This window comes from Amblyomma maculatum, chromosome 4 (assembly GCF_055883805.1).
Source record: "Amblyomma maculatum isolate TAMU_Amacu chromosome 4, ASM5588380v1, whole genome shotgun sequence".
Classification (NCBI taxonomy): Eukaryota; Metazoa; Arthropoda; class Arachnida; order Ixodida; family Ixodidae; genus Amblyomma; species Amblyomma maculatum.
This window is the reverse complement of record NC_139347.1, coordinates 19328513-19399000: the sequence shown is the minus strand read 5'-3', so window position 1 is coordinate 19399000 and position 70488 is coordinate 19328513. Positions and strand designations below refer to the sequence as shown.

At 44.5% G+C, this 70488-nt stretch overlaps 2 protein-coding genes across 3 annotated transcripts; one reads left to right on the top strand and one right to left on the bottom strand.

Annotated features, from left to right (window-relative positions):
- Nucleotides 1-20332: 20332 nt before the first annotated feature.
- On the top strand, nucleotides 20333-53727 carry LOC146190378 (nucleolar transcription factor 1-A-like). Of its 2 annotated transcripts, none has more exons than XM_084600860.1 (15): nucleotides 20333-20749; nucleotides 28258-28442; nucleotides 29356-29607; nucleotides 30777-30841; nucleotides 34410-34548; nucleotides 36376-36486; nucleotides 37349-37473; nucleotides 37744-37885; nucleotides 38613-38987; nucleotides 41756-41823; nucleotides 41918-42007; nucleotides 45066-45249; nucleotides 46986-47132; nucleotides 48159-48530; nucleotides 49939-53727. In XM_084600860.1, the coding sequence occupies exons 1-15, from the start codon at nucleotides 20572-20574 to the stop codon at nucleotides 50065-50067; spliced, it is 2562 nt and encodes an 853-aa protein (XP_084456986.1). In that variant the 5' UTR covers nucleotides 20333-20571; the 3' UTR covers nucleotides 50068-53727. The 2 variants fall into 2 exon arrangements, with proteins under 2 accessions (XP_084456986.1, XP_084456985.1); XM_084600859.1 differs by having other exon boundaries at nucleotides 41915-42007.
- A 2990-nt stretch (nucleotides 53728-56717) lies between these two features.
- Tcs4 (Threonyl-carbamoyl synthesis 4) lies at nucleotides 56718-66182 on the bottom strand. Its single transcript, XM_084600858.1, has 6 exons — nucleotides 65729-66182; nucleotides 65169-65268; nucleotides 60435-60592; nucleotides 59143-59272; nucleotides 57578-57782; nucleotides 56718-57195 (listed from the first exon to the last, which is right to left on the bottom strand). Exons 1-6 carry the CDS (start codon nucleotides 65953-65955, stop codon nucleotides 56726-56728), a joined length of 1290 nt encoding a protein of 429 aa, XP_084456984.1. The 5' UTR covers nucleotides 65956-66182; the 3' UTR covers nucleotides 56718-56725.
- Between the last annotated feature and the right edge of the window lie 4306 nt (nucleotides 66183-70488).

Sequence of the window (70488 nt, the reverse complement as noted above, 5' to 3'; positions counted from 1 at the left end):
CTTGTCGCGTTGTCTTGATTGTTGTAGGCCAAATTGCTTGAGCTATCTGAAACTCAACCACATGTCGAAGCAAGCACTCGGCTCCCGTCTGAAGAGACCAGGTCAAAAGAAAACTGCCATTGTTGTTCGAGAAAAGCCCACTCTCAAGACGTTCAGGACCCACGTATGCCTCGAAAACCAAACGTGCTGCTTTACATAGTCATCTATATTCAAGCGCACGAAAAAAAAAAAAAACCTGATTATCAATTTGGATACATGGTGAGGAACATCTCGGACCGCTTAGAAAGAGCGGCTAAGCGCGTCCGCATTCCCATTTAACTTCCCCTTTTTGTATCTTATTTCAAAATTGTACTGCTGTAAAATCAAGCTCCACCTAAGAAGGCGACTGTTCTTCGATGTCGCAGTTTGCAGCCAAGCCAGGGGACAATGGTCCGTCTCTACGGTGAATTTGGCCCCTCCAAGATAGCACTGCAATTTTTGAATGGCCCATACAATGCAAGCGCATTCCTTCTCTGACGCGCAATAAGCCCTCTCTCTAGAACTCAGTTTTCTGCTCAAGTAGAGCACGGGGTGCTCATTACCGTCGTCATCTCTCTGGCAGAGAACAGCACCTAACCCTCGATCACTGGCATCACACTGGACCGTGAATTCTCGGCCATAGTCTGGAGCTCGCAATACCGGACGGCTAATCAGCACAGCCTTCAGGTTTACGAAGGAGGCTTCCTTTTGTTCGTCCCAGACTACATTTGTCGGTTCTGTCTTGCGGAGAGCGTCGGTCAGAGGGCTAGCCAAAGCTGAATAGTTAGGGATGTAGTGATTGTAGTACCCAGTCAGACCCAGGAATGCTCGAATTTCCGTCTTCGTGCTCGGCCGCGGGTAGTCTGCTACCGCAGAAATCTTAATCTCGCTGGGTTTCCTGAAACCTTGACCTACATTGTGACCCAAGTAGTCCACGGTCGCCCTTGCCAGGCAACATTTCTCGGCCTTTACGGTTAGTCCAGCTTGACGCAAAAGGCTCAGTACAGCTCTTAGATGTACCATATGGTCCGCCCATGAGTCGGAAAAAACCGCAATGTCGTCTAAATAAGGCACCGCGAATGTTTCACACCCCTTTAAAACCCTATCCATGAGTCGGGAAAAACAAAATGGAGCATTTTTGAGCCCGAAACTCATCATTGTTGGCTGGTAGCTGCCCGTCGGAGTGACGAAAGCCGCGTATCTGCTGGCGCGTTCAGTGAGCGGTACTTGCCAGTATCCTCGAGTAAGGTCCAGCGTAGTCACATATGCCGCTCTACTGACCTGTTCTACTCTCTCCTCAATATTCGGAATAGGATACACTTGATCCCTGGTGAGAGAATTTAGCTTTCGGTAGTCTACCACAGGCCTAGGGTCTTTACCTGGAGCTTCTACTAAGATCATAGGCGAAGCATAATCGCTTTCCGAGGGTTTTATTACTCCCAATTCCAGCATGCGAGTTACTTCCCTATCCAGAATTTCTCTTTGCCTTGGAGAAAATCGGTAGCACCTTGATCGCACTGGCACGTCTGAAGTCAGCTCAATATCGTGCTCAGTCAAATCAGTTCTGCCTGGCCTGTCCACGAAGCAGGCCTCAAACTCTGTTATTATCTCGCCCAGATCGGACAGCTGGGATTTCTTTAGTTCTCCTCTCTGCTCCGTCTTTTTGAGAAGCTCCTGAGCGTTGCTTCCTTTTCCGCTGAGGCAAATCAAGTTGTCCCCCATCTCCTCGGGAAGGTTTAACGTTAGATTTACCACGGCTTCCCTCTGCACATAAGGCTTCATAAGATTGCAATGATAAATGCGCACTTCTTTACGCCTACCGGGAATTTTCACTGCGTAGTTAGTGTTAGAAAGCTTTGCAACGACTTCAGCCGGTCCTTCCCACTGTACTTCGAGCTTATTCTGCCTTGAACTTCTCAGCAACATCACCTGGTCCCCGATACAAAACGTCCTTTGACGGGCTGACTTATCATAGTACACCTTGGAACGAGCCTGGGCTGACTTCATGCTGGCCTCAACGAGTTCCTTAGTGTTATGTAAGCGATTCAAGAGGTTCAGAATGAATTCTACTACTGTTGGGTCTTCTCCGCGCCCCTCCCAGGCTTCGCGCACCATTCGCAAAGGTGAGCGCAGTGACCTTCCGTACACCAACTCGGCTGGGCTAAATCCAGTGGATTCGTGCGGCACTGACCGCAAAGCGAAAAGCGCTGCAGGCAGGCAGGTATCCCATTCGCGCTTGTTTTCATAGCACAGTCCCCTCAGGACTCGTTTGAGAACAGAGTGCCATCTTTCTACGCTGTTGCTCTGCGGATGATGGATCGAGCTATGCACTACCTTAATGCCGCATCGCTCGAGAAATGAGGTGGTGAGGACACTCGTGAAAACGCTACCCTGATCACTTTGTACCTCGGAAGGGAATCCAACTCGTGCAAACACTGACAGCAGCGAATCCACTACACTCTCGGACGTCACCTCGCGCAGCGGAACAGCCTCTGGAAACTTTGTGGCTGGGCATAACATAGTGAGGATATAACGGTACCCTGACTCGGTCACAGGAAGTGGCCCAAGTATATCTATTACTAACCGGTGAAACGGCTCGGTAATGATTGGTACTAACACCATCGGAGCTTTCCACTTATCTTGCGCCTTTCCAACCCGCTGGCACGTGTCGCATGACCGTACAAAATTTTCCGTGTCCTTAAAACATCCAGGCCAATAGTATTCTTGCAACAGCCTCTGCTTTGTTTTCTTTATTCCAAGGTGACATGACCACGAGCTGCCATGGGAAAGTCGCAGTAAGTCTCCGCGGTACTTTTGGGGAACGACTAATTGGTCCCGCTCTACTCCGCGCTTATCCTTGAATAAGCGATACAGCACTCCCTTTCTCATCTCGAAAGAAATATTGTTTGCTGTCTTAGTGGCGCGGTGGCGCTCCCTTATCTCCTGTATATTGGGATCATTGGCTTGCTCTATAGCTAAGTCCTCTCGGGTTCCACTTAAAAGTCTCGTGAGATTACTAGACACTGGCGGCAAGAGGTTACTCTCAAGAACGTCCTCATTCCGCGTCTCATCAAGATCACTTTCAAGTTGACTTATCTGAGATGCCTCGCTCTCAAAGTTTTCTGACCTGCTATCTTCCGCATTTACCATTGTTTTAACTGCCGTTTCCTCCGCTGTGGATTTTTCTGGAATGAGCAGTGTAGCTAGTTCTCGCGCCTTTGAACGTGTTAAGGCTTGCACAACTCTGTCTCCGAAAAGGATGCCCCTCTTTCGCAGCAGCATGTCCGATTTGTTGGAGAACAAATACGGATAGCACTTAGGAAGCTTTCCTGAAACGGCAGCCTCGGTTGTTAATTCGCCGAAAGGGCCCTCGATGACCACGTTCGCGATCGGCAAGCACACACTCTGTTCCTCAACTACCTGTCGGATCCATGCACACTGTCCTGTATAGTCGGAAGGCGATACATACGCCGGATGGACAACATCCATCGTTGCGGCCGAATCGCGCAGTACCTTGCAAGGCTTCCCGTTGACTACTAGGTCATGCAGGTAGGGTTCTAAAAGCTGCATATTTTCATCGCAGTCCCTGACATACGAGAAAGCAATCTTTTCTTTCCGGCAGTTGACGGCAATGTGACCCTGCTCATTACACCTAAAGCATGTGAGCGGCTTCCTAGCCTCAAGCTTATTCTTTGTGTTCTGCACGTTGGTCACTTCCCCACTTTTCTCACTGCCGTCCTTTCTAGGGAATTTGCCTGAAGAAACCTTCATTTCTTCGTTTCCAACTCTAGCAAAGTGCCTTTCCTGACGGTTTTTCACACTGAACTTGGGATTGCGGGGCCTATCCACTGCTGGGTTGCTGAATTGTCGGCGCGAAGCATACTCCTCAATAAGTTCGGCAGCTTCAGTTGCCGACTTAATTTCGCCTCGGTCCTGTAACCAATTTCTTTCTTTTTCTGGGAGGCAGTTATAAAACTGCTCCAAAAGAATTTGCTCGACTACAGCGTCCCTATCACTGTAGGAATCTGTGCTCTTTAGCCACTCGCCCAAATTGACTCTTAAATTGTACAGGAATTCAGGGTAACTCTCGTCCCTGGACTTAGTAGCGTTCCGAAAACGTTGTCTGAACGCCTCGGCGCTAAGCCTATACTTTCTCAGAAGGCAAGCTTTGACCTTCTCGTAGTTGTCCGCGTCCTCCTTGCTTAGCCGCGCGACAACCTCCGCTGCCTCGCAGGGCAGAACCGTCAATAATCTCTGAGACCAAGTGTCTCGCTGGAAGGACAGTTTTTCGCAGGTTCGCTCAAAGTTAGCCAGATACAGACCGATATCCCCTGATATCACATATGGCTGCATGTACTTTGACATCTTGAAATCTGCCTCCTTGTTGAGAAGAGGCACCGCTAGCTGGGGACCATTGCCCGACCTCTTGCTCAACTCTAAGTCTAATTTCCGGAGCTCAATTTCTTGGTCCAGCTTTTTTGCTTCTCTTTCACGCTTCTTTTCCTCTTTTTCCCACTCTTTCTGCTGTCTGAGCTGTTCCTTTTTTTGACCGACGAGGTTCCATGCTTCACTGAGCTCCTCATCATCGGTTCCTAGATCAGTGATTGCCTTTATAATCAAGGGTTTTCGTGCCAAACCACTTGTATCAATTCCCAATTCCTCACACAATAGCAACAGGTCCGGTTTCTGCAGCTTTTGTAGGTCCATGATCGCTCCGAGTGTCGGCTACTTCCAAAACAACTGTGCAAACTACCAAACCTAAAGGCGTTTCAACACTTTTTACCAGTTCTAAATTCTAACCCTGTTCTAGAACCTGGTCCACATCAGAAGAAAGCCAAGCACTCACCCACACATGCGATCGATGTTCCGAGCTGCTCTCTTGTTGGCCGATTGTTGCTCCTGCTTGTTGCTTGAGATGCCACCTCCGATCACCAGATGTTGTGGCTTGTAGATTCAGATCCCACCGCTGCCACCAGTTGTCGTGACGCTGGGGCTATGGCGACCCGGCCTTCACTTGGTAGCGTGCAGAGACTCCGGGTTGAAGAAGGACTGAATCTTCGAAGTTGGTAAAATATGTACAAGCAGGTTTACTGGCACTTTGAGAAAACGTATTTACAAGAATATTTACATGAAGAAGAAGGGTACATCAGCAAAATGACAAGCGTTAAGAGTTCATAGCGAGAAGCGACTGGATGAGCCGTTTACCCAGGGCCCAGAGCGACATTTCGTGCTCTGCAGCGTCCTTAAAAACCCCCTATGTCCAGCCCCTCTCTGAAGATGCTGACCAACCAAATCCAGGGCACGCCCCTCAGGTATCGGCATCCAATCGAACACATCACTGCACTGATGGTCTGAAGCACTGACTGGTCCGGCATTCATTCGTTGGGCGTGATCACTTGTTGGCGGGAAAAGCTTGGGAACGGCGAGGAGAGGAGGTACATTTCTATTCTTCAGCAAAGAAACCACAGGCTGGTTCTGGGGGTTTTATTTCTCAGAAACCCGAGTGCACGTGGCGCCGCATAGGGCTCCCAACATGGTCCCTTTTCGACAATTGCAAATCTTTCCTGCATTCCCGGGAAATCACTTAATGGCCGTATGAGTCATGCTCTTCTCTTGTCCTGCACGTCAGCGGACATGTCACTCTGTCGTCTCCTTTGGATAGGAGGCATTCATCACTGGAGGATAGCACTTCTCGACTGGAAGGGTGAACAAAAGAAAGCACTTCCTGCTATTTCCCGCAGGGGGACGTTTCTTTGTGTTTTTCCAGACGTTCTCTTGACAGGGCCAATTTGGCATTTGCAGGTTGTCCACAAAGCAAAACATGCTTACAAAACAGGATTCCTGGAAACAGGCTCACTTAGAGCCAATGGACCATCACCACATATTCACAAAACTTTTCCATGCCCACAGGCGAACAATAGAGCGCGCAAATGCGGATGCTTGGTCGTAACAACGTTGACTACAGAAGTGTCAGTGCCGCGGATGCGGATGGTAGCGGCTACACACTCAAAAGCAGCATTCACCATATCACTTGTGTCATAGATTACATGGGCGGTATCAGCGCGGACATAAAGCACAGCACGAGGGCGACCAGGAGGGTGTGTCGTGTTACGACAAGGGTGTTCGATACATGCACTGGCACCACAGTCCGAGGGGCTGCTATACCCAATGAAGTCAGGTAGGCGGATGTCCTCAGCATAGGCATATGCTTCTTGGAAGGCTAGGACATCGAAAGGGTGGTTTGGGAGATGTTCTGCCAGTTCAGCTTGGCGGCGGCGCAGGGAATTGCAATTCCATTCCAAAATACGCGGCCGATGTACCGGGAAGCGATTATCCATAATTGGTTATGGCATGTTGAGCAGCAAGCGCCGCAGCACAGAGCTGACGCGCTGGAGAATCGGGTGGGAGATGCTCCATGAGTGCCTGTACAGCCGTGGATAGGGCGGCGATGACTGCATCGCGAGAGTCTGGGCGAGAGGTCAGTGTTCGGCTGCGGGTAGCTGCACTATACGAGCGAGTTGAGCGGTCGTTTTGAGTTTGGTTGCGCTCTGAGGCGGAGGGATCTGATGCGAGGCTGGGGGGGGGGGCTCGCTGGTGTTATTTTTCTGACCTGACGCTCTTCCTGCCAGCGAGGACAACGGGGCTCGGTGGCTGCGTGTGGTCCCCCACAGTTGATACAGCGAGCTCTCTCTGCGTCGCAGGATGAGGACTGTCTTCCCTCTTCTAGAGCAGCCTAGGACGGGAGCTCGACTTTCAATCCCCGCGGCGATCTCGTCATCGGTGAAGTCGCGCTGCAGAAGCAGGAGGAGGAGGTGAAATAGGAAGAGGAGATATGGAAAGGGGACGAAAGGCCGGAGAGGGAGAAAAGCTATAAGCAGGTGCGGCGGTAGCGCTCTCTTGTGGCACCTCATCATAACATCGTCATAAAGCGCCAAATTTGCAGCATTTGTGTGAGGCGTACTTATACGAATTCATTCCGTGTGGGAGCAGAAATGATTGGTTACAAGCATTTCAATACGACGATCGTTGCATTGAGCCTCGCAACTGCGACAGTCGAGCTCTTCCAAAACAGTCGCCCTTCATTCGATCGTAAGCAGCCTTAAATTTCCATTGGTTTCCAGCTTTCTAAATGCGGAGAGGCAGGGCGCCTAATATTTTTTTTCTTCCTGATAAGAAACTTTCAAAGCGCTGTAAGCATCTTAAAGGGCAACTCCGGGGGTTTTTTGACATTCGAATATTCTAATAAAATTTTTACTGTAGATTCTCCTCTCCGTCCTGACGCATTCTACAAAATTTGGGCGCCGTACCCGTTCGCGCGCAACAACAACAACCGGCGTTACTGTCCACTTCCCGCATGATTATGAAATTGTGAGGCTTATATTGAACTACCTCAGACATTTTATGCAATGATTCATGATTTCCATACTTTGTTTTCACCCTCCAACGCACGTACGAATGTTTCTCTAATACTGAGTGCGACGTCACCATTTCGTCACCTGGGACGTCGTTTCTGGCCGTGAAAGTAGTTTCGGTTTCGATTTGCTGTTTTTTCATTTTAAAAATACTTCTAATTGGAATTTCGAAAAACGGTTTTTTGTGTTCGAGTCAGGACGTGCCGAGGAACCTAATTCAACCAAAAACACAGAATGGTGGAAAAACCACCGGAGTTGACCTTTAAGAAGTGCTTCTGTATGGTCACTGGTCAAGCGCTGCGACCGCCACATACTCACCGTTGCACATTCTCTCAGGACACGAAAGGTCGCAAACGTCCAGCAAACCAACTCTAGTTTTTACAGGCGCAAAAGACTTTGGTCGGAAATAGCACAAAAGTCCTTCAAATTTTTTCTTTCTGAACAATGAAAAGAAAACGTGACAAACATGCATAGCCAATTGACGGCTTTTTCCTTATACGGAAATGATGAAAGCTAGTGAATCACGCATATTTGTCAAACAATATGAATTCTTTCAAATGTAAAGCAACCTTTGTTAAAAAAAAAAATGTATATATGGTCATACTATGTGATGCAACAAATCTGTGCTAGCAGCATTAGTTGCATTATTTACTTTTACATTGATCGCATTTCCATTGTATGTTTGAATTTAATTTTCCCGTCACTTTTTGCTGCACTGTTGTGTGGGCTTCTGGATGGTCGGAAGCCTTCTGGAGGGTGGAGCTTCTGAACAGTGGAAGTGGGTGGACGCTCCCCAGACACCACCGAACCTTGCCTGCTTGCTTGGTCAGTTTACGAGGTTTAAACGTCCCTAGTGGCTCGGGCTAGGAGACGGGCTGTAACGGAGGGCTCCGGATAATTTCGACCGCCCAGTCTTCTTTAAACGAGCACAGACATCGCAGAGTGCACGGCCTAACATAAAAATATTGTGGTGCTGTGTTCGTTTTTATGGTGTATAGGAAACAAGCCATCAAGCGCCAAAAACATTGCTTGAGTTTCTTGTGTTAAAATACTTTTTATAGGTAAATCAGTTTGCTTAGAAGTTTTACTCTTTTTAAAGTCGGAAACACATGGTTGTTATAGTAGCACACGGTTGACTATAGTTCACCGCATGCTTAACGTGCTTTTTTTTTTTGTTTGTTTGTTTGTTTGAGGAGCATAAAGCTCTGTGCGAGATATGTTCATGCTCTAAGCGTAAGCGACGTAGGATTGTTTCGGTAAAGCGCTCCTGATGACTGCACGACTTCCGTCCTTCAATAATAGGCTTAATAAGGCGTGTTTTGTTGTTTACTTCATTATGAAGTCTGCCATTTAAGTTCTCAGCTTACTCTGCACGAACTTAATGCACTGTCTATGAGGTAGGATGGCTTACAGCGTTTCGAGCACGTGCAGAACGTTCATAGCTTTCACGTTCCCGCTGATCCCCACGTGGGTAGAGACCCAGCAAAGTTTTATTACCTGTTCTTGTTTGTCAACGGTAACAGAACAGCGCAGATAAGGCACGGCCGAGTAAGGAAACAATGAAATGGCGCGAGCGCTGCTTTCAACAAGGTCTACTGGAAGCTTGACACGCCAAAATATATACATAGCGGCATAGAAACCAACCAACAACCAAAGGACGCCTTGAGCTTTTTCTCAGCGAGCGACACAGAGGATGTGCTAACACAATGATCATGCTTTTTTTTACGATTTCAGCAGCCTCGATTGTCGCGCACCAGCTTTGATCTGTGTCTGGCAAATACAATGCAGTGCGTGAATGCCGGCTCACAGCGTTCGGGTTCTGGCAATTGATCGCTATCACGGCGGTGATAGTGATAAGTAGGGATAGTGATCAGATCCTAAGAGCTCTGTTCATCTCATAATGGTGCTCCTTCAACCTCTTATTGGTGCACCTGCCAGTTTGTCCAATGTAAGCATATAGCCACATTTCAACGGCATCGAGTACACTATTACGTCTGTACAGTCCACGAAGCGACCTGGTGGTTGATGGTGCAAACTGTGTTGCCTTGCCTATCTTGGTTGACACGCTCACACAGGTATTGAAGCTCCTGGTGTAGAGAAAACAGTAGCCGTAACCACTGCGCCACCCCGTGATAGGAATGCGAGGTTTCTTTTTATTTTCATGGCCTCCGAGATCACCCCCGCGTGTGCGCGCGGAGGTGATCTCGGAGGCCATGTTCTTTTTTTTTTTTTTTTTCGTTACCTAATGCCACTACAGCCATGGCAACAGAAAGCATATTCCTATCTGTGGTGATTTTGTTTGCATCACTTTTGAGTCAGATACCAACATCAACACACAAATTTTGTGTTAAGGTAAGTACACCACAGTGAAAAGGCACAAAACCGTCCGAAGCTTATAGCCTAATCAAAGTGTCAAAAAGGCTAATTGCTGTAGTGGCATTAGGTAACAAAGGTATAAAAACAGAACTCATGCCGCTACTATTTGTATGAGTATTCTTGCAACCAATGTAGACCATATTCTACTTTCACTGCTTAACTATCTCTTAAACATAAAAAGAACCCATACTAGTGCTGCCAAAGTACAATGGGATTACATAATGCACCAATTCCAAGGTATATCATGGCTAAGGACACTGCCATAGTTTCCTCACTTCAAAAACAAGTCCGGCATATTTCCTCTGAATATTTCTTGCTTTCGGCAAACCGATCATCACATCATAATGCTGCAGTGACAGAGACTGATTATGCTATTAAAAGGGATGGCCATTCCTCCCGACACAGTGAAATAGAGAAAATCTTTACCAAAGAACAGAACTAGCATTTAAAATCGACTGGCATGCTACTTTGCATGCAGAAGAGAATTAGGGACAGAAAGACACAAAAAGGTGCAGAAAATAATCATGATTTCAAAAATAAATAAATACTCAGCCACTGAATTGGGGGTCAGATGTGTCAGTGTGGTGTGCAAGAAAAAATAAACAGTTAGGTGCATAGTCCTGCAAATGGGCTGACAAAGTTCACTGCACAATGATGAGGAACAATGAAATTTGAGTTTACCATGCAATCAAAATAGGCAAGTAAAAAGTTCTTCACACATCTCTGGTGCCTATAGCAGACTAACGGACCTAACACATATCCCACTGCTAGATGAATGTTAGTGAGGGACTCCACAAGCTGTCCATATTGTGCGTGTTTGTCGGCATGTGCCAGGCATGCAAACAGGATTTATGCTGCACTGTTCCGACTAAATCACAGCTGTCACAGTGTGGACGTCTCACTAGCTCTAAACAGAGCCATAAGCTATTTATTAAGGCAGCGTTTAGACAAAAATCACAAAAGCAAATGAGTCTTAAGGCCAAAAAAATATGATTATGAAGAAAAGAACTAGCTCTGCAGCTTGCTCACACATCACTACCCCTCTCTTCATTCCATCAAACCACATCTGCTCTCTAGACTACCAATCATGCTTTCACACCATCTGATAACTAATTTCTCATGACATAGCTATGACACTGTACACTTCTCAAAAACACTGTCAAGTGTACATCAGTAAGCGTTGGAACCAATTCACAAACTCTTACATTATTTTCCCCATAACGTCTCCATGTCAACCTGGTACAGCTGACATGGAGATTGAAGGTTTGTCGCCTCATTAATTTTTTATTGTTCAATAACGAGAATTTAGTAGGTTTCATTCCAACAGACTTGGGTGCAAGTGAACATCAGGCTTCCGTCAGTCAAGTTCTTGCCCATCACCAGAATCATGCTGCAGACATGTGCCAAGATGAAAGTGCTATCACCGTTGCCACCTGTTGGCACAACATCATGTCAGCGATATGCAGGAGGGAGAGGTGAAGTGCTGATTTTCAATATTTTAATGCTCAGGACCCTTCTCCAAGATAAAAAAGAAGCCTCCTGTCTGGGTCTACTAAACTTTACAAAAGCCAGTCTAACTAAATCACATGACCTCACAAAGAGCATGTACTCGAAAATATATATATACTTATAAACGTTCTTGGCCTAGCTTTTTGCACCAGGTGTCTACTGTTATAAGTACTGTCTTGCCATCGCTAGTGATGGTGACGCTCTTTCCTTTGCCACATGCAATAGTCAACAAAGATACCCGTCAGCCATTCATATCTTGCCTACCATTCCTAGCTATCTCCTCAGTTTTTGCCTTATTTGGAAATATCATGCTTGCCTGCTGTATTCCCTGCATGAATCTTTCCCTCACTTTAAATATGTAAATAAAATTACCTTTGTACTGAAGCACGCACCTTGATTTTCTGCATTTCGTTTTCATTGTATGTACGAGGAGCCCCATAATAACTCGCACATAGAAGCATCGACACATAGCATGGCTCAAGCCAGGCACTGCTCCGCTCCTCAAAGATTGTAGGCTAAACTGCTATAACCATCCGCCCTCTAATGCTTTTGTATTTTCTACTAGTACCTTGTACATGTACTATCGGCATCAAATGAAACGTGAACAGCAGAACGTGTGGCGATAGTTCCAACCTAGACCGCTTGCCTGTCGTTATCACAGAGAGATGCGAATTACCGGTGCACGATTTTATTTTCTTTGGCGTTCGTTTTCTGCTTTGCCACTGGAGCGCCACATTCATACTTAGCACCGATTACACCTTGCACAGAGCTTTGATTGTGCTTCCACCGATGCCATGTTATCAGCATTTTGTCGCGATGCGAAAGCACAGGCGGCCGATCGGGAACGGTCAGTGCGCTACGTGATGTTTTTAATTGCTCTTTTTTCTGATAATGCCCACAACTTTAAAGCCACCAGAAAAGCTAAAATACACTGGGACTGATCGTTCACGCATCATTTGAAACTGACAATGACGGGTGTAAGTCTCGAAGAAAAAGCTCAAATCATTGCTCTTTGCAACTGGAAATTCGCGTCTCTTTCTGATAACGACAGGCAGACGGCCTCAGTTGGGCCTATCGCCATGCGTTCCGCTGTTCACGTTTCATTTGGCACCGATAGTACATGTCAGCAGGAACTAGCTGCTGAAAATGAAATGGAGTGGAAATGAAGACTGGAAAAAAACTTCGACTGAAAGCTCTACCTCACTACCAAAGCTGGAAGAGATGAAAATTGACCTTCATTTTACCTCGTGACACTAACACAACAACTTGGTGTGGTGTAGTATGCTATATTTATTATGGTGCACCGTGCCAACCTATAAGATGGCGTAGTGATCATCGTCCACCATAGTAGTTATAACTAGGCTGTGTACTTCCCAGATTTAGTCGAAAAACACTGATAAACATCCGCTAAAAAAATTCTGAGGGAAGCTTAAGCTCCGCCTTTAAGGGTATGATGCAATAGAGTAGGTTACCAGCCCAGATATAAAGTCTCGCTTTAACCAAGCCGCATGAATGTGCCTGTGTGGCCTATTACAGGTAATGTGAATGCAAGGGTCTTGGCAGGCTGATTCTGATATCACCCTTCCATGCGAGAGGAGAGGCTAGAGTTGGCAGCTTCTGCCAAACATTACTTCCAGTTAGTGTTCAGCCATGTAAGCTTCCAGCTGCCTGCCAGCATCATGCTCATGATTTTTCGCGTACAACGTCAATGCCAGCGGATGGTGGATGGGCTAGACTCGCAGTGAAGGATAAGTGCAAAATGAAGGAGCTCGAGTCAAAGTTCCACAGTTACAGCCAGTGCAGGATGAGAGCTGTTGTCAAGCCTCCTTTGTTTGGAAACTGAATGCATGTTGGCCAGTATTAGTCCAAGTGTTTTTGAACATTTTACGTTTTCCTGTGTCAAACGCTAATGTTGAGCGAGCATTCTGAAAATTCCACGCTGCCAACACAAAGATGTGTGCTCACATGTTTGAAGACAGTCTTGCATGGCTGGCATCTATTAGAGCCATTTTTTTTTTAAATCTACACCAGTGTATCAAAACTCACATACTTCCAGTGGTGTTTTGCTACACTATTGAAGCTGGCGTGGGCTAAATAGTGGCCCTATTATAATTAACTATAAATAGCATTTTCTCAAAGTAAATAAAATTTGTGCCTTAGTGCCTCTAATAATCTTGTGTGCTATGAGAATTGTTTTTCACCAATAATCTCCACATTTTACAGTTCGCACGATACCGAAAAACACCCATTAAAAAGAAAGTATATAAACACCAAAAAACACCCACCAAATTTTCGAAAACTGAACACCGGAAAGTACATGGCCCAGTTATAAAATTCGACCTTGGCCTTTCAGCTTGACTTTTGGGTAGGAAATATGGCAGTTGCTTCATGAAAAATAGCCATAACGGTGGTGTTGGTGTCACATGGTGTACTTCTATATATACAGTTGCACTTCATCTTGGACAGACAGTCTGTTTCGAGATAGGGAGCAAGCCTGGCTCTTTGCACAACTGTCGGAAGCAGAGTTATGTTGCACTAGACAATTCAAACAACAGCAAATGCGACAAGAGCAACAGCATGTTTCTACAGATCCTTATGATGTGGAGGAACTTGAGCATGATCTTGAGAATGAGTGACAATATACCGTAAAAACCCGCGTATAATACGAACCCGAATATAATACGAGGTGAAATTCTGGAGACGCGAAATGGAAAAAAAAGTTTTTACCGCATATAATACGAGAGAAAAAACAAGACATTTATTGAAATCGGACCTCACACTTCAATCACTTTCATCTTCAGCAGCGCTTTCCTCGGAAATTTCTTTGTCGGACAAATCATCCCACAGGTACTCATCTTCTGTGCCATCGAGGGCGTTTGAGATGCCGCACTTCTTAAACGAACGGCGCACAAGCTCCTCTGGGATGCTTGCCCACGCGTCCACAATCCATTTGCACAGCGTGGCTGGCGATGCTCGCTTCAGCCGCCCGGCCGGCGTCACTAGTGGCAGGCTCACCTGACCGCATCCATTCCGCGTAGCATCGCTTGACTGCGTCCTTGAAGGGTTTGTTGACACAAACGTCGAGAGGCTGAAGTTGTGAGGTCATCCCACCCGGAATCACAACAAGTTCTGTGCGGCAGTCGCTTAGCAGCCTCTTCACCGAGTCGGCCAAATGGCAACGAAACGCGTCCAGCACGAGGATGGATGGAAAGGACAACAGTGCACCGGGCCGTTTGCACCACACTGACTTCACCCAGTCGAGGACAAGATCCTCGTTCATCCAACCTTTTTCATGGCATCTCACGATGACATTCTTCGGCAGCTCCTCACCTTTCGGCATTGTCTTGCGCTTGAAGATGACATAGGGCGGGAGCTTGCGGCCGTCTGCCGTGCACGATAGCATGACTGTAACCCGCGTCTTCTCGTTTCCAGTAGACCGGATACAAACTTGTTTAGAGCCCTTCTCATGGACGGTGAGGGGCGATGGCATGTCCAGGTAAACCGGCGTCTGGTCAGCATTGCCTATTTGCCCCAGCTGAAAGTTTTTGGTCTTTCGCAAAGAAATCACGTGGCGCTGAAAAGCCACCAGCAGCTCTTCGAAGGATTCGGGCAGCTTTTGTGAAATCGAGGTTCGCCGGCGTAGCGAGAATCCAGCACGGCACATATAGCGATGTATCCAGTGCTTGCTTGCTTTGAAGGCGGAGCTCGGAATTCCCTTTTCCCTTGCAAGCTCCCTAGCTTTTGCCTGCATAAGCTCTACGCTCACAGCTAGATGCGATGCTCGCTGTTCTCGTACGAACTCCGTCAGAGCGAGTTCAATTTCCGGGAATGCGCCATTCTTTGGCCCGCGAAAGCTTCTTCGCATTCCCTTGCACGCGAAAAGGGCTTCTTTCTGTCGTCGCCATCAGCGAATGCTTCCCTCGGTGACGCCAAACTGCCTCCCGGCCGCACTGTTGCCGATGTTTTCAGCAACTAAAATCACCTTTCTCTTAAAAGCAGCCGAGTACTGTTTCCGAGACCCTGGCATCTTGCTCGTTCACTTAAAGAAAAAAGCGTGCACTTTTTCGCGAACCGTGGTTTGCACGAGAGCACATGCGCTGATGCTGTGCGCACTCGACGACCCAACAACGAAGAGACGACACCTCGACGTCGTGGCCACTGCGGGGTGCGGCCACGTTAGGGCAACGAAGCCAAGCCGTAGCCGCACATCGATAACAAAGCCAAGCCGTAGCCACGCGGCAACAACGAAACCAAAACTTCTCGCAAAACTTTGACATTTTGGTTGGGATCCGCAAATAATACGAGGCGGAAATTTGGAACGCTGAAAGTTGGAAAAAAAACTCGTATTATACGCGGGTTTTTACGGTAAGCGTGCCAAGAAGTCTGACAAGAGAGAGAGAGAGAAAGAGAGAAGGCAGAGAGGTTAACCAGGAAAGCTTCCGGTTTGCTACCCTGCACTGGGGAAGGGGAATGAGGAGTTTAAAGGAGAAAGATAGAAGAGAATGATAGGAAAGGTAAGGCGGCGAGGAGCACAGTCACAGTTTCTCAATCAAGTTTGTGTCTCTCATAAAACACATAAGCGCTTAGAAGGCTTTGCCGTTAGACGCCTTCTGTGGCCATGGGCCGAGGATTTTCTCCTCTGTAAAAGGACGGCTGTCAAGATGGTCCAGAGCCGAACGCAGCGCATATCTTTCGCTTGAAAAAGCAGGGCACTCGCAAAGGAGATGCTGTGTGGTCTCTTCGCAGCCGCATCTTTCACATTTAGGGCTATTCGCCATTCTCATCACATAAGCATATTTTTTGGTGAATGCAACACCGAGCCACATACGGCACATCAGTGTTGTTTCGTGCCGCCCTTTGTTAGGGGGAACACGAAAGCGCACGAAAATACCTCAAGAGTGAGAGATCTGTCTAAAGAAGTATTGCATTTACAAGCGTATGAGATAGGCACCTCAACCAAAGAACAACAGGCAAGACTGGCACAAAATCTGGCTTACTGTCAGTTAAAAAGCTGTAGAACATTTGGAAATGGCTCCGTCTATGTCTAAAACCAAGTTAAAAAAGCTTTTGATCGACTATTGAGTTTAATCATGTTAAAACCCTGGCATTCTTGTAATAGATTATCTAAACAACCCTAGCCTAACATATACCAAAATGCCGCTATTTAAATGGAATTTCATAAATGTAAAAACACATACTTGAGTACTGTGACTAACATTAGCATAAAGAATATCTGTTGGTGTAAGCTTTGAAGGAAAAAACTTAATTTACAATATGTTGAATAAGCATGAATATAAAGATAAGAAATGGTAATAAAAAAATTCAGGGTATATAAAAATGTACAGTGCCTTTTGTCATACACCTCGCATATGTGTAAGCTTTTTTTTTTTTTTGTGCATGTGTTAAGTTTTTCAGGACAGTGGAACAAAACAAGCGACTGCAAGGTGTCTTGGAAAATGTTTTTATTAAACGAAATACCCTAATTCTGTTATAGCATATAGTACTCAAATTTAGCTATTGAGACGGCCTTTCAAATAATACAAAATGCTTTAGTTAACTTTATACATCCTGCCGCGGTGGTGCAACGGTTAGGCCGCTGACTGCTGTATCCAAATATGCGGGATTGAATCGCAGCTGCCAAGGCTGCTTTTTGATGGAAGCTAAAATCAAGGCGCCCATAAGCTATGCGATGTGCTCTCGCCCTACCACATCTGATTTGCTGGCCATCCTGGTTCTTGGTGGAGCGAAGGCCCCAGAAAGGTGGTGGCCCCAGCTCGATCCCTGGACCAGGACGAATTTTTCTTAGACTATGAAGTTTCTGAAAAAGCTGTAGCCATAATGGATTTGGATGGATATCAATGAGTAATTACTCCCTGATTACAAATCTACTCCGATTTGAGGTATTCCGCTGTTCTCACTTCGAATTATTGATAAATTTGCTCTCGCTCTGCCATCTGATCGTCCTGGATAGCTCAGTTGGTATAGCAACTGCCCCGGGAAGGCAGTGGTCCCAAGTTTGATCCGTGGACCAGGACAAATTTTTTCTTAAACAAGAAACTTTCTGAAAAAGCTGTACAGCTTTCTTTCGTAGCCATATGGCTGCACTTGTGTGAATGTCAATGAGTTATTACTCCATTATCACATCGTTTATATATGAACGATGGTTTGTGGGATGATCCAGAAAGAACAACAATTTAATATATTTTAAAAATCTCTCCTTATGTTTTTTATTTTGTATAAGTAGTATTACTATTCCTATCTGTAATGCCTCAACGGCCCTGATAGTAACCAAATAAATAAATAAATAAATCTGCTACTTGTTTTGGTGCATTACAGCAAAGATCAGATGCATCACACTATCATTATATACATGAAGTTCTGAACTGATGAAACAAATGCTCAATTCCAAAGCACATGTGAATATGTGTCTTCATGCTTATTCACACGGCAAGTACTCACGGACGAGCTGTTTGAACTACACAAGGCAGAAGGATGCAGTAACCGTATTAGATATCAGTGACTCAGGCCCAAAAATTAAATAAATGTGACGCTTGTTTGATAAGTGCAGTAAAAATACAAGCTTTGGTGCTAAGATTCACTTCTGGACTACAACACTTACACTATTGTACATCGACCTGTTTTTCAACTTTGAAAATTCAAAGCAGGTGTCGACCTATAATGAAAACCAAACGCGGTCCTGCGGTGCCTTTTTTTTTTTCCGGCCATCCGATTTTGGGGGATCGACAATCACGCAATTATAGTAAGTGAGGCGTAAGGAACTACATTCACAAGTCACCAGACCTCGTTTGCACTGGCATCGATTGCCAATATGCATCTGACAGCTGTTTTAAACTATCTGTTTAGAGATTTCCACCAAAATAGAAAAAGATGAGTTTCATGCAGTGGTCAGAAATATTAATTTTAATGACCGCATGGCCGGCCAAATTAAAGCAGAGGTTCATGGAAAATCGGAATCATCACTGAAGACCATTTTTTTTATTAGTTTTATTGATTTAAACATGGTCTAAACTAAATTCATGATGAACCAAATTTTGGAAATTTAGTGGAAGTCATCACATAAGAAGTGGTGTTGAAATTTTAAACCATCCTAAAAAAAAAACCATTGAATAAAAGTGCATGACACAGCTGAGATTGCAGTTGTCAGTAGACAGAGTACACAACATGCTTCAGGGATGATTACAGATGAAGAAACTATATAAGCACGATGGGTGCGATTATTGTTGACAATCAAATAAAAGCAGTTAAGCAGACATTTCAAAGCAATGCTTATGACTTGGTGTCGATTTGTGTCAGTTGGTGCGACAAGGCTAATAATTACACACCCGAGCCAAAACAGAAACTAATGGCCACCGTGTTTTCAGACTCACAAAATCATTTCTATAGATATCTCCCCTTCCCTGCCTTTTCCCCTCTCTCCACTTAAGCCAAAGGCCAACCTTACGCAAGAAAAAAATAAAATTTTATCACATCACTGATTACTTAAAAAATGGAAGACCAATAATTGCAGCACGTTTGGGTGGACTGAGAGACCAAATTTAGCTCGAGAAAAAAATCCTGATTTATTACGGCAAATTGAGTTGACTGTTGCAATGACCAAATTGCATGAATTGGGCTTCTAAATGGTGCTGCATTTACCTTAGTCCCCACATTTGGCTCCATGTGACTTCTTGTCCCACACTTGAAAGAGTGATTGGATAGGAAGAACTTTTCATCATATAATGAACAGGTATTCCCCATTGTGAATGGCTATTCTGCGGGCGCCGAGACATCTTTATTCTGAGAGGATGAGAAAATCAGGTCACCGCAGGATGAAGTGGGGGAGCTGGAGGCCGACAATACTAAAAAATAAAATCGTTTCCACACCCAAAGCACTTTATTATTATTTTGTTTTAAAATATCGATTGCGCTGAAAATATGCAAGCAGATTATTGAAGCGTGAACCCAAATGTGACCGCTGTCAGCGCTAGAACATCAAATGGTTCAGCTCAGCGCCAATATCCTGACCAAAACATACACATGCAGACAAAGAAATAGCTGTGTGTGTCAGACGCTTTTGTTTGGCACTCAACGCCAACAGTGGCTTTTACTAGGGTGCAACGGCGACGCTGCATTGAGGCACCCTAGCTTTTACTGGCACAGTAAGCTACGTATATTACAGGAAGTTATATCTACGCATTCAGAAACATGTATGACCAAACTGACAAAACTATGACACCATTAATTACGGCCCGTGCCTTTAATTCTACATTTGGGACACGACGTATATGTCAATCTGGATGATCCTTTTCTGCCCGGCTTATGCAAGCAGATAAACTCTTCAAATGTTTTTAAGGATAAAGCTGTGACGCAGAACTTACTATACCTGCTAGCGTAAGCAGTCACGACCAGTCACGACGGTTACCTCAGCTTGTCATCGACGCCACCAACAACCAAGCTTAAACTGCTTTAACCAAGCTAAATTTCATGATGCGCGCACTCGCACAGCTATGTAAGCACATGGTCACATGGTGGCCTCCATTCTTTTCATCATACAGTTAATATAACCAAAAGCTTTTCTTACAAAATTAACAGCAATTTTGAAAGTGATTTAAGCGCGAGAACAGCTCTGAGCCATGTAACGTACAAGGAATTCAATTACTGAGGTGAAATAGTTTCTGAAAAGATGATGGATCAACACCGCGAAATTTGTAGTTTCCCCTTTGGCCTCCGATTAGAAAATGACAGCTCTGCTATGCTACACAAAGAAAATCCATTTCTTCTATCACAAATAACGGATCTAAAAATGCACCTACCTAACAGCTCTAAATGAAATCAAATTATTCTTTTTATATGATGAAAAATTACGGTATAAGCCGAGCATGCTACCACATTCTAAACAAGAGCAGACGACGTAGCCTTTCTATTGTGGCTAGACGAATAACGCCACAGTTCCGCATTCGAACGGCAAAAAGTTGCGTGCGTGCTCTAGGGCGCATGCGCAGATCATCCGCTGTCGACCACTCGGGAAGCAGCGGTTTGTCAGGAGGAAGTTTTGTTTTCCGAAGCAGACGCCACCACCAGCAGCGGTTTGAGCGGGTTGAAATCGTGTCGCTGCCGGGCGTCGATTCACGTGTATTTTTCCCGCGGTGTTTTTACGGACGTGACGGGCTCTCTTAGGCCAGCGCGGACGCGCAGTCCGGTCCCTCCGGCGTGCTCGAGCGCTGCACCGTGACCCCGATTCGCGTTCGCCGAGAAAATGGCGATGGCGGCGGCCCAGGCAACGACGACGATCAACCCTCCCCGGCGCAAGAGCAGCGGCCCGAAGCGTCCCGCAGCCGCCGCACCCGCGGATGACTCGGACAGCGACGGTGCCACGGCGGCCAAGCGGACCAAGAATGGTGACGGTGGAGCCCCTGAGCACAGCCACAGCGATGGTGAGTGATGTACTACGCTATCGGCGCGGGCTCCCAGCCCCGCGGCTTTTGTCTCGTAGTGGTGGCGGCGCCGCCGCCGATCGGACATGGACGTGCCGTCGCGTCGGCCAGCGCGTTGGTGGAGGCCGTCCGCCGGCGCGCCCGGATTGCACGACTTCGCGCTGGATCTCGAGGGAATTCCTGGTTAACGACCTTCGTTTCGTGCGGTGCGTTAGTTTTCCCGTGTGTACAGCATGCGAGGATACTTGAAAGAATTACACGGGCGCCAGCAAGGCTGACCGAATAGCAGGGAGCGTTCGCTGCTCACACTACTTTAAGGACGTCCCCGTGCACAGCCACGCAGCTTGGTTGAAGCCCTGCATTTGCTCGCGAACAGTTCGAAGCTCCTATATGCTTTTCAGGAATCTAGGCCCGGAATTCCGCGGTAACGGTGCTAGAGTGTAAATCTCCGCCTACCGTAACGCTCCAGCTTGCATGACTGCCCTAGCTTTCTCACGCGCTAGCAGACGATTTCCTTTAGCAAGAACTGCTTTTGGCGTGTTTGGCGAGCAGCGGTTGCAAGCGCGCCGCCGCGTCGCCACAATGTCCGCCGAGATCTCTGCTCGCCGGGCGAGCGGACAAAGCGGCGATGTGGCGGGCGAGGCAGGCGAGCCGTGCGAGCCGCAGGCGGGGGGCAAGGAGACCGGCGCGGCGGCGACGGGCGGGGGCCCCCGCCGCCGTGCGTTCGCCGATGCCCGATTGGCCTTCCCCGGCGGCGGCGCCGCTCGGCGCTGCGTGCTGCCTCGTTGCCGGGGCTGCGAGCGAGGGCGAGCGAACGATCTCGGGGTGGCGGGCGGTGAGCGCGCAGCAGCAGCCGGCGCCGTGGCAGCCTTCCAGGCGCACGGGGAAGCAACCGGTTTCCTGCTCGCCGGCCGTATCCGGCGGCGTGCGTGCGTCCCTACTCGTGCGACTCTCCCGCCGTCTGCCGCGCTCGCTCGCCGGCTGCGCGCTCGCCGGCTGCTGCGCTTCGACGATGACAGGCTTTCCGGAGGGGGGGAGCCGTTATTAATGCTCGCCCCGCGGGGAGCGCCGTGCTCGAGGGCTGGCGGGGACGGGCCGGGCGTTTGCCGCGGCGCTGTCCCCTTCGACCGCTGCTGCTGCGGTGCGCGGACCCCGCCGCCACTTTCGGCTCGTCTGGCTGAGCGCGTGCCTCGGGGAAGGGAGGTCGGGCTGCGTGCCGGGCCTTTTTCCCCGTTCTCCGGCCTCGCGCGGGGCCCCCTCTGATCGCTTGCGAGGCAGCGCGCTGTCGTGAGCTCGTCGCGCTCAACTGCGGCGCTGCTCCGGCTCGGCTTTTCCCGTTCGTTGCCTATTTATCGCGAACGTTGTGTACTCACGGTAAATGAGATTGACACTTTGCATAATCTCTTGGGTTTTGTTACTGGCACCTTCGGTCGAATTCGTGGGTTTCACATTCTTTCCTGGCAGGTGCACGTGAGTTTGTTTACATTTTTATGCGCGCCAGTAAAAAGCGCGCGCTCTATCTAGCAGACGACAGACGGTACTTGAAGTAACGGCAGTGCTGCCACCTTTCACCGGCGTTGTTGCTCTGTTTCCGTCGTCTGCTGCTTTCAGAATCGACTACGTTGTTTTGTTTGCAGTACAGTTAAGACCCCGAATTCGTTAACTTGTATAATATCATGAAGTGCCCCCACCTCCTACTGCAGCTAAAGCCCGCAAATAAAGGAAGGTTTTAGCTGCGGCGTGTTTCATGGAGCGTCTGTGACACATCCGTGTTTCTGCAGCCCTGATCGGTTCACTGCTGGGTGCCCACGTTACCACCGTTTCTGACGCGGAATTCGGCGCTCGTGCGCGTCTGATTTCTTTGTCACTGTTTCTGACGCCGGTGCCCAAAACCACCTGCTGCTTGAGAGACCGTTGGGCTCAGCCCTGTCGCAACTGCCGTTTCGCGGGCCTAGTGTATCGCAGAGCGGAAGCTTTCGGAGGCGCCACTTTTATGTCTTTTTGTTTATTTACATTTTTTCCGCTGCCAGCTTCTTTAGCTTGCCTCGTTCTGCTGACGGTTATGCGAGGAAAGTTTACGCGCTAACGTAGGTATGTGTGTAGATTATTAATATCTTATATTGCGAAATGCAGTAGCAACAGGAATTTAGAAACTAGAAAGTGGTTTTGAGTTGAAATGCTAGCCCCTGTAACTCCGGAAAGAAATGTAAATTCAGTGTTGTGGATCATATCGTGTACGTTGGGCTACTTGCTGAGTGAAATGCAAAATGAGCAAGATAGTCTGATTTTCGGCTGGTTTGATTGCACATTTGAAACTTGTTTGGTGAATCCGTGAGACTAGCGTGGTATATCTGCAATTGTAGGTTCCTTTATTTTCATTTATTAAATGTATTCTAATATGCACAAAAAGATGGGGAATTATGAAGTTAGCACAATAATATTCAGGGGCCAAATTATGCTACAGTCACATTACAAAAACTCACGAACCTGTCAATCAGTCCCTGCTCCTATTGGTCGACTGATCCACCACACAGAATTTACGAGTAGAAGTGGGGCTAGGCGATCGGTTTTTGTGATGTGATCATAGTGTAGTTCGGGCCCATTATAAGCAAGCACACCAAGGGGCTAGTAATGTGTGCTGTTCTATACTCCCTCTGTTGAGACACCCATGCAATTCACAAGATGCATGACATTTTGGGTACTAAGTAACACCTTTGAGCACAAAATTGTTCAAAATACACATGCATAAGCTGATGAAGAACTGTTTGGGTATTAAATGTTGTGAGCATCATTTTGTGGTGCATTATTGGACATTCACCAGATTGGCTCGAAGTGATCCGTTTATGATCATGAGTACTGCCTAAATAATTGAAGTAAACTTAAACTTTGGAGTAGTTGGTATTGTTACATAGATTACATTACTTTTCTTTGAACACCATATGGCACATTGCAAATTACCCTTGAAAATTGCCGAACCATCATTTATCTGCTAGTTAAACTGTGGGCCTGATACAGTTTACATTATGGTCGTTAAGAAAAGTAAAACACTTGTGCATAATATTACACAAATATAAAACTTGTGCAGCCAGAGTAGAACTGTAAAACCAATATTTTGCAGTTAATTACAGAAAGGTTACTTGAAACCAAATTCTTGCATTGAAGCGTACTTCTTTATGGTAGTATGTTTACTGTTGGAGTTTACAGGTGGCTAAAGAACAGTTCAGCCAGCTTTCCTGCCAGTGGTATAGTCAGGCGTTTCAGCTTTTTGCATGAAGTTATGGGCATTGCATGCTATTGAAGAAGTTTGGTTCAGCTTATTGCATGGAAGGCTTCAAATACTTTTGACCACCTGGGGCTCTTAACATGCACTGAATTTGCAGAGCACTCTTGTCTCTTTTGTTTCTCCTCCATCAAAATCTGGCCACCACCACGATTTAGATCAATGTAATTAGGTGCGAAGTTACTCAGCATAGGTGGTAGGGAATAAAAAACTCGCGGCCAGTACAAGGGGCTTGAACTTGCACTAGGCCATGCCATGGTCACGTTGGAGCAGAACAGAGGTTATGGTATTTTACCCTCAAAAAATCTTCTTGCATTGTTCTTATAGTCTATTCCTCTAATTCTGGAATTTATTTTCTCGTTTGACGGGTAGAAGAAAGAAATCTTGAGTTTATTGAAACTCTGGAGTCATGTGCACTGCATGTGCATCAAACACCAGCTATTGGGTAGAGCATATGAAGATTACCTCTGTTGTTCACCAGGAACAGATTGTCATGTCGGTGTGATCAAAGGAAGCATTGTTTTAGCATTTTCAAATGTGTATGAGCACCGTTACAGGAAATGCAGTGAAAGTGTGTGCTGAGACTGAAATCATTAGATTTAAAATTCTGAAGGTTTTGGAGCGAAACGGTCATGAAATTTTGCTTTTAAAGGGTGTTTTAGAATTTTTAAACATGCAAGATCTTAAACGTAAATTTGCACTGGTAAGGCTTCCAGACTATATTTTTCTTCTTGTGTGTGTGTTTTTTTAACTAACCTGCCCATTTGTTCACCTAAACCATCATATGTCAGCACTTTCTGGACAAAAGTTGTGTGGCTTATAACTGCGCACTTGTTTTGTGCAATTTGGGTTGCTGTTTCTCTGCCAAAAATGTATTAAATGGGCAGTTCTCCATTTGATTGCCATCAGTTGGAATTCTTGCCACATCTGAAAACAGTCAAGTCCACTTATAATGGCTGCAGTTATAACAGATGCTCACCTACTACAAACGAGAATGGAGCTACTGTCAGAACTAGTATTAGTGCTATGGCACTGTGTTTCAGAAAAGTGGCGCAGGTTTAACCCTACTTATACCTGGTTATAATGAGCGAAAGCTTCTACTGCGATGTTTGCTTATGGCCTCCAAAATATCAATTGGACGGGGTATTACCTTAAGCGGAGACTGATGTACTTGCCCAGGCGAGACTGAGAGGGCGCCGCTGCTGCGTGGCATGACCAGTTTGTGGGCACGCAGATATTACACAGTGTTAGACTATTTTGCTAGGTTCTGAACATCTGGATCAGTTCTTTCACACGAACAAAAAAAAGTTATTATAATGAACTCAGAATCACTGGGCTTACTACCACAATTGACAGGTTACTACCGCCTAAAACAGATTACAAGGTCAATCGATGCTTGCACATGGCACAGTTGGATAAAGCACTTAATGTGGAAGCATAAGAGTGGTAAGTGCGGGAAAGGGGCAGCGTTGAAAAGGAAACGGCTGATTAATCACAATCACCAGTCTGAGGTCTAAATACCGGACATGAGTTATGTCCTGGTGGTCCAGCCAGCCCGTGGCATGCATCATCGGCTGATTCCAATCTCTGCCTTCTGCGCTGCGGCCGTGTGAAGGTAGCACACATACAGTGGTCATGTAGCACATAGTGCGCCCACATGCGTTGTAGCAGTTTTGTCGCTGCCTTCTTGTTGAGAATCGGAGAGGTGAAGGGCTACCTACCACCAAATGCCGTGAATGCCTCAATTGCTGTCACTTGTATAACATTCGTAAAGCGGCTGGTGCCCAGAATGTGCCTCAGCTAGCAGCATATGGTCATGCCGGAGAGCTTAGAAAGTGGTTTGATAGTGTCTGTTTTGAAGAAGATACCCACAAGCAACTTTTTAAAGAAATAAATGCCACTTGAAATTAACATTTTGCAATTAAATAGCGTTGTAGGCCTCATTCCACAGAATATTCGGTGTTGTCGATGTCGTCAGTTGTGTTGGCATTGTGAGTAAACAATAGCGGGCATGGATGGATCTGGCTGGTGTAAGTTGGCAAGAGACTTGGCTGAATACAAATCAGCGGGTTTCGCATTGTCATGAGACCATAGACATAGTAGGAGCGGCCAGCTTGAGCTTCATATTGTGAGGTGAAAATCAAACGTTCCAGGACCTATGGACAATGAGCGAGACATGCTACTACCCTTAGGCCATGCAGGCAGGTCCATATCATCATCATCATCAGCCGAACTATACCCACTGCAAGGCGAAGGCCTTTTCCATATTCCTCCAATAGGCCGATCCTACCAACCGATCTGCACATGTGCTTTCCGGAAGTTGCACCGCCGGCATGTTAGTCGTAGTCGGCAGGTCAGTGAGTGCACATTCAACTGCACTACAGAATTTCTGCGCCACACAAACTCACCCGCACATTTCTTATATTTCACCGCAGAGAAAAATTCTTCCTGTCATTATTTTACACAATTACACTGACTGCTACATGCAAGGAGTTCGTTCAATCCACCAAACAGTCATCAGCGTTATTGGCAACATGGATCAGAAATAATCGAGAGATGCGTAAAAAATCTATAATCATGGCACTTTGCAGATTCTAGTGATTCATGATTGATTGGTGATGACAAGTTAAACAAATCTTTGTTATAAACTGACTAATTGTTGTAATAACGAAATGAAAAAATGAACAGAATTGGAAAGAGGGGGTTCAAAGGTGTCTGAATGAAAAGCCAATGCTTGATGACGCTAAATATATGTTTAGAGTGTTTAAGGGATTAATTAATGGAACTAATTGAAAAAAAAAAAAGAAAAATCAAAAAGGGGGCATTCTAAGGTGTCCAAACGTTCAAAATGAAAAGTTGGTGCTTGGTGATGCTATTTAAGAAAATTTATGGTGTGTAATTGAGCAATTAAATGAAATAATTGAATAAAATGAAAAATCGTTCAAAGGTGTAAAACTGCTCAGAATGTTGCTGATAAGTACTGATAAGTATTGGCGCATAAAAAAGAAAAAAAAAGCATTAAAATGAATAGAAAATAATAAATAATTAGAAAAATAAAAAGGGCAAAAAAGAAACACCTCATACCCTTAACAACAGAGCATAAGTGCCCCCTAATTTTTATTTCTGTTCTTACCGACTGATTACGCACAGAGTATCATACCATTTCAGCCATATATGAATACACTTCAGTGCAAATCGATTGTTGTGAGGTGCTGTTTTAGCATGCATAGTTCGCGATGCGTGTAACATCATGCAAGCTTAGTGACAAACATCATCGAGCTGCAACAGAGGTTGCCGACAGTTTTGAATTGCGGCGCCAAGTCGTTCTTGTCTTAAGAGTACTTACGTGGATTTCGCGCACAACCAATATTAGATAACAGATCTTTGTAACAGTCAATTGATCCATAAGTACATTGTGTTACTTCTTTTATCTGTGTTCACCGATCACTGCCACAAGAGTGGGGTTTCATAGATACCACTAAACCCGAGAATGATTCGGGAAAGTTTAATTGATCTTGAGCCAGAGAGTCCTGGTTAAGCTGTTGCAAAGAGTTAGGTGAGGCACTCGACCAAAGGAGCTCTATAAGCTATCGCTTAACACACAAAGCCCTTCATTTGTCCCTTTTGCTGTAGTTAAAGCATCAAGAAACGTAACAGGTGAATTGTCCTTTGATGATTTAGGCAGGATTTTGCTGCACTATGACATAAATGGGCTGATCATGTGTTTAAGTTTTCAGACAAGTTCTGCAGCAGTAACCTGCGAATTTTGAATTGTTACTACAACCAAAGCCTAAGTATTTCAGCTGTTATAGTGTTATTATAGTGTTATACCGAACAGCTTATTTTGCTACCTTTGTTGCCAGTGGTAGATCTCACGCATGCTGTGTTGATGGTGACTGAACATGGCACACACTGTGCTAAATAGAGAGATTTAGAGTTTGTGTACCACTCTCCGCTAGTAACAGCATTAGTATCATATCGCGTGGTCCTGCACACAATGTGCTAGGGAGACCTGTGCATGCGAAAATGGAGCAGTGCACTTGTGAAGTCAGCTGCACCACAACAAACTGAAACATTTAAAGCCATTAGGAGCATGTGTTGTGCCACCCCACGACTCGAGTTACCAGTGGCACGGTGAAAACAGTAACCCAATGTTGCTCCTTTTGGAAGCACACAGGCCATCATTTTAACTGCAGTGGTAATATGGCCTTTCTTGTGTTGTGTGCAGTGGCATCGCTCAGCTGGAGTGTGGAGGAGTTGGGACAGCTGGTCAGCAACCTGGCGCAATGCCTGCCAGCCAACGACTTGGTGAAGTACACCACCATGGTTGAAAAGGTTGACTGGGAGAAAGTCCGCTTTGGATCACACACTGCTGCAGAGTGCAAGGAAAAGTGGGCACAGCTAATGCAAAAGGTGATTCCCATGCCGCATGTTGGGCTGGTCGTCACTTGCATTGTACTATTGATGTGTCGATATAATGACAGTTTGTAACCGGTTGCCATATTCATAGAGCAATAGACTATTAGGTCTAGCAATAGTAAACTCTACCACTTCATTTAGTAATTCTTAGTGCATGGCCCTCAGCATGTTGGCAAACAGATTAGCTGTGGAGTTCAGGCAGTGTCCTCCCAGGTAGAAATGACCATTTGGAACTTCTAGTAACGTGTCTTTAACAATCAGTCGTAAATTAAACCAGCCAGATTTCCTTGTGTCTATTTTTGCTTCAATAGCCCTGGTCGGTTTTATTTTATTGGGATACACGACTTACCTCTTGTCTGCTGTCTTTACACTGCACTTTGCCTTCCCAGCTTTACTTATTACAGTGCTGCTGAAGCTGCGGGGGCCATGAGCATTTCAGGTCATAAAGTGCCTCCTTCTTGTGCTTGGATTCTCCATGGGAAAGTGCACTTGTCTTCAGATGCTCAGTTCATCGGCTGAAGCATTGTATCTAAAAAATCTAACTCCATAACACTGAGTGGCAATGGCTAGTGCTCACGGTCGAGGGGTCCCTGCAGAATTCAGTAGCTGTTCTAACAGCATTGCTTGGATTGCATTACAGTTACATGGCACTAATAACAGTTCATTGCTAAGATTTTAAACTGTCTGGTGGTTCAAGCGATAACCTGTAGAAGTCCCACAAACTGGGGCCAGCAGTGAGTAATAGTTGCTCCACTTTGCAGTCAGCACTCAAGGACCCTATTGGTATGTCACCACTGCAGCTAGCTATGTGCTGTAGTTTTGTGTGGAATTGGGTTATAGGGGTCGCAAATTAGGAAGGAATTTTCAATTATGGGAGTATTCATAAATGCTGTGTTCAATGTTCCAGCTTCGGCGGTACCGCACACTGACGGACCTGGTGGGGGACGCGCGGGAATGGCTCAAGCGCCCGTGGCTGCCGGGCAATGGCACGGCACGCCGCCAGCGGCACCCGGGCCTTCCCAAGAAGCCCCTCACACCTTACTTCCGGTACTTCCAGGAGAAACGCGAAAAATATGCCCGCGAGAATCCCGAGCTTTCTATGACGGAACTGGCAAAGCTCCTTTCCAACAAGTTCCAAGAACTTCCTGAAAAGAAGAAGGTAAACAACCATTCATCGCGCTGTACTTGTGCAAATATAACATTTTGGCTTTTCCTAACTGGAGAATTACGGGTGGGAAACCAACTGGCCGGTTCAGCTGGCTAATAACCCAGCTTTGGATTAAAAGAAAACATTGGAGCACACTTAAGCTCTTCTAAGAGTAGGTATGACGCGATAGTGTTAATGGCTTTTGCCCATGGGTCCTCTTGCAGATCCTCAATTGTGTATATGCACTTTGCTAGTCACCTAATCACTAACCTATATTTACATATTTACCAGGGTGCTGGTGTAAGCTACCCAATTAAGTGAAAAGGCCGTATGAAAATGTTTGCCTAGCCTAGGAGTAGCATGTCTTACGCCTCGTCCAAGAGTCCTGGAAGGTTCGATTCTCATCATAAAGAAGCATGAGTTGGTTGCGCTTGTCGTTTCCTGTGGCCTAGTGACGGTCACACAGCTCGCCAACCTGTCAGTACCAAGCCATGCAACCTGCCACCGACCACCTTCCTGAGCTATGCCTGTGATTCTTTGTCGACTTTAAAGGGACACTGAGAACAAATTGAAAATGGCCTTAGTTGATAGAATGCCACTAAAATTGGAGCTTTTATAAGCTAGCATAGGTAAAAAAAAAAAAAAAAGGAAACTTTGAGAGGTGGGGGGGGTTGGCGGATGTTACTCCTATCGGTTTCCCTCGAAAGCTGGCAATAGTGACACCAAGACAGTTTTTCAGCATTTGAATTCTTAAGCCCAAAATACACCATCGTCCAGCCCTGGTGGTGATCACAAGAGTCCCTTTTGGTCTTGATGTCAGGTTTAGACGTAGTCTTGTGAAAAATGTTTTAAATACAATTTTTCGCCAAAACAATGTCTATTGCAGCTAAACAAACGCAAGCGTAGCCAAAAAGAGCCATTGAATCAATTTTTACTGAGCAAGAAAAAACGATTGGAAGCCCCTTTAACTCCTCTTTGCAATGTAAGCATTATACACCCCCACCTTTGCATAGTGCGCAAGCATTTTTCTCCCCCTGTTCTTGTCTTCTTTCTCTTTTCTATGGGGCGAAGTGGATCTGCTTATGAGAGCCTTTGCTTTGGCAGGCTGGATTGTTTGGCATGCTTCTGTGTGGTTTGACCATGGTTGAGCTTGGTAGAACGTACCATCGTATCCCTTGCAGCAAAAATACAAGGAGAGCTTTGAACGGGAAAACAACATCTACAAGATGGAGCTCAAGAAGTTCAAGTGAGTGCCTACACACTTTGACTTTCTTTGTTCTGTTTTCCTCCATTCACAAATTTTAAATTTTTTTCGTAACCACTGCTCTGATTTTGCATATATATATATATATAGTGAAATATTTTCTGTAGTGAATACTATTGATATATCAAATTATTCGCTCTATCAAACTCTTCCTTAATTTTGTTGGTAAAAACATGTAATACCCCTGTTACGCTAGCATATTTATTGTCGTTCAAGCTGAGTGACGTTAAATATGCATGGCATTATTATCTAAGTAATGGCATTAGTATCTGATGTCATTTGCTTGCGGCACGAGGACATCTAATGTGATTAGATTTGAATGGCATTTGCCATTGAATGAAGTTTTAAAGCTGATTCACATTTTATCTCGAACTAAATCTGTACTCTGGACACGAGACACGCAGCACAAACAAGTAATAAGCATACAACGAAAGTTATCAGGTTTGTTTCTTGAGTTCAGCTAAAAAAAATGTTACTTTGGATGTGAGATTATTCGCATCGCAGGCTGTTGCATAAAACCATTACTTTCAGTCACAGCAGCAGCCCTGCCCTGTGCCTACGACTGTCAATCTTTTAGTGCGTAAGCCGCAATCACGGATTTCACCGATGTCTGTCCGAAGCCGCTCACTCTCTCTCTCCCTCTCCGTAAACTTGAAGTGAAGAAAGAGAAGGTGGCGACGCGCGCGTCACGCGGCTCAGCATTGAGTAGGCGGCAGAGGCGGAGCGGCAGCTTAGCTGCAGCCGAAGCCTCTCTCTCTCTCTCTCTCTTTCCATCCGTCTCTCCGTGAACTTGAAGAGGAGGAGTGGCGACACCCACATCACACGACTTAACACTGAGAGGGCGGAGCGGCAGCATAGACGCACCCAGTGAGAGAGGGGCGTGTCAGTTTCAGACATGGCGGCCACCTCTGGGCAGAGTTTCACAAGCGTGTGTTACTCCGGAGTGAGCAGTCATGTGTCGCTCGAGAGTCCTCAGCTTCGGCATCTCTCCCCTCGCATCAGTCACTCATCAGCCTTCATGGACAGCAGACATGCATGCGCAGTGCTCTCTGGACCTCAGCTCCGAGCCGCTCGTCACACCGTGAAGCTGCTTGCGCTTACCTCTGCACCTTAACTGGCGCTCGCCTTCAAGCGCACTTCTCTCTCTCTTTCTCTCCCCCTATGACCCCAGACCTTTCGACCGCAGATCAGTGCATTGTAAAGAGGTACATTGTGCTCTTTTTAGTTCATTTCTGAAGATTGTGTAAGGAAAGCTGAGGACGCGGCTGCGCCGTGCGTTTGCTTCGCGTCGCAGTGGATGAAGCCGGGCCGTCAGGCACTGCAGCGCACGTTTGCCAGGCTTGACGTGCTGAAGTATAATGGTTAAGCAGTGCTACGCACCTACTTTTCATTTGATTAACTGTGCAAATTGGATGTAATTTTTTTAAGTTCCATTTTCTTGCTGACCATCTCTGCACATGCATTTATCTTCGAAGTATTTAAAGCTGTAATAGAGCGCTTAATATTTTGGGTGTTGGCTGAATGCTCAATTTGTTTCTGTGCATCTCTGCAGTATAGGTGCACCTGCGCTCCATCTTGACAGCCGTAATGTTTGTTTGCATTTATTGGACTTGCGGGTGACGTTGCACTTGGCTTGAATTGGAAAAGTATTCAGTATGGCTGGAAATAATATTTGACACTTATAATATTGTGCAGAAAAGTTTTAGTTTGCTTAAAATGCTGTGCAATGATTTTGCCTTATGTGCACTGATGTCCCTGAACCATAGTGTTAGTTCTTTATTTTTTGTCTGCCACTGTTTGCAAATGATATTTGATGCATTTAATGCCATTAGATTCGAGTGATGGTAAATCACCCAGTATGACAACAGTATAATTTTCAGTTTCTATACCAAACACTGTTAACCCTGCAGCGCCTACTCGGATGGCAGATGGCAAACTTTGATGCACTACACGAGCGACTTAGTGATGCGGCAAGCAGTTGTGCCAAAGTTTGCCAGTTTTCTCACGTTGTACTCTTCAGCGACATCACAGAAGGGTTGTCACCATTGTATTAACATTCTGCGCTCATGTCTGCAGTTGTGGAGGTGGTGAAAGCAGCAACAACTTTGTCCCAGACTTATCATTTTTCACCCAACATGACTGTAATGCAGAATTGGCCACTCTAACTGCTGGTTGAGTTTTTGTGGTCATTTCAATTGCCATGAGCAGCTTCAACTTGGAGCTAAAGCTTGTAGAAGGTCTCTCCATGTCTTCAGTAATCATTGCCCAAATTGTCAGCTTTGTAGAACTATTTTGCAATTTTTTTTTCATATTTGCCATATTAAGGTTTAACTAGTTCGTTTTGTTAACTATATATATATATATATTGACACGTGTTAGAGGTAGAAGAGAGACCGCAATCGGAAGAAGTAGAGGACGTTGGAAGTGTAGGCCCGTTCCTGGTGCCCTCGTTCAGCGGCCACAGTAGTCCTTCTATGTAACAATTGTTACAATATATATATATATATATATTATCAGTGCACAAGCTTATGTAACAGTGTTCAGTGCTCACGCATTCTGTCATCATATTCAATGTGCATAATGTCCAGTTCACTCGCAGGTCAGCCCATTGTAGGTAATTACCTCAGAGTAACAAAAACTTTTATTGATATATATGGAGTTCAGATTATGTGGAGTCTTTTTAAAACACTTGATGGCTGACAGAAGGGACCAAAGCATTAGTTCAGGGAAACCATCAGTTTCCAGATAAAGCAAGTTGTAATAAAAAAAAGTTTTCACTGTATATTTCCACTTGGATCAGTCATCAAGTAGTCTTCAAAGAAATGTCATCTGTTTGCACTTGCAACTAATCTAGCTTTTTTACAACCTCACAGACATAGAAGTGCAGTTATGCTTCACAAGAGTTAAGATTCCCATGGCAGCCACCCTCTTTTTCCTTGCACTCACTATACCTTCCTCCTTAGTAATCACCATTCAGTCGCTCGTTATACTCTCGCGATACCCTCCTCCTTCCATGGTAACCACCCTCTGGTTGCACGTTCCCACACTGTCGTCATAGTCTTCCTTCCATGGTAAACATCCTCTAACTTGGGAATCCTCTGGTTATATATTCCGACTTTATCGCTGTCTACCTGACCTCGAGTCATCTGGCTGGTGGAAACGTCTGAACTGGATGTCAATTTGGTCGCCACCACTTCCGGTTCCGGCGTTTCCACTGATCAGATGGTTCGAGGTCAGGGAGATAGCGCACTTTAGATAATGACACAAACTCTGAATATGGACCCTGTTCTCACCATATCTTCTTCCTTCAATGGAACTACTTTCTGGATGTTTCTGGTGGTAACTATCCCTGGTTACACATTCCTCCTCTTTCGACACAAACTCTTTGAGTGGTCGCCATGGTTACCACCCTCCTATTACTGCTACTGCAGTGACGTAAAACCCAAGAATAGGTGCGTATTGTCAATAGACCTGAGACCGCCATGGCTGGGCTGTCTGTGCTAAAAGCAAGTGGCTCACCTTTTTAGTCATTTCTGTTTTTCATTGCCAGGAAGGAGAATCCAGACATGTTTCCGGAACCAGCTGGCAAGCAGCCTTCACCTCCAGTGCCACTCAGTGCACCAGAGAAGCCACAGACACCCATACAGCTCTTCACTCTTGATAGGCTGAAAAAGCCAGAGTTTGCCAAGGTGAGGAGCAAATGGAGGCTAACATGCAGTGCATACATGCGGACTTCTTGTAATGTCATACCAGCACATGTAGTGACGAATACAGTAAACTCTCTATGGCCGTAGTTGATGAGAATTTGGGGTGATGGCAATTTTAATGTCAATATTTGGGAAAGGGCTGCATTGTACAGTAGGATGTGTTATTATTCTGGACATTAGTGTACAAATCATTTTTAAGGCTGTTACGGATGCTACAATACAAGCACAAATTACCGTTTCATGCTAGCAGTCCAGTAGCCCCATGGCCAACAAAGCTGTGCCACCCATTTTGATGGTAGCTCTTCAGCCTTGCATCTATGAATCAACGAAAGCTGGGTCAGTTGAGATCATGACGCCGGCTTTTAGCATTGTTCGCTTCAAACGGCATTTGCTGCTATCGCGCTTTCTAATGATCTTGTGGCAGTGGACGCTGCCCGCCCCAAGCGCGACGTGATAAATCAAACCATCATAGGCATTCTGCCAAGTTCGCTCTCTGCCACCGCAGAAGCTAACGTCTATGGCGTTATGTTATCGCTGCTCAGCGTCTTGACGCGCTGCCAGTAAATGAGCTGTGGATGCGACGGAGCGAAACAGAAGGACACGACACCGATTCAGGGTTTTTTGTTTGAGGGTGGGTTTATTATATGAGTGGGTTGATTATGCAACAAATACGTTATCATTTTTCACTATCACAAGCGGCATCTCAAGCCATCGAATTATCGATATATCGAACTATTTCGTGATTCCCCTCGAGTTCGATATATCTAGGTTTGACTGTAGTTTGTTTGCATTTGCTGGTTATGTTGATTCTCTTATTAACACGAAGCATTATAAGGCTATGTCCTGTCGGCAAAAAGTGTCCGCAAAACGTGTCGGAAAAATTTGTCAGCACGAAGACGCTACCCCATGGATTAATGTGAAAAAATGTAATGTTGTTAGGTAGTGCACTAATGAGTGTGTAATATGTAGTAGTCAGGTTAACCAATTATAATTAGTTCCACCTGAAATGATGTCGTGTGTGAAGGTGTTGGTGAAAAATGGTGTGTAACAATGTGTAAAAAGATTACTTGGTGCGTAAATATACTGTGGTCAGATTGAAAACAAAATTTGTGAATTAGGTAATTAATTAGTTTAATTAACACATTTGTCAAGTTTATGGACAGAGGCTATATGAGCAATATGTAATTAAATTGATTCAGATAGTTAATTATTAAGAATTACTGGCATAATTAATTCAATTCTGAAGTTGTGCAACATTCATTTGCAAAACCACGTCATGTGGCAGTCAAGTTGCACGAGTATGGCACGTGACTGTAAGAGCATCACGTGACATACTCGTGCCAGTCAAGTTGCATGGAAATTTCACAGGACTATGAGAGTATGTGACATGGTCACCTGACAGTCAGGTTGCTTAAAAATGTTGCTTGGCTATGAGAGTATCGCGTGGCAAGGTCATGTGACAATTAAGTTGCATAAGAATGTCACATGGCTATGAGAACACCGCGCAACAGGAACAACAGTGTGCCATCCAATTCCACACTTGCAGGAGCACTGCAACGAATGAGCACCAAGGAACGCAAATTTCTACCGTTCGGCACGAGCCCAGGTCGTGCTAGCAAAAGCTGTACAAGGGGCACGCGATGTACCATGTGCAGCAGCAACGCTCAGCGTTTTGCCATTCTCCAATGTACATTCTGCATTGACCTCGGAAGTTTTTCTTTTATGTGATGACGATTGAGCATTCAAAGTGTTCTTAAGTAACCAAAACAAATGAATGATGGCCACTCTCGTTGGTTATTCTCGTCTCAGCTTGACAAAAAGGAGGCCCAGGAGGAGATCCGCAAGCAGTGGGCAGAGTTGTCAGATGGCAAACGCATCAAGTGGATTCGTCGAGCACTTCAAGACAAGCAGCGATATGAGGTGAGCTGGGGTGGTAGCCATGAGGATGGTTGTCAGTCATAATGGTGTACTCTTGTAGATTATCATGTTAGATGCACATACTGAAAGTAAGGTGAATTTGCCATGGGTTGTATACGAACGGAATCAGTAGCCACTGACACCAAGAAAGCATACGACTTTTTTATATCAACGAAGAAAAACAAAAACAAAATGTAGTTATAGAGGTATACAATAAGAAAAGTAGAAGATAGAACAATCAGATGCCGCTGCGGGGTCTGAATCCACGACCTGCAAATTTCATGTCCAGTGCTCTACAGACTTAGCTATTGCAAGTGTCACATAGAATGTGGTCTTGGAGTCTGCATTCACATTTTTTGCTGAAGAAAAGCATCATGGAATATCTGGGCTGTCTACTGCAATGCTGAGTTTCCTGGACTCTGGTCTTTAAGCTGCCTTGCCCCTCTTGCTCCAATGCGTGTCGGAAAACCACTTTGGCAGCTTATTGTCAAATGGTGGAAGGAAAGGCAGGTGTTGGCTTGTGTGCTAAATTGTGCCAAAAAGCTGTTTTCACAAATATTTGGAAAGCTGGCTTGACAAACTTCGGCAGTTTTTGACAAGTCACTGGCACAAATCAACTTGTTTCCAGGTTAAGTCTAGACGCGAGCTGTGTCGCCGCTGGGAATCAAGCCAGCTTGATGTGGAGTGGCAGTTTTCGGAGACACAGATTTCAAAGCAAGTTTTAGTAGGAAATTAAGTGACATTTCACTGAAGAGTTTTGAGAAATGATGCAGGAAATGAGGCACAAATGTTGCATGCAACATGTTCTGCTTTGGAAAAATGAGGGATTAAATGACCATCTTTCCTGTGCCTCACCATCCTTCAGATGGAAGTTGCCGAGTACACCCAGGCCTATCCGGGATTCAAGGCCGCTGCAGTGAAGCCGATACTGAGCAAGGCCGAGCAAGAGTTTAAGGACAAGTGCGATGGGAAGCCCGAGAGGCCCCCCAAGTGAGTGTCGACCACAAGGTCCCCTTTTTTTTCTCTCGCTCTTTTTTTGTTTTGTGTTGCTGATGTACTTTTGATAATGTAAACACTGCATGTGTTGCAAGCTAGGTGAGGCGTGGCTGGGTCTGCCCCTCCCTGACTTCTTTTGGAGTACTAAGCTGTCAGTTAAATCCCTGAGCAGTTGCTGAAAACCTGTTCCGTGTTGCACCTTTTGTTGGAAGGACAGAAGCTGTTGTGACTGTCGCCTGCTAAGGAGGCCCTTGCTCTTTGCAGCTCTGGTTACAGCCTTTTCTCACGCATCATGCTGCGGCAGCTGAAGAATGTGCCAGCCAAGGAGAAGATGGCAGAAATCTCGCAACTGTGGAAGAATCTGACCCAGCAAGAGCGAGATTCCTACAACAAGCAGGCCACCAAGGTGGGCGTTCTTCCTTGCTCTCATCCATTGTTCAGGGTCAGCAGCTTTTGGGAGAGATGCCAAATATATTTTAATTGGTGTCACCTTTGTTGAGTCAAATGGGCCTACATGTTAGTTAGTCATATTCTCCCCAGGAGTCACAGCATGGCTGCATGTTTTGTGTTTGTATTCTCCAAGTCAGCAGTCTTCCCGCAAGTGTCCCTAATGGCAAGGTTACTGCACAGTGTGACAGTTATTGATGCCACTGCTGGCAGCTTTAAAACATTTGGAGGGAAGTTGTTCCCACACTCAAAGAGAGAGGCTGATGAGCCTCACTGTAGGGCCCAGAAGCAAACTGCATGGTCTGAAAATTTTTGGAAGCTACGGTGCATGAAATTTTCGGACATACAAGAAATGAATTTGCTGTGCCAGTTGATACATCTTGACATGCATAGTTTGTTGGTTGTGGTGCCATCTGGAAATCTTTTTTTTGGTACTGTAAGAATATCTATTCTGTATGTTGGGAGTTTAGTCGTGTATTGCGAAAGATTCATAAGCATGCAGTGTAGTGTGTTGTCTGCAATTAGCTGGATTAGCACCAACGGCATAAAAATGTGTGGCGTATGCTGCATAATACAAGAGAAACTTGCTAGGTCACTGAAGATTTTCAGTCTTCAGCACTGCCTTTACTGTAACTTTTTTTTTTCTTCCCCCCCCCCCCCCCCCCATTTCTCATTTTGTGCTGCAGGCAAATGCCAAATACAAGGAGAAGTATGCAGCCTACCTGAGCAACCTACCCGAGGAAGAGCGGCAAAAAGTGGAGGCTGAGGCAGCAACGCACAAATCAGCCACGTCCGCTGGTGGAGGCACGGCCGCAAAAGGGAACTCCAAAGGAAGCAATGCTGTTGCTACGAGCAAGGGCGGAGCCCGCAGCGTAGCCCCTGGAGACGAGAACCGACCGCCTGCAGGGGAGCGTCCCAAGCCCAAGAAGCCCCTGTCGGCTATGTTCTTCTTCCAGCAGGAGAAGTTGGCCGCCATGAAGGAGCGCTGCCCGCAGATGTCCCACCAGGAGGTCATGCGTGCTCTTGCCCGCGAGTTTTCAGAGCTGCCCGAACGCAAGAAGGTGAGAGCGTTACATTCTTGTTCCTAGCTTGACTGAGTATAAATGATAACTCTAGCGTCTTTGAATTGTGTTGTGGTGCAGCAAGACAGAGATTTCCACCACATTCATGCGGTAAATATGATAAATATAGTAACTGCAGCAAGTAACTGTGTGTTGTGCCCTGGGAGTGCCATAGCACACAGATGAATATATCGAACGTTCAGCTAACAGCAGCTTAATAACCATAAACAGCATTGCTCTACTGGGGATATTTTTTCAACCCCGATTATTTGTCCCTCATTTTACAATGAATGGCACGAGTCCTGTTACCTCGTAGTGGTAATGCATTAAGAAATCTAAATTATATGACGAAAAACTATGTGCACCCACTTCTGCAACGGCCAGTGCAAAAAAGAGATGATCGCAAGCACTTCGTTGGCAGATGTCACGTCAACTCGGGCCGTCCCAAAACGTAATCAAGGCAGGGACAAGTGTGGGCAATGCAATGATTTGGTCTATCGTACGACGGCCTGTAGTGACAGTTTTGCAGACTGTTCTGCCTTTGCGTCTGCAACTTGCGGCCATTGGTGCATGGCAGCTCTCACCTAGCCTTTTTTCCATGCGCTTTACTAATGAAGGCATTACAAGATTCAGTTTTATGTTCAGTACAGGTTAAGCAGTGGCTAGTCCCAAAGCCGCATATCAGTGCATGGAGTGCACTACTATCGTGGGCGTGCCAGTGGTCAAGTCCCGCATTCGTCAGTGCCGGCACTGTGGGCTACTAACCTAACAGGTAGGAAGGTAGCATAAGAATGAACCGTGCAGTAGTCTTGGATGCCGAGTAAGGTATGCTACTTTTAGACCATGCAGGCACGTCCATATAACTTGGCTAAAGTGAGGCTTTTGTGTGGCGAGACTGCCTAATGCAGACACTGCTGCTGCGCAGTGACAGCGCTCTTTTAAATGGGAGTCTGAGCAGGAACACATGTCTGTGGCATGATTGTATCACTCATCATAAAGGGCCTTCGACTAGTCGAAGCAGGAGTTTTTTGATGCTTTTTGAAGTGCAAGTGGTGCCTACTTGATGCACATGTAGGCCCTGTCAAAGGTTGTCTCTTTGATGCCGAAAGGTCTGGCTGCACAGTCTCTGAACTGCCCTATGTTGCCGCCTTGCTTCTGTCCTGTTGTTTCTGCAGTTTTGTTTCTTACGATGTCCCACCAACTGGCCTACAGCATGAATTTAGTTTGTCACTCCAGTCTTGAACAAGGGTTCATTCTTATCACCCTTTATCTCTGTTTGCTTCTGACTGCTTGCTTTGCGATTAGTTGTTTTGGGCTGTGTATACACAATGTGACGGGCCGATGGGGCAGGTGGGATGTAAGAAGCTGTCGCATTTCCGGGGCTTTTTTGTCTGGATTGAGGGTTACAATTTCAGGGATCAACACATATGCATCAATATTATATTGCCCCTTGTAGAGCTTTGAGGACCTGTTTGCAAATTTGTATACCAGCGCACCCTGTTTTTTCAGTGTAGCACTTTATTCAAAGAAAAAAGGTGCGAAACGTACATGAGTAGATGTCATAATTCTCGCACAACAAAAATAGCAGTGCTTTCATAATGAATTGGGAAAAGAATTGTAATCAGTTTCGGCAGCCACTGTAGCGGGTGAATTTATCAAAATGCATCAGTTTTGAAAGCTTTTTAATGGTAAGATGCCTAGATTATATGGCATTTTTTTCGCGGCTCCCTGAAAGTCTTAGAGTATTTGACGTATTTCAAATTGGTGCAGTTGCACTTCTATGTGACGAACCTCCATGTAGCGAATTCTTGTTATTACGAAGTTTTCCAATTCCCCAACGCTGCCCCCATTGACGTGCGTGTGTTTGAAAACGGCATATAACAAACATGTTGTGACAGTTGACTTAACGAACTCTCGGCACCAACTGTTCCTTGGCTGGCACCGAATCACTGGAAATTTGACGGAACCCTGCGAATTCCAGGGCGATAAAATACAAACTGATGTGAGAGGAATGTCTATGATAGCAACGAGCAACTACAGTTGATACAACATGCCGTGTTTCGGCGCATCTTCGTGGCAAACGCAGCAGTCATTGCTGCTTTCGCTTTCAGAACATGGCACAGGCTTAAAAGCAGCGAAAAATAAGAAAACAAAAGAAGCGACACAAGCAGTGTTCATTCACACTGCCAAGCATTGCTCGCGGGCTTCCACACGTCAGTAGTGGGAACAGCGGAGCATGCCAGCAACGCGGGGCAGAGTCAGTTTCTCGGGGCCACAGTGGTGGGCAAGGGAATGTGCATAAAGATGTAGGCACCTCCTCACTTGGTTGCGGCGTGAACGTGTACTTTCTCTCCCAGACTGATTCCTCCACCTCCTTTTCCCCGCTTCCTGGTAAATTTATCGCACCAGCTGCGGTGGAGGCTGCCTGCTGCAGTCGCACCGCGCGCTCTCAATGCGATCGCGAAACGTTTCGCCTTTTTTATAACTTCGAATAATTCTTGTTCACTGCAAACGCTTTCAATGTGTTTTTACTTACCATCAGTTCTTAATCTGGTTTTCGTTCTGCATTGTCTTTTTGGGTCGTCATGCAAAAACTGCATACCAAACTTGGATGTAACGAAAAACTGCAGACATCTTACAATTTCGCAGTAACCAGGTTAAACTGTATATGCAGATTCATGATATTCTGGGTCAATTGTAGTGCACCTGGTGCCTGTATATTGTGTGTGGTCACATACTTGTCCCATTCTCTCTCGTGCCTTTTACAGGAGAAATACAAGAAGATGGCTACAGAAGCAAAGGAGAAGGCAATTGAGGAGACGAATGGTCACAAAGTGTAAGCTGTTGCCCACACAGCTATTGCATGTGCACGGCTGTCTGCACTGGCTGTGGGGCAGCCTAACGGTCATTTTTTTTCTTCCTATCAGCAGCAAGGAAGAAAAGGTGCACCAAACGCCGAGCATGCCCAGCCTCAATAGAAGGAACCGGCTTTTCAAGGGGGAGCCCAAGAAGCCGCCTCAGTGAGTTTCCCTCTTGTGTGAGCATGGTGAACTGAGTTCACTTGGCTCAAGTATTTTGCATGAGCTTTGCTGATTGGTGTGAAATTGTGAGAATTAGCTGCTGTGTGTCGAAATTCTATTGTCGTTGCTTTAGCAGTATTGCTGATGATTACTACCGGTTTTGAGTTAAGGTGAAAGTTTTTGCCCTTCTTGTGACCTTTCTTCATGAAAGCTATGTGAATATTCAATTTGGTATATTTAATTCAGTTTGAATGTTTGGTATTTGAAATCGAAGTATTTACTTCAGATGAATAACATATGTGGGATGGCCCCATGGCATGCAGACAGCCAGGGCCCGGAATCCATGGACACTACTTCAGAGGTGGAAGCAGGCTTGAGCATTTTGGAGCAGCTCGGGGAGCATTAATAAAGCCATTTTGAAGCAGCTTTGGAGCAATAAAATCAGAGTTTTGGAGCATTTGAATTATATTTGGTGCATGTTTCTAGGCTGAAAGGCTTTTATTAATGGCAATTTTTATTCCATGTTCAATGCTTTGCTGAATAGGTACGCATCTCTGATAAGATGTGACAAACACCCAAAACACTTACGAATCCTTAAAATAAGACAACTGACCTGAGCAACAATTTGGAACAGACTAGCAGTAAATGGAATGCTTGTTTCTGCAGCTCATAACTGAACATCAACTTTACCTAAAAGGTTTTCACTATTTTGACTTGATAGATAGAAAGGTTGAATCTACCGCTTTGCACTCCAGCCCCGCCACTGGTTTGGAGTTCACACCAATGAGCAGCACATTTCTGCTCTCCATCTTGTGCATATTCTTTTTGATTCTATGTCTGCGCTGATAAATTTCTGGGCAATGGTCAGTAGTGCCTTCAGGGAGAATAGACGGCACTGAAGCGTAGCCTTTGCTCCACCAGAGTGTTTATGTCACGGCCTTCCGTCAGTGGCTGCTCATGTTTTCGTTTGAACAACGATGGAGCTTCCTTAATTTCAGCATGCTAGTAGTAGGCCCTGAATAGTTTTCTAACAATTTTGAGAGTACTTTTAGTGATTGACAACTAAGTGGCATCACCTCCATGTTCAAGTATGCTTTTGTCGGGCATAGACATGACAGCCTCAGTGGTGTATCTACTTGTACCTGCGTGCAGTTCTTTGCAGCTGGACAAGTTTTTAAACGGCTCATGGTAGTTCGCGGTGTTTGCTTCGCACGCTGCTCTCTGTTCTCTCACCACCAATGTTCAAAAGGCTGGAAGAAAGCGCTACGTCACGTACACAGAGCATTTTTTTTTTTTGCAGATAATTCCTTTTAATCGCTTGTGGCCCATTTTAAATTTAGATGTCAGCAAACATTCATTTTGCTCCACGATTTCCTAGTTTATGAAAATTTTATATGTATTAGGCTCACTCAGCACAAGATGAGTTATATATCTTTGCTACTGGTGTGGCATCACTGTTTTGACTATGGCAGCCCCTACACCGTATGCACGCAACTCACAACATGACATCACCCTGCTGCGGTTATCACAGTAATTTACTCAAGCTGCATCAGATCACATTTTTGTAGACTAACTTTGTGGCAAACCGTGTTGCATGGAGTTTGATGGCAGAACATCGAGGCGGCCAGTTTGGAGCAGTTTTGAAGCAATATTCTGTTTTGGAGCAGGATGGAGCAAATGGACCAGCACTTCCACCCCTGCTACTTCCTAGGCGTAGGTCGCAGTCTGTCTGCGCATGCCTGCGGCAGCAGATGCAAACATGCCAGTTTCGCAAAAAAAATTCCAGCATATTGGCAGAGGCAGCCTATTGGAAGACACGGGGCATTAGAGTCTCCTGGGTGAATCGGAAGGGTTGGTAGATATGCAAAGTCAAAGAGAAATTGATCACATACCAGTATCACTTCGTTTGTTCATCACATTTATTAAAACGTCCATTGAGACTCGCATCTTTGGGCAGCATGCCCAATTTTTGCAGGAAGGGGAATTGAGTATTGAAAGGATAATTCATTTCTGAGAATTAGTGTGCTCATCCAGATGCAGACCTTTAGCCCATCGAAACTAGCACAAATGTACCCAACTCGATACAGTCCAACTTGCGGAGATCGCGGCGAGATAGCCGGATATGGTCACATTTTATGGAGCTGCAAAAGGTGCTCCCATTAACGGATCTACTACCAGTGGCTTTGCTAGAGCCATGGGAGGCTATACTGACCAGCTCAGACCCGTTAATGCAAGTCCAGGCCACTGAGCAGGCTCACAAGGTAGCCAAGAAAGAGCCACAGGCTCAATGTTGGGCTCAATGTTGACAATAAATGTTTTTCAATCCAAATCGTGTTATTTGCTGTTGCAGCTGCTTATTTCATTTCATTTCATTTATTGATTCCTTAAGGGCCCGAAGGCATCACATAAAAGGGGGACATATATAGTTTTGGAAATAACGGAAACAATGTGTATGTAAGTCACGGTGCTATCGGATCCAAAGAAGGGATGTTTGCGGCAGTTTTGCTATCTTATATGCCTGATTTTCCGTGCTTCATGCAATTGAGAAAATACAAACATACATACTGCATTTTAGAGAATGTGTGGATGCAATGTCAGCACGGCTCATGGCGGAAAAACGAATTTGAAACTGTAACTAGACCTGAATTTGCTTATCAATGTGCGACACATCCCTACAGCATCTGCTACTAATGCAAGGCCAGACTGATGGCACAGGCCTAGTTTGAATACTTCTGATGGCAAAACTGCAGTATGAATTTGAATTTTTAGTGTTCATGCACTCTTACTGATCACTGATAATCACTTAGGATAACAGTGTACGTTCTGGACCATGGCAGATATAGCCAGGGATGGCGGGCTGCATTTGCGGAGGTGTTATCGGGAAGATTAATGAGATCGGGTGATCACTGTTTCCACAAAGGGGGTGCGGAGGGCAAGGCTGATGATAGCAGTATGCATGTGGGGGGAAGCTGTTCCCGGCAGGTTGCAGCTTTGCTGTACTAGAGCACAAGGGCTGCATGTGATGGATACATAATTGTTGGATCACATTTGCACGCAGGAGTGGATACGGGGTGTTCTCGACAGAGATGCTGAGCCAGCTAGTGGATGTGGATCCCAAGAACCGGATGGCCGAGATCGCCAAGCGTTGGAATGCCATGCCAGACTCAGACAAGGAGCGTTACAAGCGGTCAGTCCAGGACTTGCAGCGCAAGTACAACAAGGAATTGACCCGGTTTTTGGAGGTATGTGCATTCTCCTCGGCTCTTCACTCTTCGTTCCAATCTCTCCCTCTTGTTCCAGCTTCCACTTTGCCACTTAAGTGGACAGCTAGGCGCTGGCTAAATTAAGTATATTGGAGTGGATGTGCAGCAGTGTGGAAGTCAGCTTCATAGCCATCGTGAATACATAAAGAAGCTTATTGCCTATGTTGATGGCAACTGAGAAAACTTTAACAAGCAAAGCATTGCATTCGTAGCCACAAGTGAATTCATTCAGTAGAGAGCCCTGCTAATTAGTCATCACAAAGAAATGTTTCAACTAGGATTGCCTGTGAAAGAGAAGCATGCGAGATGCAGATCATAGTGTATATGGAGTCCTCACAAACGTCTCTGCTGCTACTGTCTTTTTAAGAAATTAGGTAAGACTTGTAATGCCTCATAGTCAGCTCTGCTGCTTACTAAGTGATGCACCAAATAAATCAAAGCAGGTCTTTGTGTTCTGGTTTTAGAGATGTCAGCTCCTTTGATCATACATATGTAAATTGCCCGTGATTTATCCTTACTTCTCTGTTGCTGCAAGGAACTCTTCTGTCCTTCCATTCCTGCTCGTGCTGCCCATGGTGTCAACTTAAAAATGTGCATACATGAGTGAAACACATCTGCAGTTAAATGTCAAAAACGGTTTGAGTTTTTTTTTATTCTAATTTTTCTTTCTTTCATATTAGCCATGTGTGTAAAGGCATGTAACTAGCCACTCATGAAACCTTTATTTGCACATTAGTGCGGACAGAACACTGGAATTTAGGTCTGAAATTTTTTTCGGAGCAGTGGAAAGATTGATGTGTAAAATGTTCAATTCTGCAGCGGTTTTGGTAGAAACGCTGTAGAAAATATTCACCAAGAATTTTTCAATCAATGCATACGCCCGTTTTTATGTAGTCAGATGCTGAAACCATGAGCAGCGACTGCGATGACGACTGATGGTCGACAAAAAAGATGTGCCCAAAACAAATACAAATTTCACTCGCCAGACAGTAATTAGACGTTTTTTGCTTAAAGTGGTGGCCTTATCAGTTCCACACTCAAGGCTGTTGCGGTACAATAACACACGCCTCGTCGACAAAAGTTTTAGTGGGCACTATCATCGCTTCAGTCACGGAATTCGAAACACTGCGGCGCCATCTAGCAGCAAAACCTGAAAGCATGCCTCTCGCGGTGCGAAAGGAATGGTGGTTTTTATTTAAGTATGCAGTGGAGAGAGTGCAAAATATAATACATTATGACAAGCACTCCTAGAATGAAAAAGAACAGTGTGCACTTATGAAAATCAGCTATATTTTGCTGACATGTAGTCACGTGGGGTACTACAGTGAAAGTAATAGGATTTCTCTGCTAGATAGTGCCTCAGTTGTTATTATGCGATGTTCAGTAACAAATTAAAATTGTAAAGCCTCTTTTCTTTGGTATTGTAGTGCTCAATCTGTACTATATGAGGCAAGGTCTTTTCGTCTCCACCATGATCTCATGACATATTTTGGCCAATGTTCTGTCCCTTTAACCTGTTGGTGTGCGTCTTCCTTGCACTTCTGTTGTTTGCTGTATGTTCAAGCCGGCACTTTTGACATCATACAGCTGCAACAACTAGTCCTACACGAAACTCTGCTCACTTATATAAGTGTCATGTTTTTTTACATGTGTTACCTTTACTTCAGCTGCTATGTTTTTGCTTTTATTTCCCCCTCATACTATGCTGCGTGTAGGGGCTCAGTCCTGAGGACCGGCTTGAGTATGATGCACGGCGAGCCAGAATGAAGGCCAAGCGCAAGGGTGGTGCAATCAAGGCTGCTGCCACCCGCAAAGAGAAAAGACGCAAAGCTGCTGCAGCTGCCGATGATGCCAAGGTCAAGGTAAGAGTGAACGTTGTTAATCACATCCATGCCTTGCACATGCACTGTGTGAGATTATTTACAAGTGACTTATCTTCAAGCACATGAGTTGCTAATTACATAAATGCCCACTGAACGAAATTAGTACAGCTTGACCTTGATAGTATGGCATGAGCTGTGCTATGTGCTGCTTCAGCCTGCAACTGGTTTCAGCCTCCATGCATTTATTCAAACCTCCACCAAAGATTCTCTGACGTTTTCAGATTGTTTTTGGCAAACCTCTCGGCTGAGTGGCATTTTCTGTGCCAGCGATTTCTAAATTTTTCGGTTGTATGAACTAAATAGATGTCATCGCAACCTTGCTTGTTTAACATGAGTTGCATGCTAGTCGATGTTCTCTGTGCATTTGCTGAGAGAAAAAAGAATTAGCTTTATTCCAGACAAATAGTATTAATAAAAGCTGTCAATTGCATTTGCTAGTTTAGCTAGTCAACATGTGCACCGGAAGTTTTATGACAGTGTCCACAATATCATACTATATCATAAACTTAGCTTCGGTTTCAGTTTTGCTGTTCGGTAATTGTTTTACTCATTCATTTGAAAAGCTATTGATCAGAACAAAGACACAGGTGCTTAAGAAAATTAAGAACTGGTTAACTCTGAAAGTCATCCAGAGTTGCCCTATAATGCCTGCGCCTGAGTTTCTGCTTCTGTGGTCTCTGGAAGGAATTGATTGTGCACAGTGGTAGGTCTGTTGATACATTGTGCATACAAACAGAAAGGCTGAGGGAGGCACTGGACATTTGTAGTGGATCAGAGCTGCATTCCAGTCTATGCATCAGGCTAGTGTAGCTGCAAACAAACATTTAGCTTATATCACTTCTCAGCCTTCTTCAAAAGCAAATAGGTGATAGGCGAGTAGCACTAAATGTCACGGTGCACCTTGTGCCCTCGTTATTGTTTCCTATTCCCCAGTTCTGCACTAGATGGAAGCACTCTGTGCCAGTCATGCTCCATTCGGTCTATTTACTGACTTCTGGTTCTCAGGAGGAGGATGCATCATCAGAGGAGAGCAGCTCTGAAGAATCCTCCGACGAAGATGAGGACGATGACGAGGAGGAGGAAGAGGAGGAGGAGGATGGCGATGAAGAAGGAGGTGGGGGGAAGCAAGTCAAGTCTGAGGAAGATGACTCGGACTCAAGTTCAGAAGAGGAAGAGGAAGAAGAGTCCGAGTCAGGCTCCTCAGACTCATCGAGCAGTGAAGACTCTGATGAACCATCGGCTCCAACGTTGCCGACTACAGTCCCCAAGCAACCACCGGCTGCGATCCTCAAGAAGCAGCAGATACCCATCATCAAAAAAGAGGAAGCGCCGAGCTTGCCAACAGCAGCAGCAGCACCTGCACCAGCAGTGGTCAAGGTGGGCCTGGCTTAATAGTGCAGTCGAAAGTGATATATGGAAGCCATTGCATGTGAATAAAGATCATTATCATTATTACTAATACATATGGGCAAGATTATATTGCTTTTGTCCATAACGTGCCAGTCTTCACACTGCAATATCTTTTTCTGGGTACCTGAAATAAAGATACAATTGTTACTATTAGAGCACTGACCTTTCTGTGGTACATAAAAGGAGTGTGCAGTTGAGCCTTTTTAACAGAATTACTATATGGTGGTTCTTTCTTTTGTTGTTCCTATGGGCATCAATGTAAAATCTACTTGCCATTTCTCAAAGAATTTTGTCTCTGTCTTCTAAATACATCCTCTGCATCTAGAAAGACGGTTAGCCTATTTTTCAGCAGAAAATATGAACAGTAGTATTACTTGCATGTTCAAAATTTCATACGAAGTACCACAATGGCTGTTAACTGTTGCATTGAAACTCCAGGATTTTGGAGACCAGAGTATCCATGTTGTTTATTTCAAGGGCCGATATAATGTTGTAAACACTAAAAGGTGAGGATATCACAGGTGATAAAAATTATCTGCATAAAAATGGTGACTGTTTGTGCCAGGCTAACTGTTTTGATTTTTTTTTTTTTTTTTTTTTTTTTGCACTTTTATTTTGGACTCTTTTTATGGGCAGTTTTGCTTGAGAACCTAAGTGTCCGTTTAAATGAGGTGTGACTGTATTTGTGGTAGCACTCGATAGTGCCATCCAATCGTGGTGATATAAGCAAAGTACGCGAAATGTTGCGCTCACCAAACCACTGCCCGTCTTTGCAAAGGCAAACCAAGTTTGCCAGCACATCAACCCCCTCGGGGACTCTCGTCAAAAGGGTACGACGTGATTGCCACACTGCTATTGACATGCAGCATCTTTGTTCGCTGCCAAGGTCTGCACTACAGACTGCAGTAACACCGGTGCAAAACTGAAGGATGCATGAGAAAGGCTAAAAACTCCTCTGTTTTTCTTTTTAAGCGAATTCTGACTGTGGAGAGAGGGCTTGTTACATGAGTACATGCATTATAGCAACTGAAGGTGAAGGTTCAAATCGTGTGTATTTTATTAGTGGCACCTTTGCTGAAAGCCACAGTGTCATGCAACGAATTATAATTAACAAATTTATCCACACCTGGGGCGGTGGAATATTGAAATTGTAAATTCGTTGATGTTAATTCTTCTACCACTGGAGTTCCTTTTCCACCTTTATAATTTTCTTGGCTCCCTGGTTTTACCACATCGTAAGCAGCAGCAACAACACTGGCCACTATACCAATAAATTGCATGCCATAACAGCACAGACTGGCTCCTTGTGAGCGTTGTGCATTCAGACAGAGCTTCTTTGATGCAGAATGTGACTGCAAGTTTCTGTCCTGCTCAGGTTGAACCCACCGTGAACCATGAAGAGGAAGAGGAGGATGACAGCAGTGAAAGTGACAGTGACACCAGCTCGGACAGTAGCGATGATGACGACGACGACTCCGATTCGGGCTCTGACAGCAAAGACTGAAGAACTGTATTGCCTTGTCTGTGCTGTCCTGTCACTGCCATTTCTTAGCAAGGGAAAGAATGGGATAACCTGCACATGAGTGTTGTGCTAAAGGATGCAGAGCAGGACAGAGATAGGCACCCTGTGTTGTACATTTGTGTAAGCCCGTCTTCCCCGGTTGCTACTGCTGCTGCTGCGCTCCCCATCAACTCATCTTAGCCGTGCGGACGTGGGCAGTGTTGTGATGCCTCTCTGTGCTCCAGAAGTGCCTGTGAGACTAACTGCAGTGGCCGTGCGATATCACAAGGAACAGCCTTGCTACAGTGGTGTGCTGGCTCAGACGTCTCATTTTGTCAGCGATTTGTTTCGACAGGCAGAAAGGAGAGCAGACTGCACGAAGTGCTGATGTCGTGCTGGCTTATAAAGACTTCCTTCCCATATCTTGTCTTGCTGACAGGTCCGCCAACCATTGTGAATGACTGCTAGCTGGTGCTTGTGTGTGCCTTCACCAGTCCGCAATGCGTGACTCATAATAATGAGGCCATTTAAGGACAGCGGAGATTGGCCTCTGGTGTCGGCACTTGGTGACAAATGTGTGTCCATGTCTCAGATTGAAGATGTGTGCAGCAAACATTACTGCATGCTGTTTTGCCAGGCCAACTAGACACTTCAGTTTGTGTCATGCAGGCCATCATCGACGTAATTATTTCCTGATCCTCTGTGCTTTTTGGCACTTTTTAGGCTAAAGGTTTTGTGTTTCCAGTTTAGGTTGCCGATTTCCCTCATTTGAATCCCTGAAGTGTTGCAACTGCTGGTAATTGCCCCGTGCTGACAGTCAACTTGTTCATGTTGCTGTGTGCATCTGTACAGCTCCGATTTTCATTTTATTATTTTTTTAACACTGAAACGAAAGGTTGTGTCTATCTGCTTACTGTACAAGTTCATGTTGTCTCAGCAAGAAAATGCTGCGCCGAGCCTCTGTTACTGAAATGCTTCCTATAACCTTCTTGCCAGGTTGCTAAAAAGTTGCTGCCCTTGTAGCCCTATGTATCCGGCTCACTGTTTACAAATGAAGGTCCATCGCCGCAGCATACTATAACTTCATCATACGCCACCATAAATCACAGTCATCGTTACATGTTGCACATTGAGTGTTTCTCTTTTGTTTCCTGCCTAACATTGGTTCCTTGCAACTGCACATCTTCAGTAATCTGCTCCTCCCATTGCTTCCTATTTGTTTGTATTGAAACCACTATTGTGAGCAGCATCCCTCACACCTTGTCTTGCTTGCAGCATAATGCGACAAATCCTGTGGCTTGACGTGTCAGTTCCATGTCAGCCAAGCAGTGCACAAAGCAGCCTCGCTGAAGGTGCACAAGAAGTGCATGCTAAATGACACCAGATGCATCCAACCATCTGCATTCAAGCCAACTGCTTTCAGCTGCAGCATTGCAAGACTTGTCAGCAAGCCCAGTTATGCGCACGACTAGCAGGCCTTGCTGTTTGTTGCCACCAAGTGTTAATCTCTTAATGACTGTGCTAAGTGCACATCAGTTCTCCACTAATTGTGGAGCACTCAGTGGAGAGAACAGTGCAGGCATTCAGGATTGCTTACTGCTATACACCAAACAGAATGAAACGGACAAGCAAGAGTGAAACGGAACATGACTTACAATACCTGCTCCAAAATTTAGCTATCACCTGGGCAGCAAATGCATTGTGTAAGCATAAGCAACCAATGCTTGTGAAATGGCAGTGAATACATGCTTGAAGAAGCTTCTATTACTATAGCATGTTTTGGAGAAGGTTGACATACACTGCATAACACTGGCTTCTTAAAATGCAGACTTTTCACATGGAGGCTGCAGCTACTACCGACTTCACAGCTGTGCCTTTGGTAAAGCAAGGCAAGCAAGGACTTTGTCTCTCAGATGCATATTCTGCCTTGCAGTGGCAGTCGTTCAGTTTTTACTTCCCTCTGAAAAATGTGCATGGTGTGATGCGATGTCAAGTCTTGACACCTGTTTGCAATTTCTTTGGTCATTTTAAAGGCAGCTAGCCAGGAGCTGCTGCAGGCTTGATCTGTGTTGAAGATATGGTGCCATGATACTTATGTAACACTTCTGAACATTTTTATCATTATTTAACGCAAGAATCTGTGATTTGGCAGCATTGTTGGCGAAGTACTATAAGTGGCGAGCAGCATTGGCCGTTTTTAGATAGGCAAGTTAACCCTCTTTGTGCTGGTCATACCTGCAGACGACCTTCTTATTTGTTATTTTTATATTTCGTGTATGTGTGTGCAGAGCTGCTGCACACAGGAAGGCAACATGTGCACAAGTGTCACGCAAGTGCAGTGACAAGTTTAACCCTCTAGCCCCCGTTTTCTTTTTTTTGCATTAGATTGCTTTGAGTACAAAAAGAAAAAAAGTATATTTTAACTAATGATTATTCGTATTGAGAGCAGCAATATTATGTAGATCTCTTATAAATTCGAGCATCTTTGTATTTAGAGCCTTGGCACCAGTAAAAAGTCATGATAATGTGAAAACGTTTTTTGTTTTTTTTTATTTATTGAAAGGACAGATTACCCATGAGTTGCTTTAGGAGCAAATGGGTGCCAACAGCAGAAAGTCCAAGTTGCTAAGTTTTCTCTCTGACGTGTTCTGGAACAGGCCAGAAAATGCTATGACCCTAAGTGAAAGAGTGATGTTTCTCATTTTTTGTAGGCTTGAGCACATCACAGCCCATGCTGCGATTTTTTTCAAGGACAGCACAGATGTTGGCGAGAGCAAATGTGGCTTCCAAAGATGTAGTACACTGTGGCAACTGTGTCGCGAGCGAATGCAGCACCAAGCCTAGAGCCAAAGCCATGTAATGGGCTGCCCATTACATGTTCACCATAACAGCCTGCCTATCAATTACTGCTCTGTGGCATGTGAAAGCAAAGGTCCGAGGGCATGTTGCCCTCTGCATTTGTTCTCATTCTATTCTCTTCTCGAAGTGGTAGGTTAACAGCCTCATTATGTTTTGTAACTGAAAACTTTGCATCTACAGATATAGTGCATGTACTCTACAGGGTCGGACACAGGAAATGTAAAAACTACTGTCCACTGCTGTGAGAGAGGGTTATTATTCTTTTCCTTTTCTTTTGAAGCCCCCATCAAAAGAATGCTGGCAAGCTGCATAATTTCTATGCGTGCAGTGGCCCTCTGCCACACCTCCTATCAGTGCACAAGAAGGCAGTTTTTATTTAGTTTAGGCTTGTATAGATATCCTCGTATGAAACAGATCACTCAGCGCAAGAGATGAGTTGCGTGCCTTCCTTAAGCCCCGGAGAGAGAGAGAAAGGTGCGATATGATGTGCCATGCTATTGTCTGTCCTAAGTGTATGTGCGCCGTGTGAATGTATACTTGTGCACATGCTGCCCGATTTCCTGAGGGACTTGTGCACAAAGCCCTTTGAGTCCCCTTCCCTGCCCTGGGCGTCCCGTTGATTCTTTTAATAGTGTTTCGCTCCAAGAGCTTGTACTAAAGTGCAGCTCATGCGTTGTGTAGGCACCCGTAACACAAACTGCCACCATCATTACTCCATCATCACCAACTAGTCTGTTTTTGCCTTAACTGGGACGCAAAAGGGTTGTTTTTTTTTTTTTCTTAAATAAAAGTGTTGCAGAACTGTTTTGTGCCTCCGTTTATTTCTCTCCTTTTTTTATAGGAGATTTTGTAACCATGCAAGTGGTGACGGCTTGGCTGTAACAATACATTACTGCAGTATGCTATTTAGCATAGAAACCACTCAGTGATGGTTAAAATTCCTGGATACAACTCCTTATAAACTAGGCAAGTTAAACAGCTGTACCACTCGAATACATAGTAACAGCATGCGTGACATGGTAAATGCTCGCCTTGGTAGCAAGAAGGTAGAAAGTTGGGTGAGTTGGTACGATTGAAAAAGTCCACTGCGCTAAAAAAACTACTAAACACATAAGAACAGGACAAACACTGACTGCAACTAAGTTTATTTTAACAAACACAAAATATATACAGAGAAACATGCACCTGTGCGGAACCGCCAGACAGTAAAAAAAAAAAAAATTACATTTCAAGTTTTATCTAGATATAAAAATCCACAGTCTGCTACTGCCTTTTTTTCTGATACAGTAGACCTCGTTCTCGTGTTAGCCTATCTCAATGACGGAAAAGAATGCTTGTTTGTGAGAACAGTGAGTAGCAGCCTTGTCCATGTTTGTTATTACCTTTCTTTTTTCTCTCGTTGCATTTCCTGCAATGTACAGCCGCGTGCCATGTATTGGCCTCGAGATCAAGTAGCGGCGAACCCTACCCAGTGTGGATGCGTGTTTGCGTCTCGTGCCAGTATAGTGCTAACAAGGAGTGATTTACGTGCGTGCGCGCGGCGTGTATGAGTTTTTTGTTTCTTTTGTGGCTCCTGTGCGCTTTTGCTTACCTCTCTGCTGCTTGCAAAATAAATGTGAACAGGCAATCACCCCACACTCCATTGAAAGAAAGAAATACTTGTCGATATCGAGTACATGTCATGTTGAATAAGGGCATCATCAGTCATTGTCTTTGGCTTTTTGAGATTCCTTGACACAGCGCCTCAGACGAAGTGGTGCTGTCGTTAGGCGCCATGTCAAAGAAAAACATGTCGCTGCTGTTAATACAACTTAATGCAAACGCTCAGAAATCGTATATTCCCGTTTTTGCTTAGAATACCACAGCTACTGAAGCATGCGACCGCAGACTGCTGCATAGAAGAATGCAGTTGGAACAGCCCACTCTGTGCCTTCTGTACGCATGATCAAGTTGTTTGAGTACCATCTTCTAATTCTTCTAAATTTTCTTTTTTTGCTGTTAAATCTTCGTCGCAGTGCCTCAGTGGTAGGGCACTCAACTGCAGTGTTTGAGAATGAGGGGTTCAATCGCGGCCGCTTCGCAAGGCGCTCCTCTGCTATGGGATTTGACTGCACGTTAATTATACCACGTGGTCAACGACACCGAAGGCCGGCACTACATTCTCCGAAATAGCCGACTTCGCTGCGCATCCGCAACTGTGGTAGTGAGCAATTTTGCTTTACAGAAATGCTCGAACGTCTGAGAAACATGTCTTCTCGGCACCTAGCTGTTACACTAAATATTACATAATACACCTAGTCAATGTATACAACACTGGTAGCCCATTAAAATCATTAGAATCCCTTTTTGTCTAAGTGCTGTCTTCTGGACAAACTCATTTCTGACAAGGGGATTAAAATAGCTTTATTGCGGCTTAACTATCAGTGTTTAGTTTGGGAATAAATACTTTTTTATAAGGATGTAAAAAAAGCGTACATGCAGTTTTTTACGATGTCTTCGCAGCGACTGATTCGTAGCTTGCACTTCAACATTACTGAAAATTAATTGCTGATAGTCTTAAATTTTATCAAATGTGTAAAAGTTCTCCCACATGATGAAATTTATTAGAATTGTAAAACAAATAGTTACATTACTAATTCACCATTTATCAACATCACACAAATCATAAATTCCTTATACTTTCCTCGATTTCGAAAAGTCATTTAAAGTCATTGGCACAGTGCTACACTATCTACACTAGCTACACTGGCCGCAACAAGCATACGCCTGGTTGTGAGCTCTGCAAACGTAATCCACTCGGGGCTTACACGTGAACTGTCAGCTTTCCTGAGAGGCGAAGTTTCCTGTACAGTGTCGGCATAATCTAATTTTGGGGGGACACTTGTGCCTAGTCTAGCCAGAGCTGAGGTGCACTCAGTATACGGCAACCCGCCAGGCAGTACACTGTCAGTGCTACATTTAACCTGCTTAATCCTCGGGTCAAGTATGATATAATGAACCAGGCTGTGTTGATTCATTCTAAAGTACTGCAGGTCAGAGCACGTATCTGCGTAGGCTTGACACTAAATTTGCCTGTCTCACTCGTATAAGACAGGCGCACGCTGTTGAAAAGGCGATAAGAAAAACAAAGCTGTCATTAGGCAAGTGGTACACTTCAGGCCCGTGAGTGAGGTACAGTGCAAAAGTGTGCAAAAAGATGCCAGTAAATCTAAAAGACAGGTGGTTCCGTGCCTTGTTTTCCTAAAGTATGCGCTCCTTTTCTACACCATTGGCCAAACCCATTTTTTTTTCTGCAATATTGGAACGCTGTAAACAGTAAATTGTTACTTCATTGCAGAAGGCACATTTTTATTGCCCACAAACCTGCCATAAACTCGTAAGCAGATCTACGCTGCGTGTGTTTCTGAGAGCGCCGCCGGCTGCCGATCCACACTATCGAAGTGATGGTGGCGCCCCCTCTAGGTCGATCTCACGGCGTGAAATTAGCCAGGCCATATAGTCCAAATACCGGAGCTGTTGTAATGCTATATAGCTTGACTTTAGCTAAAGAGAACACAATTGTCACTTCCTGGCACTGTGCTGTATAATGACTATGCCAATTTGATCTCAATGGCAAATTGGTCAAAAAGCACCATGGCTAATGCATCTGTTCTGCTTGAGGTGGGGTCAAGGACCCAACATCCCAAGCATTTCACTCCATAGAAGCCAAGCACCTGCCTAGAAGAAAGGTAGTGGAACTGGGGAATGTGCTGAATGCATGAGTAAATTTTCAAAGTAAAAAAGGAACCCACATGAAAAGCTTTCAACCAATCGTAAGTTTAATCTTTCTAAGTTTGATGGATGCTTTTGCAACTGACTGCGAGATGTCTGTTCCCAGTGCGCATCTGGGCTCAACCTTGAGTGCACCGAGGTCTTCAACAGCTGGCACTGCAGAAGCCCTGTAGCGTTCAAGTCCATTCCATGCAATCATGAGTCCATTGTCTGAGCAGAGATTGGCTGGTGTTGCCACAAACCTAGCACCGAGTTGGTTACAGAGCTGTGCAAGAGCATCCCGCAGAGCACTGTTACATGCCACACCACCTGCAACCACCAGCGTTGGAAGCGCCTCTTCCCCTTGCACTACTTCTTTGGACTGAAGTGGCGGCAGCAACCCCTCGCTTGTGCAGAACTCTAGCGCTCTCTGGCTACGCCGTACCAAGTGGTGTACCATGGCCCGTTGCGCTGATGCGCAGACGTCATGCAGTTCAGGAACCAGGCCATCTGCCTCTATACCTGCCATATTTAGAGAAGAAAACCGTAAAAAAAACTAAATGCCACTTGTATCAGCCATTTTCTTATACCTCTAAAAAAGCCTGCCAATTTTCTCTGAAACGTTTGGAAAATGCCAGCAGTTTGGAATTTCCTGCCAAGGCTTTTGACTGCTTTCACAGCAGAGCCAACACCACTGCTCTGGAGAATATTTGCACAAGTTGCTTTTGGTTGTTTAACACTTTTGCATCGGCTGGCCTAGTGGCTGCTATTAGAAAGTCCCACAGTACTGTCACACATACAGCCTTGTGAAAGTCCCAAAAAGGGTTCTGCACAATTTGCTATTGCACTTAGCGTATTCTGCAAGAAGGTACCGTTTAGGATGACAAACTAGTCACAAACTCACCATGCTGCTCTTCAAGACGCAGGATTTCTCGGTAAACAGAGTTTTTGAGGCCCGAGAATGAGAAATCACAGGTGCGGTAATCTGTCAAAGGTTCTGGGAACGGAAACGCTAGAGGGTTGGCCCCTCGTGCCAGTAATTCTACTGCAGCACCCCCGCTGATAAGGCGGCATTCCGGCAGGTTGTGTAGCTTTAGTCGACGTGCAACCTGCAGTGCATATGATGCAAATTATGACAGTTCCACAATTAACACACCAATCACTCGTAGGAATCTACCCAAGCACAGGCATGCGACTGCATATACGAAAGCTATAAATGCTTAAGATTTTTCTATTGCGATAGCAATACTGCACCAGGTTTCGAGCTGTCACACGGTCCCGGCGGAGGCCACGCTTGACCTTGAACAGCCGAGGAGGAGGAAAAGAAGACTGGCAACTTACGCTCTCGCGTTATACTTTTAAAGAATAAGCTTAAGTGTCCCCAATAATGTAGCACCTTACACTGATAGGGTGTGATAGGAGAATAATGTAGCAGGCAAAAGAAGCTTCTGCCTTTGCTATCGCAATTCTAATAGGGTTAACCAAAATTAAACCACAACTAATTTTTTTATTTTTGAAGGAGCTGTATCGTGAGAAAAACAGGCACATGAGAAGGATACAGGATGAGCGCCAACTTTACAAAGAAAAAAAAAAAAAGACTAAAAACCTAATGAAGTGCTCAAGGAATTAAAAGTGCGTGCCCAGCTATTCGCTGATACATTCTACTAGATAAACACAACCAAGAAAAACTGGGCTAAAAACAATCGGAGAAGCTAGCACAGATAAAATAGAGGAAAGGCCTCCACATACTAACGCAAAATTAAAGATGCTACTTAGCAATTTCTCATCCCGATACATTCTCCTTCCAGATGAACAGTTGGTGTGATGATGACGCAGTTATCACTCCCCATCCTATTAATGAATAATGCCCCGAGAACCTCCTTGAACAGCTGTTATTTCAAGCGATGAACAACTTTAGTTTTTCGTAAAAGCAGGTGGCATTCACAACCTATACAATAGTAGACAGCTTGTTAGACTTGGATTAATTAAAAGAAGAGCGTATTCCTTTACTCTTTCTTGAGGCAATGACCTGCCTGCCTTATATTTTTGAGGCGTCGTGAAAACCACATCAGAACCAAACTTTGCCACGCTTTCCATATTGTGACATAAGGCACCCCATCGTATTTCTTTTTCTGCTTGTGTTCCATGCGAACAGCTTCTCTAGAGCCTTCATTTCTTGTTTTTGAAACTTACTTGATTCAAGTTTTGGAAACCAGGATGAATGATTCAAAAATTTTTAGCTATCTTGTGCTTACTGGCGTTGCTAAACAATTGGTACAGAAGATAAGTTGGAATCTCAAGTGGACTTGTACAGTGTCACCTGACAGTAGCGACAATTCGTGCACATGATATAAATAACACGTTCCTGATGCTCTTGTTATTTACAGCAATACAGCGTTCGCAATGTGGATATTGCACCGAGAAGTGTCTTGCATTACGTATGACATATGGAACATGAGTTGTACGTACCTTGTCCATGGCCTCCCCTGGAGCATCATCCAAAGTTTTTCCTAAGAGTAAAAAATTGTCAATGGCACGCACAACGGCCAGCTGGCAATGGCCTCCTGAAACTAGTAGCACCAGGTAGGGAAAGTCCACCCTGCAAGATTCACCCAGCGTCATTGTTTGTTTGCAGTGTAGACAGTACAAAGGTAGTGAAAAAAATTGTGAATTTCCGACAAACAAAAGGTGCAGCTTTCTTTTTTTTTTTTCTGTACATTCCCAAGTTAGTTAATATCATAATACTTATGTCAGTTCCAAACAACACACCCCTATTAAAGGATTGGGTGAATGAGTATGTCATATGTTACAAGAGCTTACAAGAGAAACTAAGCTCTTAGTTTCTTCAGACGCAGCCCGCAGAATGCTATGTAAGTAACTGATATGCTTTGACTGCAACATGCCAAACATAAGCAAGGACAGAGATACATACTTGTACTATTAGTCTGGCATAATTTGATTTATAGGATTTGACATTCCAAAGCTACTTGGGCTATGAAGGACATCGTAATAGAAGGCTGCATATAAATTTGCAGATCTGAGGTTCTTTAACGAGCACTGGTATCGCATAGTACACGGGCATACTGCATTTCACTGAAAGCGGGTTTGATCCAGGCCACCATGGCCTGAATCACCCAGCTCAGTATTCACCCAAGCCACTGAACCATAACAATGCATCTTTAACAGTTTCCACTCCTCAACATCTAAATTATAATCCGATATGATATTCCTATCCATATTAAATGAATATGAATATCACATTAATGTGGATTACAATGAAGACATTGAAAAATGTCTATCTCGATGTACAAAAGCAGTTTCTTTGGGAATGCACAGTCAGCAATGGTAGATGTGATATATGAGATGAGACAAGTTAACATTCCGGCTGGTACAGTTAGGTAGCCCATTATAACATATGCAATATATAACACAACAATATTATATTGTGTGTGTGCGCGTGTGGGCACGTGCGTGCACATTATTATTATTATTATTATTATTATTATTATTATTATTATTATTATTATTATTATTATTATTATTATTATTATTATTATTATTATTATTATTATAATAAGCTTCTTGAGCACACCCTTTGTCAAATTATGCACCCTAAGGGGTTTGCTTATGAGCCGTGCTATGTGGTTTGTTAGGTACATATCGATAGAGCTGCCAATCTCTTGAAGGAGAGAGGAGCTTTAGTCCTCCATATAACACTTGATATTCCACAGCAGCTGTCTGCTGACTGCAGTGGCACTTGCCTATGCTGGAGTCGGACAGCAGTTGCGTGGGCCTCCATGTGGTGCACAGGAATGAGCGGCTTGCGGTACTTGCGCGCCAGCTCAACAGCGTGGTCTAAACCCACGCGCAGGGACAGTGACATGCCAGGACGATTTGTTACTGCAATGGCTGTTATCTCCTGCAAGGCCCAGACAAACAGATTTACATAGCCTCAGCATATGCACTGTGGGAAGCATGCACCAAACTAATGTGTGATGACTTTCACTCTAACACAGAGCTGGTAGATGGGTGCTTTTGAAGTGCTGCTTGTAACACCAGACACTACAAGTATTCAGAGCCTACTTATTCCTTATGCTGAAAGTTGTCCACTGACAAAGTGATCAAGCTACCAAACAGCCTAATTCAATACCATGTGCGCTGGGTGAAATTGATTCATGTAAGCTGCAGCAAAGCTTGCAACTGCTCTTCAGTGCATACAACATAACAGGGACACTAGACACCAACTGGCAGCCAAAAACTGTGTATGTGTTTCTCAATAAAATTGAATTACAAGCCAGTACTATTATCATTTACCATTCCACAATTTGTACCATACTGTCCCCATCACTTACACTGAACCATTAAAAGAAAAGCATTTTTGTTTTTGTTTTTTCAAGCAAATACTAGTCTACAAGGTGCCCAATCAATGCTGCTGCCAAAATGTGTCAAAACTAATCTGCTATTCCTGGTGCTGCAAAGACGAAAACTAAGCAGGAGAGTGATGTTTACTGTGTGGGGACTTGATAACATATAAGCACAATAGCATGTAACAGCACTGCTTTTGAAGTGCAAGCTTCACGACCTCACCTCAGGCCAAAGTGGCAGCTCATGTTTGACCTTCAGTGAGCCAGAGGACAAAGTCAAGCTACAAGCGAAGACCACCACCACCCATATGGTGTTGCAGCACCTTTGACCTTTAATTGGAAGTGTAGCTATAAGCAAAGAGCAAAGCGACACTTTAAGAAAACAAAACTGTCTCCTCCGGGAATCGAATTACTACTATCTCTCCGAGCCCCAGCCGAACGCGCAAAGCACTACTCCATAAACAAATCGTAATTTTGAGTATGCTGAGCATGAGTATGTTAGTAGAAATGATAATAACAACACAGTTAGTGATCATGTAGCAATGATAATGCCAATGCAGTTAGCGATAATAATATTGATGGTAATAATGTTGATGACGACAGAGCATTTAGTTGATAATGATGATAGTATCGATAGTCAGGATGATGATGAGTAATAACACAGTTAGTGATCATGTAGCAATGATAATGCCAATGCAGTTAGCGATAATAATATTGATGGTAATAATGTTGATGACGACAGAGCATTTAGTTGATAATGATGATAGTACTGATAGTCAGGATGATGATGAGTAATAAGAAATATAACCAAGCCTAATGAAGCTTCCACTCTGTCTGGGGTGAGCAGGTTTAAACCACAGCCATTTTTTGTATCAAAAAGGTAACAAATGTTGCCTTGCAGTTTGTTTAAATATCTTGCACAAAGACAAACTGTACATTTTAAATGTAAACGAATAGCCACAAGGACACCCACCATATCCCTGTTTCCTTCTTCCACCACGCAGGATCATTCATTTTTGATGCAGGATTATGTTCAGTACCATAAAAATACTAACAGACATTTTTAAGACACACAGGTCACATAAGAAATAACTTCACGACAGCCTAGGCATGCAGCATGAAATTGAGATGGCTGCTGCGTAGATCACGTGTTGATGTATAAACTGCTCTGGAGATGTCACACATGCATACTCAGCCTGAGGAAATTCAGTTTCTTGTTGGCTCAGCATCTCAAATCTCTGAATGCTTATGCCTCTTTGTAACAAGACTTTTAAACAAAGGTAACCGACAGCAGGAACAGGTTCCCTGTTTTCGATTACAAGAATGCTATGCACTAAATATTGAAGAGATTCACACTGGAATAATATATGCTTGCTTCAGGACCAGCTGGCTTCAACGGCTGGATACAACTTAAGAAAAAGAAGTGGCAGATAGCCCTCAAAATAGGCCCTTTAACCAATCATGGACCAATCCTCATGGCGCAGAACTTAATCCATTTAAGAAGTAGTGAACCATCCTCTCATCTGTTATACCATGCATTGCCCTGCCAGCAAGTCCAAGGGAATTATTAAGAGAATCAGTCTATGCCATTAGCTGCAGGATGGCTCTTTGAGGGGCAAAGGCCATTTTCTTACCTTACTACTGCTCGCATCACTTCAGGTCGCGTTATTCTGACACATCAGCTGCACTTGACTGCCGCAATACAACTTTATACCTTCATTCCACAATATACACTGTGGTTTGTGAACCAGCATGGTCGGACCACTTAGCATCACCATTCATATAAAAATTTGTGGACCACCTATGTGATGCAGGGAGTTCGAAGTGGTATCAAACAATTCAGTGTGTTACGGAACACAAAATTACCAGTCAAAGCCTATAGTTTATGCTAGGGATTCGTACCAACGACCTTTGTCATCCCATACCATACCATCCATGAACCTTTGTGCGCCACACACCAGCTACAGTGGCGAAGAGGAGTGGAGACAGTACTCCAGGCAGCCTCCACAGGAACGTTGTTCTTCGGGTGGTGCAAAGGAAAGGCGCAATATCTGTCACACTTCTGGGTGAACATCTGAACAGTGCCACAAGGGAGGCAAGAAAGGGACTAAAAGAAGATAGGGAGAAAGAGCTGCTATAGTGGAGGGCTCGGGAATAATCAGCATTTGGTTCTAATGCAAAATCTGGTTGCGAAGCTTACCAAGCGCAGAGGTAAGCCAAGCTTTAAGCATCAGCAGCGACTGTCACTGCAGCCAATGGCCAATGCTCATGAAACTTCGTTCAAGAATAGTTGAACCTCTACAATTCTTTCTTGAGTTGCATCCAACTATAGCAACTACATATACAGTCAAGTGGGCACCTATCAGAAGATTAGGTAGTTGTAAGTAGCGATCCAGCATAAAATTTCTATTTCAAATACACAGAGAAATAGTCCATATCACAAACATTTCACAAAGTATGATCAACAGGAAAAGTCCCATCTTCATTACTTTTGCAGGAGAGACTTTCTACCAGAGAACTCTGTGAATCAAAAAAATTAACCAGTCCATATTTTTTCAAGAGTTGAGAACAGCTCTGCAGTTTTAAGCTAGCATGATGCAACAAGAAGAATGTGCCCATGTTCTGAGTGTTATGACACAGTTTACTCAGCACAAGGGCAACTTGTTTTTAGAAATGTGTAGGTGAACTGCACATTTATTTGCAAATACTAGTGTTTCCACATCAGAAAGCTTACATACAGTAATGAACAAATGAATGTACTGTCTTTAATACTGGTGCAAGTGGTATCTAACCCATTTAAAAGCTTTGTTTATCAAGCTTATAAGAGCGCCCCCCTTTTTTTTTTTGTAATTCTGTTAGCTCAAAGAGCACTCCAACATTACATATAGAACACTGTGTATCGTTTGAATGTTCAAAGCTGGGTAATATTAGCATTCTCTACTGCTTACAACTGTCTCTGCAACAAATGTAGGCAGCACTTATTTTCTCATTAGTTCTGTTACTCAGCATGTTTTAATTTGCTGATCCCAGCTGGCTGGGCTTGGCAGACTGCAGTTTGTACTTAAATGAATGCAACTCTGTATTGACTTTACTGTGCCCCATTTTCAGGAATACAGAGCTCAGTGGAGCCAAAGCAAACTTAATTGACAGCAATGCTCAATGGCTTGCCTTCTTTCCAGACAGTGAAAGTTTCACTTATGAAATAATCCGAGTACTGTTCTGTAATAAGCGCCACAAAATATTTGCATATTATTTCAGTCAAAGAGCATCATAGATGCAAAACTTCAGATGGGGTAACTGCGAAATCATATACATTTATGCTAAGTTTATTTCTGCTGCTCTAAATGACATTGACCTATCTACTGCAAGCTTATATTTAAAAAAAAAAAAAAAGAGCGAAGCCACTAATTGAAAAGTATTTCATGCAACACCTGCCTTGCCAGACAAACTATGTACAAATTTACACTTTTTTTTCACATTCAAAGTAAGAGCTCAGTGATAGAAATAGATAAAAAAACAAGGTGTCAAGCTCCAGCATCACTATTAATTGATGGGGGTTAAAGGGTGCAGTGTGCCCCACCACTAAATGGCTCAACTGAAAAATTATGTCGGTTGAATTATGACAGCCCTCAAACTGATGCGATACAGCACTTCTAGAACTGCTTTCCAGGTCTTTAAATAACAAACTTAAAACCTATTTAATTAATGACAACTTTGAAAAACTGAACTGAAAAGCCAGGAACAAATCAAGCTGCACATGGTAATTAAGGTGAAAGCAATAAGTCTCAATAGCTGTGCACCTTTGTCATGACGTGGCCTAAGAGGGAAGGTGAAGTGAAGCGAACAAGGACTGAAGGAGTGTCTCAACCCACAAACCAACTTCTCAACAAGAGGGCTTATGTTTGTATGGGCGGGAAAGTTAGTTCTAAACTCCACCTTTTGAGAACACACACATAAAAAGACAAGGAACGTTTCTGGCAGATGTTTATTCTATATAAAACGCATATCCCTCTGCTAATGTGGATGGTGTTCATAATCCTCATCGATTTTTTTAATCCTCCAAAAAGCATACGCGTTTCTTAAATGACTAAAAGGCTAAAGCATTATTCAGAGAAAGAGCTTTGTTGTTACCTCGAGTGAGACATCGCAATGCCGGAGGGCGTCCTCAGTGACTCTAGCGATGTTTGCCTTGTGCATGTCCCTTGCGATGGGAGGAATTATGCCACCATACCTGCAAAGACGTTCGTTGAAATGAGCATCTCTCTCTACACTTCATTCGAAAAAAATTATACAAAAGTTCATAAAAATGTTGCGAAATATGTTAACTAGCTGAGTGTACGCAAGCGAGTATATATGTTACTCATTTAAGGTTAGCAGCACAAGAAAAAATTATCAATGATGCCCAAAATAAGGTTAAAGCAGCAATTGAAATGTTTCAGGGGCGCCAGGTGCTGAGAGGCGCGAACTATATTAGCCGCAGGACGGCATGACTGGTACACACGTTCTTTCTCTTGAGCATTACGCACGTGCCTGTAAAAACGCGCAGAAAGTACGCGTCCATACATGAGGATGAACGTTGACCCAACCTCATAAGGTGCGTTTGCTCCATGCCTTCTAGGGAGTTTCCGATGCATTAAGCATACACAGTAGCAGTGTTTTGCTCACGCGCTGAGGATGAACTACGGACTCACTCAATGTGTTTAGCCAGCTGAGAGTGAGCAGCTTCGCCGAGGATGTTTCCTTCGCTGTCGACGATGCCAACAGCCGTGTCGTCACAACTCGTCTCGATGCCCAGGATTACTGATCTTGCATTTGTACTGTACTTATGGCAATATTCGAGCTGATTTGATTGCAGCAACGTTCGCATTGAAGTGCCACGGCCAATGAGCAGCAAACATTGCAGCTTTCGACCCAGCATCGTACACGTGAGATCGACGACGAAGCCCGTACAAATTCGTTGTCGTTCGGGCACAACGCAAGCGGCTAAGCAAACGTCTTAGCAACGTTTATACGACTAGTTTTTCAACGAAAATGATACAACTATAACAAACAACGTTATAAATCCGCATTATGACATCGACGCGCTACGCCAGTCGCACAATGCAGCTGCAATCGCCATGGCGCGTCCATAGCAACGGCCGCGGTCGCTAAGCAGCCAGATATGCGGTCCGGTTTCAACCAAAATTAAACCAGAAAAAGCTAGCGCGTAATTTTCGCTTGGCGAGGAATAAGTGGCTTAAAATAAAACTATGTTCATGTTTAAAGCGCGAGAAATAAAGTTACAAAATCACAAAATTATGTCAGCCTCGAAAGCGCGGCCTTTTTGAAAGCGTAACGAAATGGTAACCTTCCTCACTCTCTTTCCTACATCCGCAGCCCAAATGTGGTTGAACAAAAGATCGTCCTACGCCTGGCGGAGGAGGCTTACTCCAAGACCTTCTCTGCGGCCACGGCGCAGGAGAGCCGGCAAGGAGGCCCTCCCCCTGGCTGAGCCCCTGCCCCGAGTTCCATGTCGGTGTAAATAAGATCTTCTCACTCACTCACATTCCTCACACTCGGCAAATCACAACAAACACTACTCAGAAAACTTCAGACAAATACGTGCTTTAATCCACATAAATTAGCAAAATGGTATCCAGGCGAATACAGTCCCTCATGTTCCCTCTGCGGTGATCCAGAGCACATAATGTTTAAATATGAATCCATGCAACCGCCGGAGGGCCTGCAGATTACCAATTCGGAATAGTGGGAGGCCTCATTGCTTAGCTCTGATCCAGGCCGGCAACATGCCATCACGGTCTGGACCAAGAAGGTCGTTGAGCTCCATCGAGCGACGACCACCCCCGGGGCGGCTCGAGGAGAAGCGTCCTCTCACGAAGAAACAATACTCCGATTTCGATCCTCAATAAAGTTTCCTCCTCCATGCCATGGTAACGAAGGTTGAAGTCGTCCTAGCCGGCACATGCGCATATTTCGTACGGGTTCAGTGTAAGGACCATGCGAAGAGGCTGCACAAAGTTAGCACGTGAGCTGTGCGTACGTAAGACAACCATGCCCTTCCCTGCATGCGAACGCGCGCGTGGGTATGATTGACCTGCTTCATAAAAATTAGCAAATATACTTAATAGAATTATAACACTTGTTAAGCTGACGCGTAACCGCCAATAGAACACAAATCCGCCTGTTTCCTTCTCGTTAATTCTCTGTGTGCGCTAGCTATTTATTCAATATGGGCTATAGCAGCCGGTAATGTTTGATAACAAATAAAAATGTCATGTAAAATAACATCCCGTGCTTGCCTCAATTTCGGGTTTGCGCCGTACGTAAGAAAATTGTACACATTGCCAGACGCGTGAAACCGCGTCTACGTAACGAGCGCGCTGACTAGGCGGCAAAAAAGGTATAGTCGAAAAAGCAGCCAAACGAACTGTGCACCAGCTATCACCAGCCGCCGCAAAAGTACCGAGAAAATCATCTCGCATCCGATGACTATCGCTTCGTGGTGCTGGCAGCAGCCACCCTTTGTGCCATTCGTGTTGTCTGTCAACGAGCCGTATCCCTGATCTCGTGTCATCCGACTGGTAGAAACGCTGGAACCAGATGTCAGTTTGGTTGCCAACCACTTTCAGTTCCGACGTTTACATCAACCAGATGACTAGAGGCCATGGAGATTAGCGACACTTTCGATAACGACGCAAACTCTGAATACGGACTCTCCACATATATGCCCGCACATGCAGCTGGTGCGCTGATGTATGGACCCCAAGAGCACGTGAGGGCAAAGTGCGCTTCGTAATATTTTGGAAACATCTTGTTAAATGGGCCAAGAAACGTCTACTAAGAAGTGATTTTAACCTAGCTTTACTAGCTAGTACTAACGCAGAATATGTCCGCTATTAAAAATTATGCTCTTCCTTTCCTTCTAATCGCACAAGGCGACATGCAAGAAAAAAAAGTGAACGAACCAGATCGCACCTCAATCTGTCCCGCTCATAAATTGCTTGGGTGCGTCACCCAGACATCCCACTCCATGTTAACGGGGCAGGGGTGGCTAAAAACAAGCGATGTGAAGTCGTCTTGGTCGGTCATAAGAAGGAATTTTTCAGAAGTTATTTGTTATAGGGCTATAAGGTCCATGTAAAGCTTTTAAACTTGTCTCAGATACTCACAGAGAATACTCATTTTGCACTGTGCACCAATTAGCCAGCCAAAATACCCTTTTGGCAGATTTTTACAGAACAGAAAATGGAGCACAAACACAAAAATAAGTGAACGATACTGCAAGAACATTATTAACCAATTCATTTTGTTCTGCCAGCTCTATAAACAGGAAAAGAAAAAGCAACAGCGATTTTACTGTCCTTGTGTCTTGATTTTCTATACTTTCCTCTTTTCTGTATATATTTGTGACTGTTGGAATGAATTAATCATATGATAGCCCACACTGTGTTATCAGTTATTTCGAGTCCTATTTGTGCACAGTGTTTTTGAAATTATATGCTCTCTCTTGTCCCCATTTAACTATGCAGCATCAAAGGTTTATAGCTACTACACATCCAGTTCATGCAGTTTCACAAAATTTGCGCACTTAGCATATTTAAACAGCACTACTTTAATGGTACACAGAAGTCATGATGGTATTCAGATATGTGGCGCAAATAAACACAAACACAGGAGAAGGTACACAGCACACGCGCAGTGTACCTTCTCCTGTGTTTGTGTTTATTTGCGCCACATATCTGAATACGATGATGCACCAACTTGCCCCTCAAGCCGTTATTTTGAAGTCATGATGGGTTTTCTGGTATGCGGGAAACTGAAGCTATTAAGTGCCAAACATTATAGTGAAATAATAAAATGGCACCTAGTCAACTACATTTAACGTTAATGTTGAAAAACCCAAAGAAAAGTGAAACTTGCTGAACAGAATTAAGATAATATACACAACAGCAAGTTTCACAGGATTACAGGACCAATGTTTCATACTGTTAATGAAGTCAGAATTATTTTTCTCGTCTTACAATGTCTCTCTGACTCCCACACCTTAGAAACTTGGAACAAAAATTGAGGTTTTATTGCCCTGGTATCCTGGGAGCATATATGTTTAGTCCTTGCTGCTCATCAGTCTACTCAGGAACAAAAGTGTTAAATTTTGCCAAGGCAAGGTTCGTAGCCAATCTTTACCTGAAACTTTCAGCACCAGCAGTCACTATTCTCATCAAGCTGGTGCACTACCTATTATGTCTTCATTAATTCATCTGGGCCAAGCCTGGACATTGCATTCACATAGGATGTATAGATTTTAAATCTCACACACTGCTGTCAAGAATCAGCCTTGTGTAGGGTGTGCCCTGGATGAATTAAATTCTAGCTTTTCTTCTCTTTTACTCAATTCCCCTCACCAAGCTGAACACAGTAGAATCCCAATAATGCAAACTTGAAGGGGACTTGGCATTTGGAATCAAAGTGTGCCTAGATCTTTTTACACTTGATGACAATTAGACCACCATAATGGAACCAAAGAATTCATTCCAATGAACAGGAGGATTGAATTCAGTTTGAAATAATGCAATTCCAGTACTGTACCAAGCAGGTCAAAACTGGGAAAGCAACTTGCATTAAACAAAAAATTGAATTTTTGGGCATAAATTGAAGTCTGTCCAACATATATAAACCTAGTAAGGGCACATGTGAGCTGCACAAATGGTTTGCATAAGTGAATGCTGACAGAAAGCAGAGTTCAATCAAGAAACATTTTATTGGACCCAATGTGAAGATGGTGGGAGTTTTTTTTTAACTGATTAAGTGAAGCTGGTACCTGAAACAATCAGGCTTTCATTGAGTTTTTTTGAAGCCTAACTACGAACAATGCTGCAGCAACGTATAGACCACTTTGTGCTTTTGAAGAAAGAGATCACAAGGGCTATGAAATTAAATGAATAGTAGGAAGCATGAAATGGTCTTTGTGCTGGTGGCCTGGCACAACTAATCAAACAGTTTTAAGCCAGTTCTCCTAAAATGCGCCAAGTGCACATTATATGTAAATTAAATATAAGCCATGGGTATACTACTTCCAAAGGAAGGTAAACTTGGCAGAGGTCAGCAGAAAGCTTGGTGGGCAAATGAAATTAGGAAGTTTTTCAGGATGCAGCTGGCATAACACCAGGTTAATGGATATGGGAGAAGCCCTACAGTGGGTACAGTCAGGTTGATGATGATAATGATGTTAATTAGAAGTCTGCTTAACGTGTAAACCACATGCCATTTATGCTGGCCAGTGAGTGTGACAATATTTGTCAGGCTCTAGACAAGAAAAATATTACAAGCAGCCGATTTTTCACAACACTCCTGCTCACTCTAGGGGAAAACTTGTAGTCCCTTTCAGATCACTTGTCCTATTTGAGAAGAGGTTCTGTTGCAGCTACATGCTACGAGACCCCTTTCTGTATTT

Coding starts and splice junctions, on each gene's coding strand:
- LOC146190378 (XM_084600859.1), top strand. CDS start 20,572: ATGGCGATGGCGGCGGCCCAGGCAACGACGACGATCAACCCTCCCCGG. Junction 36,487..37,348: donor AAGACAAGCAGCGATATGAG/GTGAGCTGGGGT, acceptor ACCATCCTTCAG/ATGGAAGTTGCCGAGTACAC. Junction 41,824..41,914: donor GAGACGAATGGTCACAAAGT/GTAAGCTGTTGC, acceptor TCTTCCTATCAG/CAGCAAGGAAGAAAAGGTGC.
- Tcs4 (XM_084600858.1), bottom strand. CDS start 65,955: ATGCTGGGTCGAAAGCTGCAATGTTTGCTGCTCATTGGCCGTGGCACT. Junction 59,273..60,434: donor GCTGTCCGACTCCAGCATAG/GCAAGTGCCACT, acceptor TGAATCTTGCAG/GGTGGACTTTCCCTACCTGG. Junction 57,196..57,577: donor GCGTCTTGAAGAGCAGCATG/GTGAGTTTGTGA, acceptor TAAATATGGCAG/GTATAGAGGCAGATGGCCTG.